General features: G+C 37.3%; 2 protein-coding genes across 2 annotated transcripts; both read left to right on the forward strand.

Moving 5' to 3' along the window:
- Nucleotides 1–4,619: 4,619 nt before the first annotated feature.
- On the forward strand, nucleotides 4,620–44,723 carry LOC587658 (cytochrome P450 2U1). Its single transcript, XM_030978846.1, has 6 exons — nucleotides 4,620–4,731; nucleotides 39,889–40,306; nucleotides 40,947–41,196; nucleotides 41,576–41,764; nucleotides 43,166–43,298; nucleotides 43,864–44,723. Exons 1-6 carry the CDS (start codon nucleotides 4,620–4,622, stop codon nucleotides 44,043–44,045), a joined length of 1,284 nt encoding a protein of 427 aa, XP_030834706.1. The 3' UTR covers nucleotides 44,046–44,723.
- A 7,736-nt stretch (nucleotides 44,724–52,459) lies between these two features.
- On the forward strand, nucleotides 52,460–60,724 carry LOC115918435 (iduronate 2-sulfatase-like). The gene is made up of 7 exons (XM_030978349.1): nucleotides 52,460–52,660; nucleotides 54,295–54,437; nucleotides 55,801–55,978; nucleotides 56,642–56,730; nucleotides 57,243–57,677; nucleotides 58,167–58,293; nucleotides 58,791–60,724. Exons 1-7 carry the CDS (start codon nucleotides 52,588–52,590, stop codon nucleotides 59,522–59,524), a joined length of 1,779 nt encoding a protein of 592 aa, XP_030834209.1. The 5' UTR covers nucleotides 52,460–52,587; the 3' UTR covers nucleotides 59,525–60,724.
- Nucleotides 60,725–72,089: the final 11,365 nt, after the last annotated feature.

The following is a 72,089-nucleotide window of genomic DNA, read 5'->3' on the forward strand; positions in this document are numbered from 1 at the left end:
AGTTGAAACAACTGGTCTCCTTCCCTTCCACCTATCCCTCATTCTAACCCCTCCCCTCGTCTCAAAAGGACCCAAAATTGATTCACTTTTTGGATAGAAGAAGGGCAACTTCACTTTGCACACATGTTTACATTTTGCATTTTGTCTACAATTTGATCGCCCCCGCCCCCCCCCGCCCCCACACACATATAATGACAAATAATGACAAAGCTGACTACACTAATACTACCACTCCCTCCCCCCATAGATGAACTCTCTTTTTAGTATTTTACACAAATTCTTATTAAAACAGTATAGGAAATATCCATTCATATACTAGGCCTATTTGGTTAAATCCTTGGCACAAGCTTTCGACCCATTTTGAGACGGATGTAATCAGTTTTGCTTTCTCTTCCTTCCCCCGTTCATGCCAATTATTATTCATTATACCACATAGCGTGTGACAGAGACTTATGTTAAACATTTTCATAATCTCGTTGAATGTTGTCATTGATAGTGAGTATATTAAAGGCCCACTGCACTACTAGTAGCTACTTGCGCCCTCTATATAACAAACAATGCCTAATCGGTGACCATTGGTCTCCCATGATCCTCTTTTGCTTATGTTAACTGAGAGCTGAGTTGATGAGATAACCACCTGTCAAGTGACCTTGCAGGGCAGTCTAATCCCTCCTGTAAATTAGTACAGATAAGCTTTAAAGCGAAGGCGGATCACTGTATGAGATGAAGAGGGGGGGGGGATGTTTTGAAAACCGCGAGAGTCCAAGGTACCTGGGCAGTGTGTTCTATAGGTCAACATTTTTCAAACACGATTTTTCTCCTTTTTTCGGGGGGGGGGGGGGTTTGAGAGTTTAGGGCTCGCTCTAGTTTTATCGCCAGGGTCAAAATTTGGAATCCGGTTATGAGAGGGAAATAGTTGCGGAGCGATTATTGTCGAATTTGTTCAATTTATCGAGGGGGGGGGGTTGAGGGGAGTCGTGAGACCATGTTTTTTAAAGTTAAACTGACTTTGGTCAACAACAAAAACATGAATGGAAAAATCTCCTTGGTTATACGACACATGCTCCTGGAGCTTACACTATACCTAACTCTAACCCTAACCCTATAACATAAAACTCACTCGCAACCCTTTGGCGAATTTAAAGGCAGGCTTTACTACTTCAGCTAGAAGATATTAGACTACCCAGCGAGCCAGCGAGGACACTGTGACAGGTGGCTATCTCATTAACTCAGCTCTCATTTAACATAAGAAAAAGAGGATCATGAGGGACCAACAGGCACTGATTGGGGAAGTTTTCTATATAGAGGGAGCAAGTAGCTACAAGTAGGACAGTGTGCCTTTAAGAGAGGGCCATTTGTGAGTATTAAACTGAAGAAAATGTCAGGTGATCACAGGTGGTGAGATGGTTGTTCCAATTCATTCAATGTTTGTCATTCAAACATTGATTATAGCCACATAAGCATTAATTCCATCCTTATGTTGATTTCCCGGTTTAGACGGAATTGAAACTTCCAAAAGAGGTCAGCTGAACTTTTTTTACACTAATTATTATCACCTTATATATTATATCCAACCAGGACTATAGGCTCCTCAAGTGTGTTATTTGAAAGCCCACATATTTTCTGGTCTGTTTTTGTACGCGTATTCAATATTTTATTTTGAATCTCCTTTATACTCACATTTAATTCTCTCTTAATTTGATGTTGTGACCCATATCCGATGAATAGTCGCTCTTCCTCTGTTCCCCATCTGCCTCTCTCTCTCTCTCTCTCTCTCTCTCTCTCTCTCTTTCTTCTTCTTCTTCTTCTTCTTCTTGTGTCTCTCTCTGTCTCTATCTCTCTCTATATAATATATGTGTACATAATTATATTTATATCTTTCTTTCTCTCGTTCTCTCTCTCTCTCTCATGCAGTATTGTAGACTGTATACCCCCTTTCTCTCTCTGCTCTCTCTGCTCTCTCTGCTCTCTCTCTCTCTCTCTCTCTCTCTCTCTCTCTCTCTCTAAATAATATAGATAATATTTTCTCTTTCTCTCTTTCCCTCATTCTCACGCAATACTCATCTGACTCTCCAAAACAAACAAACAAACAGACAACGAAATAAAACAAAATTAATAAGCAAAACAGACAAACGAACAGACAAACAAACTAGATCAAAACAGAAGCAAACCACGTCAAACCACTGCGTTTTTTATTCTTGGATTTACAACCCGTAAATCCTTATAACTGTCCGTGGTAAAAAAAAAGGCGGTATTTTGTTATTACGTAATGAAACGTTATACACAGTAATATAATGAATGGGCTTATGGGAAAGGAAACGTCACCAAATAGCATGCCGACCAAAACAGACAGAAGAAGACATGAAGCCATATTAATTCCCAATGATTAGCTGCTATTGGCAATTAAATAAATTCATTTCTTCTGATTTTTTCTCTCGATGCAAATTATGCAGGTCAACACGGCTAACAGTTACATCATAGATAGATTTGTTAGGTAAAATTCGCCATACTTACATGTATTAGAGTATAATTGCTCCTTGGTCAAGCAATGCTGATATGTTATTCATTTATTAATGGAACTAACATGAAATCATTGTAAACACGTGATCAATTAAATTTAATTTGAAATTGGCCTTATAATATTGTAAGCCTTATCAAAACCGCTATCCTGATTCTATATTTTTGCTCATTTTGGTATTTCTCTATGAAAACATTCGTCTATAAAGAAGGCGGATTAAAATGTGTAAAAAACAATAAATGAAAGAGATCGAGTACTAGTATATAAAGTGTTCTTTTCTGAAAGCAAGGCATAACGTTTAATCGCAATGTACCAATACCTATACTTGATTTTTTAATTGAATTTATTTCCACAAAACATAAAAGTGTACAAGATTATACAAAAGGTCATGCACAATCAGGTGAAGTGTAGGGATAACAAAAGTATAATCTAGGTTATCCCATTAAACAATAATCAAAGCAAATAGGTACACAAAGTAAATGAATTACAGAATTGAAATTGAAATTAAGTTAAAAACGACATGACTCTTACGCACTAATCCTTAAACACTTACAATTATTATTGACTACAGTGCGACTGACTTTTCGTTAATTTGATCATGGACCTACTAATTGTGATTGACTCATGTCAACAGGTTAAGGAGCCCCTCGCTGTTATCACGTAATGATTTAAAGTAACTTTGCTTCATGGTCATAAAGCACTCAAAGATAAACCATCTTGAGATAGTGTCATAACATACAATATGGCATTACTCGACAGGCAAATGGATGGCTTTGCCAACGGCGCTCCGCAGTCACAGATAACATGGGTTCATAATACACGTGTACAAATAAAATACATGTTTGCTCTTAGCGACCCCTATACAAGGACAATTCTCTCTTTTCAATTGCTTCGTGTGTTGTTGAATGGACGAGTTTGAATGGTGGGGGCTGGGTCCAATATATATTTATCCGCTGTTGTAGAAAAACATGGTATTGTTGTAAATGTTTGCTAGATCCAGATCCCTGTGTTTGTTATGGTGGGGGTATGGTGGTAAAATATGTAGTTATGACCTGAAGACTTATATTATGAAGGCTTGAAGCTGTACTACTAAGCGGCCTCACTATATTCCCTCTTCTCGCTGCATGGTGTTCAACGCGGCTCTTTTTCTATTTTCATCTCGGGGAAGAAAAAAAAATGATGACAGGCAAATTGAAAGGGTGAGCTGGGTTTTTGAAGAGAGGGGAGCGCTTTACATGTTCATTGAAGCATAAGGGTAGAGGCTCATCCAGGCGTGATTCTGAAAGGGATAGAGGCGAGTGGGTGCGGGAAAGCTTGCCAGCACCTCCCCGTATGTACACACCGAGCTTCGCTAATACTATTGAAATGAATTAGCGCGGAAACGCACCGTTCGTTTTTCTGATATTCTCCAAAAGCCTTGTGAGACACAGGACTAAAGGCGAGAACAGTTTTCATGCAAGCCATACCCTCGTAGGGAAACTGGGAGAAATATGTTTCTATATTCATAACCGGTTTGATGCCTCACCATCAGTTATCTTCTTTAATTCGTTTGAATAACACGGAACATCAACCGCCCGTTGAGTCGACTGCGTTCGCTATCTCCCGTACGGTTCGCCCGCTCTCTGTACGGCCCTTCTTTCTTACATGACTCCGTATCAAATTACACCCAGCGTGTATTGCGATTGGTAGATAGTTTCGGACGGACCGGGAAAGCAAGAACGGTTAATCAACACCTTTGAATATGCTGGAAAAACTTGTGAGTAGCAGCGCTTTGGCACTGCTTTCTTCTTCTATCACCTCAGCGGTCCTCCTCTCCTCAACTTTCATGCTTTTCGCTGCCTATATGCTCCGAAACCAGAGGCCCACGGTGAAAGAGAGTGAGGGTAAATCCGCGGGGGATATCGGGAAATGGTCGCTGTTAACCCGGGGGCTTGCCCGGTGGAGGGAGCGGCTGCCGCCTGGTCCTCAGGCATGGCCGCTTTTGGGCGATTTACCAACATTAGTGAAAATGGGGAAGGAACATGGGGCAGGGGCGCTGACAGAACTAGCCCGGACTTATGGGGGCATTTATATGATTAGATTGGGTTGGCCAGGCCCCAGGATGATTGTGATAAGTGATGGAGATTTACTCCGGGAAGCATTGATTAAACAAGCTAATATCTTCTCCGATAGGAAAGTCAATGGATTAATATCAGTCTCGTTCCCCGTTGAAGGTAAGTGAAAAGTAAACAATCTCTGACATTATCATCAATTTATTTTGTGAAGTATACTCTGTTTTGTGTTTTTGCAATATTGCGCATCCTGTCACTTACATGTACTTCCATGCAAAGCTACATTCAAATACATTTAAAAAGAAAACGGCTGTACCTAATATGCACATGCAGAAAATGAAATCTTCACTAACAGATTCGTATAATAATGACCCTGTGACAGAATAAATCATCATTTACCCTGACATAAGGAACGCCTATATACAAAGTGAAATGCCAGTTACAAAGAAGGTATATTTTTGTATACAGGGACGTGTGTGTATTACTGTTTAAGAAACTGCACCTCAACAGTACGACAATACACCTGACGGTGGCCTGTACTGCTACTGAAGAAGAAGAAGAAGCAACGTCAAAGTTAGAATATCAGGGCGTAATAATATTATACCATAGGAATATTCACCCATTTTAAAAGCAAAACAAATAGAAACAATATTATCATCCGATGTATGAATCGTAATTATGTAAAAAGAAAGGAAATTGATATTGGTTACTTGATTCACAAATACGAATACGATTTTCAATAAATGGATTCGCGAGATGTTTCTATATATTATGAGGAGAAGAGTTAGGCCTAATTGAAATATGGAATTACTATCTTTTTTTGAAAACTTGCCAGAAATTATCACCATGTAGGCCTATACAAGTCAGCTGTTTGACTGAAGTACATTTTACTTGAAATGTTGATATAATAGCGATGGCCCCATGTTGGGATGATGTTTTCACCAAACTCCCCCACGTATACAGCATGTTGGGATATTGACGAGTAGTCTATCAAGTGCTATGTTTATGAACATAAAAACGAAATATGAAATAACCCTGCAGTAATCATGCTGGGCAAGTGCATTTTGAAATAACTTTCGCATATTTCTCCTGCAATGCCAGGCAACCTTATTATAGTTATGTTAAACAATTTTGGGGGATTTTTTCTTATTGGGCCTGTAAAAGGGAGGGGCGTACAGCGACTCTATCCCAAGTTGGATACGCCCCTGCATGTGAGCCTGGCGTCCATGCAGGGAATAAACGCAGCTCCATTTGGAGCAGAAATATTAAATACTCTGTCTGGAAGATAGACTATCAAAGTCTTGATATTATTATAGATCTTTATTCAAAAGCGCAGACACTTTGTTATTTAAAACTTTCACTTATTTTAGTTGAATTACTTTAGTTTTTCAAATAAAAATAATGGTTTTTACTTAAGAGTAAAATAGGGGTATGGACACGATTTTCTCGGGGATGGGGGGGGGGGGGGGGAGGTGCTGCCCAACGACTCTTGCCTAAATATCAACTTTTAAAGTTCTCAAATTTTGAAACTATATACAGTGACATACACGGTGTCAGTTGGTACATTATTGTATTAATTAATAGCCTTTTAATGTAAGTTATAGTGAATAAAGTGTATTACGTAAGATATCAATATTGCACGGAGACGACCTTGCAGCCTGAGACGACAGTTGTCCGAATACTGGTAGTTTCTGAATCATTCGAAGGGGGGGGGGGGAATCCCCCAGCCCCCTCCTCGCATCAAATACGCCTATCAAGCTATACCATGGCTAATATATTTATTTATTGATATTAATGGGAACTGTCAACATGAACAAAACCCTTAAATTGGCTTCGATACACAGGTGTATTGATGCCGACAGCTGGATAATAAAATTATTGCCATCCGTGCCCCTTGCTTTAAATGGCCAATTAATTGCAGTTACGTAATAAACTGATTCGAAACATAGTAGCGAATAAAGAACGAGATAATACTCCCCCAATGGTGGAAGTATGATTAATGGCAATGACATAATTACTTGGCTTAAAATAATTACAAGATATTTTGGAGCTACTAAACACGCGTGTTGTTGTTGTTTCAACTCGAGGTATAAACATTGATTATTAAAGATTCATTACATTATGTTGAAGTATTAATGTCAGCCCAAATCATCTCGTCTTCTTCATCATGCCGTCATGACATGAATACGGGCTAAGGCGTTACTGGCTACAATTTCGTCCACCACGTTCCCACAAGCCAAGGCACATATTAATATCAATAAAAAGAAACGAAAAGTTTCTCCAGTATTGTATTCCTTAATTGTTGTAAATGATTATAATTGATTTGTAATACCATTCTCTTAATCTGTAGCTTTATACGTTAGCAATTGACTTCATAAAGTTCAAGTTCATGTACATGCATAATTCCCAATACAAATTGTGGTTGAATAAATTGAATAAATAGGAGTATACCCGTGCCGAATATGGTTCCCATGATACATGTATAAAGTTCAAAATGATTCAGCTATCATAATACTACCTGTGCATGTTCGACCTATAAAATACGATACAATAGATCTCCTTCCCGTCAAGGTCATGTGTATTTACATTGTACATGCTCCTCGCACGCAAGGTTGCTTCGAAAAGAACATACCGTGAAGATGTATTTCCGCAAAATAATAATTTACAAAATTAATGCAGAAGAATAAGTTTAGTCGACTAAAACAAAAAAATGAAGAGTAAATATTGGTTATCTCGTGCACTAGTTCTCGTACATCGCTCTCTCTCTCTCTTCATATCTGTCTATCTCTCTCTCTCTCTCTCTCTTTCTCTATCGCCTCTCTCTCCTTAACCCCCTCTCACTACTTCTTTCTTTCTTTCCTTTTCTCTTCCTTTCCTTTCCTTAATAATTTCCTCTTTTTCTCCCCTCTCTCTCTCTCTCTCTCTCCCTCTATTTCTTCCCGCTCGATACCTATATATATATATATATATACATTCATCTCTCTCTCTCTCTCTCTCCCTCTATTATCTCTTCCCCTCTCCGCTCTCTTTCATGGTTTCTTTGTCAATACTCTTCGTCAATAGCTAGTATTGTTCAGAGACAATCAATGATTTATTTTGGCTTTCATCCCACTTCACTGTTTCTTTATATGTCTAGCCTTGACTTCCTACTCCAATGAACATTGGTGTAATGTAATAATAGGGGTAGAAACGTGACGAAAGTAGTTAACAGAAAGAGGTGGATATAGAGACAGAGAGCATTTTTGACGCCTTGATGGTTAATTGGTTATTACATATATTATAGTTATTGCATTAACTATATTGCCGCATATTACATAATATGACATGTATATAACATTCGCTCTCTATAGACAGTAACGTAAAACATAACAATCACTTAGCTAGACATAAATAAAAGACAGAATTTCTCTTCTAGTTTTAGATCGTGTGAAGATTATATTTCACCAGACAAAAATCTACGTATTATAATGCTTTCCCAAACCAGTAATGTGCTTACCACCGAGTCACCGACCAGCATATATGCAAAGTAGAATACTAATAATTGACGTTTTGGTTTCAGACACAATATATGCGATCATATTTCTTTGATCACTTTTCTTCTCAGTTATTATATTGATATAGTAATATTATTGTATACCATACTCTCTTTAAAAAAGAGAGTGAATTTTCACTCTATTTTCACTTTCTTGGGAGTGACGTCCGTGATCACTTGTTTAGGAGTGAAAATCGATTGATTTTAGAGTGCTCTCTAAGAAGAAAAGAGTGAATGTTCATTCTATTTTCACTACATTTTCACTCTCCAGAGGAGTGACGTCCGTGATCACTCGATTTTTTTTAGAGAGTATCATGCCATTCCAACTAGCATGTAATAGAACCACTAATACCTGACACCCGTATGTATGCATAATATGGTGAATAACGACAACTTTATGATACACGTGCATAATGACCCAACCCCTCCCCTTTCCCGTATATGAATAAAGAATATAAAGTATGCAACTCATAAGAAAGACATCTTTTTCCTCTTTTCTTATCAGTTATAGTTGAGATCACTTTTGACCATATTTTACAATCCAAATGTTTATTTATAAAAACCAGTAATACATGAATACATATAATACTGCATAGCATAAACATAATGTGAGTGACGTGCAGGTATGACTCTTTGAAACAATTATTATTGCCCATTTTCTAATTTCTAATTTCCTTCCACTTTTCTTATCGAATATCGATAAAACATCAACAACATCTTACATACTATCATATTACCGATCCAACTCGTGGGACTAGAAACTACTATTACCAGTTCAACACATACCCGTATGTATGTAAAGCATGGAACATTATGACATTGAAATAGATGATTGGCGTATCGTTCTAGCCCATGACACACGGAGCCATTTTTCTTCTCGATTAAAGATAATGATACCATCTTATTCAATACACACCACAACCCTATAGTTATCATGTTACCATTTCAACTCGTGGGAATAGAAACTACTAACACCACATACCCGTATGTATGTAAAGCATGGAACCAGGTCATGGAACATTATATGACATTAAAATACATGATTGACGTTACGCTTCAGCCCATGACACACGCAGCCACTTTTCTTCTCGATTAAAGATAATGATAAAACATTTACATCATCTTACACAATACACACTATATCTCTATAACTAAAATATACCATTTCAACTCTTGGGAATAGAAACTACTAATACCACATTATTACCCGTATGTATGTAAAGCATGGAACATTATATGACATTGAAAAACATGATTGACGTAACGCTTTAGCCCATGACACACGCAGTCATATTGCATGATCAACCCCCAATATCAAGCCTCAATATCAAGGCTATATGACTCGGTGGGAGTGCTCTGAAGGAGAATGTCATCTCTCTATAATGTGAAGAGCATCGTGGACTTGGGGATTCCAAGGCAAATCTTGTTTTTATGATATCGAAAGGATTTTCATTACGGGGGTAACCGGCTTGTACCGCCGAAAGCAGTCCCCCCGCGAGGGAAAATCGTCCCCCTAACGAAGACAGACTCTCTCCCCCACCCTCGCCAGACGATGAATATAGGAATAACCAGGGATATTAGAGAGCGAAACAGACTAGTCATTCTAGTGAATTGCTGGTATATCCAAAAGGCAGATTTTATGTATCATAATTATGAGCCCGTTGTTTAAGATTAATTGATAATAATAATGATAATGAATGAATGAATAATAACAGCAACACTAGTAGTTGTAGAGGTTGTGTTAGTAGAACAATGATGAAGATAATTATAGAAATAATCGTGAATAAATGTTTATATTACGATACTGGTTGTATTAAACAAAACTCCCTTTTTCATGAATTCGTAATCTTCTCAAAAGGAAAATAAAATTATGTATTAAAGGCACAAAATAATGCGACAAAATAATGGCAGGTTTCGGGATACTTCGCCCTTTTCTTTAATCTTGATCAAACATTTTAATATACTTAATAAATGTGTATACTATACATCGCAGCATTATTATTGAAGGATAATTAACGAAATAGTTTGACGTTGTTTATGAGTGCCTGTATCGTACTTTCGTTGGGTCGAGGTCTACCCAATGTATTGTCTATGTCTGGCAGACTGCCTTGTTAACGATAATATTTTGAAGGTCAATTGCTCTATTCTATATCTATAATACACTTGATAGATCCCGGAGCGGTGATTTAGTTGTGACCATCAAGGTCGTCTCTTCTTCGTTACTTTCATGTCTGAATAATTATAATAAAGTATAGCATCGTGATTAACACTGTATAGTATACACATTTATATTTAATTATATTAAAATGTTTGATAAAGATTAAAGATAAAGATTAAAGAAAAAGGTGAAGTAGCCCGAAACTTGCCATTTGTCGCATTATTTTGTGCCTTTAAGTTGAAGTTCAACTAGACTAGAATTACTCTCTTAAAAAAAAAGGTGAATTTTCACTCTATTTTCACTTTCTTGGGAGTGACGTCCGTGATCACTTGTTTAGGAGTGAAAATCGATTGATTTTAGAGTGCTCTCTAAGAAGAAAAGAGTGAATGTTCACTCTATTTTCACTAAATTTTCATTCTCCAGAGGGGTGACGTCCGTGATCACTCAATTTTGTTTAGAGAGTAACAAGTTAAGAATAAAGAGGAGGCGCGATAGGTCAGTTGGTAGAGCAGTGATCTCGTTATCCGGTGACCCGGGTTCGGAACCAAGTCGATGCGCTAGTGCCCTTTGGTAAGGCATTAATCCTCATTACCAGGTCCCTCGGAAAGGACCTAAAGCCGTCAGCCGTCTGGTTGCTTACTAACAAGCATAATAGCAGTCAGGTTAAATAACCATCGCTCCACCACCATTTATTTCTTGTTGTATGCTTACCACTACAATATCTATCTGTTTAATTTGTTATTTTATATTACAAAAATGAACTTTCGCATATAATTAGGTATCTGACCAGATTATGTCGCAGTCTTGTTTGAAGTTGAAATTTTAAATTGAAAGTTTATTTGTCAACAAATTTACTTCAAAAGTGATTGAGAATGTTAGGTTCATACAAGCTAAAAAGTCGTTTACATTCTGTTTCATATTATATAGTGTTATTTCATTGATAAAGAATATACTGATATGGATAAATAATTAGATATCTCGTCTGCTAGGGGCTAAAAGGGCATTAAGTTACTCATATATTACATGGAGTTACGCCCTTCTGGTTCCCGAAGGTCTAATAATAAGTTCAAGTTCAATTTATCCACATATTTGCTTAGTGTATAGAAATGCAATTGGCGCGTATATTCAGGCGATTGTTATATACAGGGATCCATTTTGGTGGCGTCGCGGAGATCAACTGGAGGACAATATTTTCGGAGTCATGTGATATAGCGTATCGTCTGTTCACGGGACCTCCCATTCATTTTGAGTAGACCCAATAAAGCCTTGATCCATCTCTCCTCTCTCCTCTCTCTCTCTCTCTCTCTCTCTCTTTTCTAGTTCTCTCTCTCTCTCTCTCTCTCACCCACACTCTCTCTCCTCTCTACTCTCTCTCTTCTCTCTCTGTATATCTCCCTCTCTCTTTCTCCCCTCCCTCCTTTCCTCTCTGTATCTCTATCTCTTTCTTACACATGCACGCTCAGTACACATACACACACTTTCCCCTCCCACCTCTCTCTCTCGCTCTCCCTATCTCTGCCTTCCCGTCTCCCTGTTTTAGTATGCATCATGACATGCATCTATCTCCATATCGCTTCTTCCCTCCCTGTATGATTGAATGTAAATATGTATATACCAAATATATGTATATACATGTATAATTATATAAGAACTTAAATAGAGAAAATAATAATGTCACATATAGAAAGAGAGAAGGGATGAGCGTGGGGTAGCTATATAGATGTGTGTATATGCGCTTTGAAAAGAAGATAAAATGCTCATCCTTTCAAAATTACTTACAAGCATTTATGCTTTCTTAGCAGTCAGGTAAAATAACCACCACCATAAACCATAAATCACACCAAACCAAACCAAACGATAAATGGTATAACAAACATACAAATTAATCATAATTATAGTATATATATATATATATCAAAATATATTTATCTATCGCACGCACATCACAGTCGTGTCCCTTTCTATGCTATTCATTGTTTTATCTATTCCTTTATTTCAGTTCTTACAGCACAGTTTTAATTTTTGAATTCATATTTTTGAGAATCTAAATAAAAAATCTTCATATATAATCTGTCTATTCCAAGATGACGAAGATTTATGTTATGGTTAGTTGCAATTGTATCGTATCAAATCGAAATTATGTCACGTACATAAAAAAAAAATGAGTGCAGGCATGTGGTAGATATATACCTCGAACTGCATTGTCTACTTTAGCCATATTATATTATCATAATCATATAAGTTAAAACTGAATATGGCGTATATATTCATTACTGAATGAACGCCATTAAACTATTACCAACAACAACAACAACATATAAGTTTATATGAACTGAAATAACCTTCGCTACAGACACAGAATAGATGTTTTATTCTCTTTATGTCCTGAAGATAATTTGGTTTTCTTTTGGTCTTAATACGATAAGCGACTCTGTGAATTATTTTATATTCGACTAAAAGATGTATTGACGCTTCTTTCTAGCACTTATCGCTTTCTAAGGATGGGTATTGCATCTTCCTTTTGAATGGATGGCCATTTTATCTTCTTTTCAAATCGCAGACAAAAACCATTATACTCCACATTCCTTCTCCGTTTCGAGGGAATTGTATTTAAGTCAGAGGAAGGTTGGTTCCCTTTTTATTCTCTTTCTTTGACACTTATCTGAATATCTCTTTCTTTGGCTTGATACCTTTTTATTCTGAACCCTAAAAATAAACCAGGTGCACGAGTAGAGAGTGCAAACATTTCTGCGTACACTGACTCGGTTTTTGTTGCATGATCATAATCGTATTGATGCTGTGCATTTTAAAAAGCAATATAAAAACTTCACAATTCTTAAATAGGCAGCACATTGAGAGGTTCAAAAACTTCAAATCATTGTTTTTGATCAAAATGCCAAATTAACAACCTTTTCATAAGTTCTCAATTCTCACCCACGTATATTGTTTTAAGAGGTAGTAGATACTATTAGAACAATGTAGCAAGAAAAGAAAAACATTATTGTTGCCTATGTGATAAACAACATGTGATCAATAATATTTAGCCCTAAAAGTAAACGCTATCGTAAAATATATAGAAAAACAGTTGTGTGTAGACACATAGGTCTGCTCACTTGTTTATACTGCCCAGACGTTATCCAGGGATCATACATAAATGATTAGATCATCAGCTATTATTATACCCGCCATTTTGTCTGTCTGCTCGTCTTCGGTTCCTTTGTCTATACGTGTGTTTGTATTTTGGGCCTCTGTCTTTCCGTCTTTCTTTCTGACTTTCTATTTACCTTGTCAGTCTGTCTGTTTGTGTGAATGGCTGTCTGTTTGGTTTCATTAAACAGTTTAACAGTCTACCTGATCGATTCTCCCCCACCCCTCTCACTATAACCACCCCTCTCTCTCTCTCTCTCTCTCTCTCTCAACCTATGCTTATCTCATTACATCCCTCTTTAAGGTAATCCTTAAATTACCTCTGGCCGATTTCCTAACTTTCCTCCACCGCCTCCACGTATTGTCCATCGCCATAATCTCATCTTAATACATAATATATTCCCGACAGTTAGTTATTGACTGCGCTGTAAAGCCCACTTTTCAAGCCAGACGTATTTAAAGAGAAGGTTGAGTTCCGAGGAGAGGTGAACAATAATTTGTGAGTGTTATCATTGTTATTATGCAAGTGTGGAAGAACATCAGAGAAAAAATGTTCCCTGAAAAGCATGGCTCTGCAAATGCCTTCAATTTCTGAATATGTCTTGTAACAGCTTAACATTGTGGGCCTCATTTGTATTCCCATTTTTACATCTGTCTGTGCACAGTGCTTGTTACTTTACCTAGACTGGGCCAAATTTCATATCATGTTGATGATTCCAGAATCCAGAACCTTGCAGTACACATCAATACTTATATGCCACATTATCTACCTTTTCTGATCGATTTCACATCGCTTCTTTCACAATGCAATCGCATTTAATGACCAGAACTCAAATTTATCTTTAAGTCTATCGTTGTCTTTTAAATACCCGTTCAATAAATCCCGAATGGCTCTTCCATTGTGTGAACCGAGTTAATAGCTGGTCGATATTTCTGTCCCTAATCGTGCAAAGGAACAAAAAGGAAAACATTCATCAATAAATAAACGTAGGTGGCGTTTATTTATAAACTTTTTTGGGGAAACATAATATGTTTCCCCCCAAAAGTTCTTGTTGGAAATATTATATTATATTATTGTTGGAAATGCATAGTTATCTCTGCCTTCTTGTTGACCGAAAAACATCTCCCTACAGCCCCCTGCTTCTTTTCTTTATCAAAGTCAAATAAAATGGTTTGATACATAAAAATTTGTTAAGCAGCATCATTGAAATACAATATTCTTTTCCTCTTGTATAATTACCGTGTATTTAGTCATTTCAAATATAATGAATTATGGAATCAATAGATGTCATTTATGTGTACTAATTAAACTCTAATTTCATTTTCGTTATTTTTATTTTGTTGTGGGGGGGGGGGGGGGGGTACGCAACCACGGTTCCTGTTTGTTGTATATAACATGTATGGTCTGCACATTTTGTCATTTATTGATAAGGCACTGTGCCTAACATTTTCATGAAAATTGAGACAATGTTCAATACATTACTATTAACTGTTACCCCAACAATGTGATTGCCTTGAGAAGGTTTAGTTCGAATCAGAAGCGAAACGTGCTAAAAGTACATTAACACATGAAATATCGATTGTAAGAACATACAAACCGCTGCAAGCATATACAAACCTATACGGTCACTATCTGTACTTGTGCGGTTTTATGCAATTTTGACTCTATTCATTTGTGAAAGCATTATGCACGCAAAATGCAGTAGCCCCCTACTGCGTTAGTTTGCCATTGTGATTATAAAATATCTACTTCAAGTCGTAAACCACAAAAAAAAATTCCTTTCCAGAAGTCGAATATTCAATGAATTTCATATTGACTGCATTCATGGGGAACATTACCGTAGTTAAAGAGGAGGGGTGCTTTTATCCATTACCCGAGTATGATATTTCATGCAGTTTCGACCAAAGCGAGCGAACGAAACGAGCGAACTAGATAGCATTAGGGTTTCTTTTGTAGGTGACAGTTGCAAGCAGTTGATTGTGTATCCATTTAATGTTTTAATCTAATTTATTCAGTGAAATAACGAAATGTACGACCTTGCCGCGTTGATGGTTGCCAGTATATTGGTAGTTTCGAAATTATCGGGGAGGGTGGAGGCCCAACCTCCATCAGCATCTTCCCCTCCCGTTTCGTTCGCCTATGTTGGGGGCAGCAATAAGGGAATTACTCCTCCTTTTTTTCATTTTCTGATTATCTTTTGTTATTACTTCTCACTATCATAATGAATGAAGGATTGTTATAATTATGCATTAGAGGGTTGGTGTGTGTTTGTGTTAGTATTATGCTCGTGGGCGAACTCACACGATGATTAGATGAATTACTATGAACTATTTCTCTTTATAATTTGGGGCATTAAAAAAAACACACTCATTTCTTTTCTGCCATTAATGGATGAAGGATTCGTATATGTATCGTATAAAAGGGTGTGTGCGTGTTTGTAAATCATTCGGTTTTTACAAGACAATAGGCTGATTAAATTATAAAAAATGTTTAGGAAATCTTCTTTTTCATGGACCACATTTTCTTCTCTGCTATTGTATGATGGCTACCTGTATAATAGGGTATGTGTGTGTTTATAGAGCAATGAGAAACAAGCTCAAATAAATGAATGAATCATGAAGTTAGTATTTCTCTCTAATCATGATTCAATTTTTTCCTCATATTTTGTTGATACACTGTGTACTTTTACCTTTTTATGAATGAAGGATTTAAGGGAGGGTTTGTGTGTGTTTGTAAATCAATGAGTTTTCACATGAGCGGACTAAAATGAAGTACACATAAAACATGTCAGCCAACCAAATACATGCTTCATTGAATGACACACATACGACATGACAACCATGTTATTCGCTATAGAACCCAAGTCGTTCTGATTTGCTTCTCGTAAGCGCGGCTTGGAATATGCAAAGTTTACAGAAAATGAAATTTACTGTGCGACGAAGGCGGAGTGAACATAACATGTTATGTGAAACGTTCATAAATTATGATACAAATTTAAAAGAAATATGTATAGTTCGCATACAATACTTTAAGATGTAAAGGGGAATGAACTTTTAATCATATTTTGAAACATAATTATGAAATTTATATTTTCTAATATTTCAATGTATTTTGTTTGACGTAAATTTACGAAGCACTTTATGTTTATACTGCCAAAGTAAACAGGATGAGAGGAACTAGATATGCTGTTCAAAATCCTCCAGTATAAAGGCTTCAATATGGACAAATATTACATCAATGGAGATTGAGCAGACAATACCTTGCAGTATGGGTGTTGCGTAATATAAGTCAAATGGAATCGAAAATGAAAGTGTTTAATTGAAATGCGCAAAAAATAATCTCTTTGAAAATTCCAGTATAATGATGATAATAATAATAGCTACATTTATATTGCACACATATCCATCCCAGATGATGCTCAAGGCGCCTACAAATTAGTTTTAACTGTAGTAGTAACATTCATTATGTTAAGAGAGAGATTTGATAGACGGATACGATTCCTACAAAATTCCAATTAATAAAAAGATAATTCATTTCGCATTTGTCATGTGTTTTGTTCCTGAATCATTAAACTGCGGATTAATTAATTATTCGCCTCTAATGATTGAAATAGATTAAATTGACGCCACGATACCGATATGATATTACGAAAACCACTGAAGACTATGTATTTTTTCTTCTTCAAAATCTTAATTTATAGATTGACTTTTTAATGACGCGTCATTTTTGGATGAGTGCGATATGCTCATCTAGATACAAGTCATGCTCAACGCGTAGTATTCAATGTCTGTGCATTTATAATTCAGAAAGATCCTCTCTCTCTCTCTCTCTCTCTCTCTCTCTCTCTCTCTCTCTCTTTCTCTCTCTCTCTCTCTGCCTCTCAATCGTATTATTGAATGGCACCAGAGCCGTTCTACCGGCAGGCCAATTAATTCGCATTTAACCAATTATTGGGCAGAGCTTGTGGCATCGCTTAAAGGGACCAGTCACATCATGTTCAGGAATTGAGACGTCAAAGTGAGCAGTTTGCCCTATTTTACGTCTGAGATTTTCGAATGCAGCAAAATCAGCTTCACTTCATCCTATCAACGAAATTGTGTAAGCCTGAATTAGGCATTATTGCGATACCCCTAATAACGGTCTGATTTTGAGCCCATATTGGCCTACATTTCAAACATTATAATCATGAATTTTGTTATATACTGGATATTATACTTTGTGAGAATGTCAAACCACGTTTGTATGTATTATTGCCAATGTTAATTGTACATAATTCAGCCATATGCCTGCGAAGTGCAATCATAATAAAACCTTTTCAATCAATCAATCAATCAATCATCATTGAAAATGAGGAGATTATTTGTTAATGAATCGGTTATAATCAATTTTCATGGACTATTTTTTAATTTGCATAAAGATTTAAGACCGTTATTCTTGCCCTTTTCTTCTGACTGATCTTAATTAATATGATAGAACCATTTTGATTAATTTTGACATAGTTGTGACTATTGCGTGAAACGAAAGCACTGTTCAATAAAACATCCCCTTTTCTGATTATATTTTCAGAGAAGTGTGAACACATTGATCACCGATGATACAGTTTTACTTTACATTTTCATGCTTGATTCCCCTTTTATTTTGATGAAAATAATGCCTTGCTTTGTACCGTAACTCTTTCATTTTCGTTTGGAGATACATTTACCCCTTTGTTTCCTTTGTGGCCAGATACCCCATCCATCCCTTCCATCAATCCTCCCCTCAAAGAATCTATTAAAATGCTCACCTATCACCTTTTAGCAAAGCGCAGACGACACAATCCGTTTACTTTCTATGATAACGGGTTTCCTAGCCTGGCCCCGAGGGATGTTAGACGAGGCAGGTGCGCGCGCCCCGCAGCCGAGTCAAAAGATCCACTCTAATTATATTTCTATTCCAAATCATTTCGGGTAGATTTGTCCAAACATTTAGACTGGGATGCGCCGAGAGGGGCACAATGAAGGCTTTTAAAATGGGGTGAGAGGGGCAGAGGGGGAGACGAGGGTGCGTGGTGGTAATTTTTTTGCGAGATGTAAACGCAGATCATTCGCTTTTGTGGTAGAGAAGGGGCTTTTGTTGAGCAGATAGTCGCGCACAATAATCCTTATCAGACTAGTGTTTCATCTTTTTGTAAGGTCGCCACAAATGCTGTAGAAACAAAATGACAATGATTTGTTGAATATTTGATGTATCTATTTCAACGTGATTGTATATGCATCCATTGTGCACTCGATGTTTTAATTAAGAAAATCTCCATCCTTTATGTTTCACTGCATGCATGATTCAGACAAAATATGGCTGCGATGAAATGTGTTCTTGTCCTGTACACCACTTGGTTGATTATTCGTTTCATTTCCATTGTAACCTTTTTTTCTCTCTTTTTTCTAAGGCGAAAAAGTCATACGTTCGTCCCATTCTTTCAATGCAGAATATTCAACATGAGTGCATGCGAGCCCTTAACTCATTAGAAGTGACAATAGACCAACATTGACATTAACGGTTGCCAAGTAATTTCCTAATTTGCTTATAGGGCCTGCAACTGTGTGTTGTGCCATTGAATCACTTCATTACCATGTAGAAAGTGAAAGTAAAAACATAGAACCATGCTCCCTTAACTCTAGGGGTATCATAGGATATCTAGGTGGCGGGGAGGACGGACAAAATGTTGCCGACAAGTTGTCGATGTTTATTTTTCCCCGACAAGCACAAAATGGGCCTCAACATTACATTGAAAGACAATCGGAGTAGGTCCTCAGAATTACAGATTGCAGATCGAAATTTCGATTGACTGTGCCCCCCTGCGACGCCCCTGCTCATGTCATTAATATAATACTCTTGATTGTAGGCAGTCGAGGTTATTATTATTAATAAGCCACGCCCTTTCGTGTAAAACATGAAATGATCATGCCACGTCCCTTTTCGTGCTTAAAACATGAAGCATGCCACACCCCTTTCGAACGCTATGCATTTATAGCTGAACCGAGGAGCTTTGATTAATAACTCCTTGGCTGAGTATAGCTAGTTTGAGAGATAGAAGCTATGCTTTTACAAGCTCAAGCTCAAGGTCACATAGCAATACTCATCGGATGTAATGCTATTATTCCAAGTCCTCGCTCTCAGAAACCTTGACATTCTCAGATCAGAATGTGCTTCATTTGAGCCGTCAAAAGTGAGCCGTCAGACAAACAACGAGTATTAGATTTGTAGGATGATATGGCAGTACATTTATGCTAAGGCCGTCAGCTTTTAAATTAAATGACTAGACGTAGCTCAATCAAACAGTGGAACTCTCTAGCACCCGCGTGATCTAATTAAATCGTTAAAATGAACATCAAGTAATATTCATTGTGTTATCATGGAACGTTTTCTTCGCGCTTTTCCAAAATGAGCTTAGATAATGTTATGAATGATTGGCACAGTTAAAGTCATTAGCGTGTAACTGGGGAGGGGGGGGGGGGGGTGGCAAGGAACAATCGTTCCTTGGTTCTGTCGCTAAAATTGATCATTAATCAATATTATTACCATTGTCATTATTATTATTATTAATATCATCATTAGTAGTAGTAGTAGTAGTAGTATGATAACTATCATCATCATCATTATTATTAATATTACAGCTTCTAAAGAAATGAATTTTTCATAACAGTAATTCGGAATTCGGAAGTATACATGACTTTGTATTCGTTAATTTTAGGCTCCTTTAACAAAATGTTCTAATGGATTTTCTGACGGATTAATTAACTCTCAGAACGATTAGCTTGAGTCATGCGCGATGTGAATTGTTTTGAACACGATGTACATGTGAACAAGAAATAATGAGATTTAATCGTTAGATGTACTTTTTAGCTCGGTGCAGCATTAATAATGACGTGAGTGATACGTATCATAATTACAGTACACGGAATGAAAGGCAAACTTTGAATGTAGATGTGACAGATACGACAGTTATCGTGCGTGTAAAGAGGCATGATAGGCGGGTATAACTGTCAATCCAATAGATAGTCTACTCTAATTTGAGTCTTTTCTTCCTCTTCTTTCTTTGTCTTTTTATCTTCCCTTCCTTCTTCAGTAATTCTGTTTTTACGCCATAGAAAAAAACGGGCCCCCTTGTGTCTATATCCTTATAATGAATATATAAAGAGGGAGAAAGAGAGAGAGAGAGAAAGAGAGGGGGGGGGGGGAAACGGATAGATAAAAAGATTACATCCCTTTTTCTTTCTCCCTCTCTATCTATTTTCCCCTCCCTTCCCATGCACCTTTCTCTCTCTCTCTCTCTCTCTCTCTCTCTCTATATCTTATGAGATATAATTATGGATTATTGACATTTCTATTTAGTTGATTTCTCAAAAGTCTTCGCGATCATGCTTTTGTTTGGTATATGTGACACAGTGAATAGAGACGTTGCGCGTTAATGCTTTGGAACCCCGAACCTCTTTCCCAAAGCCCAATAATCAGGACCACTCGACCACACTTGCTCGTGAAATCCCATGAAGCATAATGTAAAAGCAGGTGACGTGAAATTAATTTGATTTTTCTCAGCTGTCGTTTCCCTTGGGGCCAAGGTAGTTTAATAATGAGCGTGAATATCCGATTGATAATTTTTCAAAGACCTTTAATTCAATTTATTCCATTTTATAATTATACCTAAATCCCATTTTGATCCTGCGTATTAGTTCTTTACATGAATGTTTTAATTAAAAGGAAAGTTTGACGGAAGTTGTCATCTGTTGGTATTTCTCGATAGAGCTGTCCCCCTGAGGATCATGATTTGAAGGTACACTAATCATTACTAATTACCTTTATGACGTAACAATGCTATGAACACTGCTTCATGATTAGGTGTTACTCTTCATAAAATTGTCCCCAAGACGATTTTTATTCTTCATAATTTGAAATCATTTCATTCAACCAAACTTTGAATACGTTTGCTATTGAATCCATTTTGAGCTTTAAAAAATGTTAATTTATTTATCTTCATAAGAAAGTGACATTTCGCAATGTGACGCAACCCTTCAACAATTATTTGTTTTCTTTCTAAAACACTTACTTTTCGGTAACATGAGTATACTTGTGATAATCATATTATGTCTTCAAGAACATAATTTTACGTGTTTTATTGTCAGAAAGATTTGTTTATAGGGGGATCGATTTAGCTTTCGAACCCCCATTAAAACCGCTGCTGATTATGGATAACCACATTTAGATTTGATTTGATTTTGATTTGATTTTTCTGCATTCCAGATAACAAATGTTATAATGTGTATGGTCAGAACATTGTCATGAAGCATACTATCCCTTTGACTTGGTATGCTTGGTGTAGTAACTCCTTGGTGTGGTGTGTATGTACACATAATCGGACCACGAGTACTGCCGCTAGAGCACCGCGCCGATCCTCCGGGCTACGTAAGCTATGTAAGGCTTTCACCGTGGTTGAAGTTCGGCCATTACCAACACACGGTCCTATGGCATTATCTGCTTTTCTGTTATACCTGCATGTATAGATGAGTTCATTCATGTAGAAATCAATCCAAATCAAGCATGATGGATTCTCATCCCGTCTTGCAAAAAGCGAGGTAGTAGCTTAGTCTTTCTGCAGGCGTTCTGGATGTCATCCATGTATTTCTACGTGATAATAATAATAATAATAATAATGTCTAAATGATGCTGTCATTGAGTCTGTCGAGGATTAGAAAAACACTTCAAACAAAAGACAATACATGGGTATGTTTTATATTGACATTTTCTATTATCATATAGGCCCTTTATAAAGCTATATGAGAAACATATGGGATATAATATACATGCATGCATATATTATAACAAATTTCTCCCAATCATCATTATTATTATTATTTTGTTAAATGATGAAAATACTCTTTTTTGTATGGACGCATTAGTAAAATGGTAATTTTACAATCGGGGCAAAGGCACAAGTAGATAAGGTATTGTAATAAAAAGAAGTGGACATTTATGATAAAACAGCAAACAAGTCAAAAATAGAGTAGCTATATGCAGTATACACTGTACTCATATTATTACACGACATGAAACGTTAACTAATACATTATAATCATTGTACAATTTCGCAGTAAAATTTTCCGCATCTTCTCAATTGTGATTGATCAAAATATCAACACAAAAGCCGTTTTTGTTTATAAATATGTCAAACTGAAATAGCATCAGAAAATGAGTAGTGAAACGCCCTTGTAGCCCTGCTCAATTTGTTTTTTTCACCATGTCAGCTTTCTAAACCTTCCCTTTCCCTTTACCAGTGACTTAGCTTAATTCATTCATTATGTCCAGAAGGATGAACCAACTCCCGTCTTGTACTCGTTATCATAATTAGTCCATCATTCAGAACACGGATCATTTATTTGAAGGTATTTAAAAAAAAACCACGTAATTATCTAGGCCAAATCGTCACAAAATAGGGTCGGTTCACATCCCGACGCTACTGTCCAAAACAGTGGCAATCTGCACACAAAAACTCGTGACATTTATTCCATATTTTATTTCAACATGGGGCCTATTGTTTTAGTTTTAAATCCCGTCTGAACTAGTTTGTCCAGGGGGATTAGACCTCCCTGCAAAGTCACTGATAGGTCATTATCTCATCAAAGAAAAAAGGGGATCACGGGGGACTAACATGCGCCGATTAGCCATTGTTTGCTATATAGATGGCGCAAGTAGCTGCAAGTAGTGCAGTGGGGCTTTAAGCTTGCAATGGTAAGGTTTAGGATATAGGGTTGGGTATTATGGTCTAGGGTTGTTGTGAAGACGTTTGCAGTGTAACATTATTGACGTGGAGCAACTGTCGTGGGGACACGACGTCGTATATCAAAAATATATGCTCATCGAATAACTTCAGATGATTATATTGGCTATGTTCTTTTTTTTCTTACATTATTTATGTGGACACACATTCTCTTCTCTATACATAAAATGTTGCTATGTCAGGCAATATATAGACTTGACTCAAACTTCAAAGAAGCTTAGAATCCGAAATTTGAAGACAAAATGTGAAAGGGCCCTTATTTCGGTAGATGGGTTCACTCACGCGTGAAGGCGGAGTCGTCATGGGGTAATTATGTTTGCGAAAGTGAAACATGGATCACAAAGGATGCATATCCGTTTATCAAGTTAATGAGGAGAGAAGGGAATGTCAACCTCCAATGATTAATGAAGTTGAATTTTGCTAGTAAAGCAAAAAACAGGAGGCAAGCGCACCCATGGGCAATGATGGGGAAGGGTTGTGTGTGTGTGTGTGTGTGTGGGGGGGGGCACTCACGCCATAACCCCCACGATTAACCCCACATCCACGCCATTCCAAATCTGTAAAGGTGCAGTTTAGACTTTTCGATTTCTCGGCAAATTTTTCTTTTCTCGCTTGATAAAGTAATTTGTCTAATCCTGTCGACAAAATTGTTATAACTTGATTTCTTTAACAAAATTTTTAAAATCGGCATATTCAAACGCTTTTACTATTTTCGCCTTTTTCATTTGTTGTTGTTGTGTGAGGTTGGGGTGGGGATAGGTACTTGTAGGTTAATTTGTTTCTCCCCTATCCCTATTTATAGAGACTCCCTCGCCTAGAGGCTACCGAATGGGATGGTAGGTGACGAAATTAATGAATACCGACCAAAATCCCAATTCTATTGATGGTAATTGTACCGTTTAGCTGTCATAATGGCTGTGTGTATACTCACAATATTAGGTCTTGCAAACAAAATCACATTATACATTTGCAGCGCAATTAATCAGCTCTGTATTTAGGTATTACTGAAAAGGGGAGTAACAAAAGCTGTTGACACCAATCGACAGTGTTGTTCATGCATATCTTTTCATATTTTTTAGCGAATAGTTTCGCTGGTGACATGCATTCACTTTCTCCAACATGCTAATGATAAGAGAACAGAGATGGGGCGTGGACTAAAAAAATTGTTCCTCAGCGAAAATGGGCTGCCATCATTTTGTTGATGTCTGCAATGCTTTGTGTAGACTCGTAAGCGTAAACCGAGGGCGGGGGTGGCACCCCTTAAAAACAAACAGATAAAAGGGAAGGAATTTTTCGACACATCTGAGATTCTGTCTGCATATGCAGTTTCATTGTTTTTCTGTTGATTTTGTAGTTACATGAAAAGGAGCTTGAAATTAAAATCGTTTCCTGTATTGTTGGGGGTGAGACATAAACCGCGGAATGCATGTAAGGTAAACAAGATTTATCTTCATGTAAATTCACGAATTGAAACGCAGCGTTACAATCGAATTAATTTCCTTCTGTTTTGCTATAAACACTGCATTGTAAATCGGTTTATACGGTATATGTTTACAAACAGAATGTTGATTTGTTATATTACATTGTAAATTGAATTATATGATATATATGTTTTCAAACAGAATATTGATTTGTTACATTACATTGTAAATTGATTTATATTTTTATAAACAGAATATTGATGTACATCAATGAAGTTTAATAAATACAATACAATACAATACAATTGCACAATCACGCTTTACCATTTAAATAACGTGCAATATGGAACTCTCGTTTGTTGACTTTCGGTTTGACGTTAATAGTCTGCTGTACAATAGTAACTCTTGAGAAGATAATACATGATTGACCTCGTATTCCAGGTTTCATAATGCAATGAATGATGCAGGGGCGTTATAAAGGCGTGAATATTTTTTTTGGGGCGAACACCCCCTCCCTCCACTCCTTCAACTTCTAAAACTCGTTACATAGAGGCTTTTTGAGAATCCCTACCGGATATTTTTAATATGTGAAACGATTTTAAATCTTAAATCGGCCAACTTAGGTCGGCAGTTTTGGTCTGACCTACCCCCCCCCCCCCTCCTTCAAAGTGTCTTGCACCTCCCCGAATTGAATTGAATAGTTGTAAACACTTCAAGTTGTGGTAGTCGGTTTAAACAGGGAGGTGTTACCCTGGTTTAAAGTACTTTCATGTTGTGAACACGAAGCATGGAAAAGCAGTCAATGTGTGAGTGTAGAATGGGTTCAGAATTTCAAAGGTTAACGGGGCATCGGTGACATGGGGGGGGGGGGGGCACCTGTCTTACTTGGTGGATGAAATGAGAGAGAATAAGGTCATCGAGGAGAGGGAAAGGTTCTTTTTATCTTTATCTTCTTCAGGCCTTTCTTTCTCAATTATGTTCTTATCCCCCTTTCATGCATATTCAACATCCATTTGGGAGCACGCGCCCCAGTGCCCCCTTGTACTACGCCCCTGATCGTAGATAATAATGGAATCGTAAAGAGGTGTTCTCTGAAAGAAGATCATGTAAATTATGTCAGCTCTGTGTGAAACTGTCACATAATGCCCCTAGGACAGCTCTGTTTGTTACAAGACGGCTCAGATTTCATCACCTGTTGCACAACGCGTTTCATATTCAATGACAATATTTTGCAATACACATGCAAAAGCTAACCTAATTATTATGACTCGGTTATCTTTTAATTTCGGAGTCTCTTGTTACATTTCATGGGGAGTTGATCTCATATAAAATTATGATGCCATTTTTAATTGAATATTTTTCAAATCAAAATCACATTCTAAATATTTCATTACCACTCTAAACCCAGTACTTTATCTTGAATTGTTTCGTCACCCTGTTATTGAATAAACCCCTATTCTCTATTATGTCATTAATCTTTTTGCAACATTGAAATTATTTTATTCATCACTTTATCCTGTCATTCAGTTCTTTCAGAACATTTTCTTTTTTGTTTGTTTCTTTTGCTATTTGTGTATTTCTTTGCTTGGGGGGGGGGGGGGGGGTCGTACCTTTGTACGCTGTGATAATACATAAAAGCTTTATAATTTTTTTTTTAAAGTCAGAGGATGCGGCGGGGTCGGGGGGCACTATTTTGCCGATAACGTGCACAAAACTTATTTCATCCTTTTTGTCGATATAATATTAGATATCCATGCACAGTTTAGGGGTAAGCGCCCTCACCACCACCGATCGGCCCCTCCGGTGTTGTAATGTGAAGCACGATGTCTTGTTATTCTGTGCATGTTTGTCTAAACATGATTGCAAACATTGCCTGATTCACGCTGCGATGATGTGATTCTCTCATGATTCAATTTGTAAAGGTTGGCATCCAATTCCAAATCCTGTGTCTTTATTTTCCTTCTGGGGTGTTTTGGCCACCGGTATTGATGGTACGTGAGCCAGGAATACTGATAAAACCCGATAAATTTACAAGATTGGAAATTCAGTTTTGAGGGGGTCATATCTATTCTTCTTCGTAATTCATTTGGTTTTGAGCTAATCTAGCTTAAAACGATTTGAGCTCCAGTCTCCCGCAAAAATGGGTCTACGTACATGACATAAGAAAGATAAGTTTCACAACCTATTAGGCTATTACTTTGCAAACACGCTTTTGTTCAAAAGCATTATATTTATCAATTATATTTTGTTGTTGCAAACGCCAATTAATTAAAATGAATAGAGTTGAGTTGAGTTTATTTTATTTATACACGGTAAAAGCCCGAAACAGTTCGCAGACTGGTTTCAATCAGGGCCGTGTCGATAAAAAATAAATTGTGAAACATCTCTTTATCATTGTATATCATTAGGTATATATCATACAACTTCAACATTATTCTAGCGATGACAGGAAAATAATTGTACTGATGCAATAAGTTTATCCAGGGATTCAACATTACACGACAGAATCTCATTAACATTTGCGGCAGACGGCGCCCAGCTGTGAGCCGACGGATGCCTGGAGTTCCGCCATAGAACCAGGGAGAACCCACCGATCGGATGTAGGCGAAACGCACGCACAGCAGCGCGTTAATTCCGTGTCATCTGCTACAAACTTCGTATTGACCTTGACCATGACCGTGCCTCGCAGCGAGAGGGCGCATGTACTTTCTCGTGGTTAATAATAAAGGAACGGCGGGAGTCTTGGTAATGGTATTTATAGCGGAGTCGAGAGAAAGGAGATTGGAACTGAGAGGAAAATGAGGAAATGCAATTATAATGTTAGAGGAAATCAGCAGTGAATAAATTGTCCCTTTGTCTTGGAGCACATTAATATGATCAACAATATTATACATTGAAAAGCGAGTCTAACATTATATTTTAGGGCCCTGGATCACTTACAATATTAAATGATTTTGTCTTCACACATTTAGTTCCGATGTGAACATAACTAGTATATTCGTATTGCAGTAGTATGATCCATTCAATTTTTGCCGGCCCCACATTCGATGCTTTATTACATGACATCCCATTTATTAAAATCTATACAGCCTTAAGATGTCATTTCGACATAATGAGATAAAATGAAAATAACAATTGACCACAATAAATTTATTGACCAACTCACTTTCCCAAATTGAGATGACGATCTTCTAACCATCGATTATTTCGTCATTTTAGGACTGAGGGCTACGGCCCCTGGCCCCCGCCTCGTACGTCTAAGATTAAAACTTAGGGGAAGAGACTTGGAATATAAACTGCAGATAGTGTAATATAATTATCAATTAGTCACACATGAGATAATGAGAATAGAAAGAAAATAGGTTAAATACGTTAGTAGTAATATTCCATTATGAATCAACAAGAAAGGAAATAAAATGGAAATCTCTTAGAAAAGTATTGTATTATTTTAAAGTCTGTCCTTGTCATCCTACGAATAATCTCCAACATCCCCACCCCAAATTTCTCCCGCCCATCAAAAATCAAACCCCAATGTTATGGAACGCCCACTGTGAGCCCGGGTCTCCCATACGGGGAAAACTAATGAGTGAAGAATGATATGTAATTGGGTTACGTAGCAGGACATTTATGGAACGCTGTTCGTGGACCAGGACTCTCCCTGTGTTAAGAATGTCCCCTGGCCTCTAAACATTTTCATGTGATGTCATCATAAATGTCATTACTAGGGAGGTTAACATGCAAGTTGATATTGACAGTAAGAATAAGTCTGGTTCCTGTTTCATAAAACTTGATATCAATTACAAGTTACAAGCTACATAAAACATAAAAATAAAATAGGGTTCCTGCATGGGTTTCTGTAAGGTGAGGGGTGCAAAATGTTTGAACGCTATGAAAGTCCACGATTTTGATGATAGCTGGTAGCGTAACCATGGTAACATTCTGAGAAATTGTTCCGGTGGGGCGATAAATGGATCCACCTATGCACGAAGTAACCTCAATCAATAATTATTAAAGATAAACTTGAGTTCTGGTAAAAAAAAAGAAAATGAATTCTCACAGAATCTAACGAAACTTACACTGAATGTTCAAGATTACAAATAAATGTCATGTGCCAAACAATTTTGGAAGAAAATGTATACTGGCTGAGTAATGAGCATAGAAAGATAATGAAATCAGGGTAGTACTAGCCCCGACACCATGTGTGTTGTCCCATATACTTTCTGTGTAAGTGATTGTTACTTTACCAAGACTCTGCCAAATTTATGATGATTTTGATGACTCCAGAACCTTGCATTACACACCATTACTTACATGCTATATGATCAACTTTTCTGATCCATTCCACACCTTTTCTTTCACAATGCAATCGCATTACCAGAACTCAAGTTTATCTTTAAGCTTTCCCCTGCCAATGCTCACTCACTTGAACGGAAATTTAAATAAAATCTAAGGCTGGAAATGATAGCGAAAACATAATAATGATGTCTGCAAAGAGAGAAAAGTTCTATCGAAAGAAACTAGACAGTAACAGCGTTTTCTATATCTAGGCATACGTACAATTTCTTTATTCCCGTCTTTTATAATCAAAGTTATTCTCCCATCTATTATTCGTTGAACTGCAGTGGCTATTTAAGGCAGTGTACTAATAATGCGAAATAATCATAACGTTTTTTCGCTATAAATTGATTGTTACTGTTTACTGTTCATTTCGAAGTAGCATGTGTTGAGGATAGATTCCTTAAATGGTTTCACTTCCTCTTCTGAAAAGCGTATCCAATATAATTCCATTCATGTAACATAAACGATGAATACCGAAAATGCAATAAGCTTTTCTCTTACTCCCATATTGCATGTAGGCAAGCATGGCGAACGGCGGGTAGAACGGGCCAACAATATATTCGTCCTAAAATTGTGCTTAATCCATACTGGCATTTAAACGCAATCCATAAAGAAGGGAGGAAAAGGTCATGGCTAGGAGTCTGTCAAGCGTCGTAATCGTATGAAGATTGCCGTCTGAGAATCACTGTAGTCCCAAGCAAAAAGACTGATGTTGGATTTACGATCCGCCAAAGGGCCCGTCCCTGTAACTTTATGCTGTGGATTGCACTGGTATAATTACATGCGTGTGTTGGTATGGGTCTTTAAGCTAATCATAATACATGTAGTAAATGCATTTTCGACGTGAATGTGTTTATAATACTCCCATTACAAACACAAACATTGGACATATTAATTCTACAAAGATTGACCAACATGTCTACACTAGGTTTGGAAGGGGGGGGGGGGGGGGGGGAGATAGGAGGGGCTGTATACCTTTAGGACACCAATTTTCTTTAAAGCATTTTAATGAAAGGAGAGATGAGGTGACGGCTGACCATATAGTTTCCGAATTTTCGAAAGTGGGGGCTAAAGCATCACTACTCCGCAAGCCACCCCCACTTAATACTAGTATCTCTCTCTCCCTTTATCTTTCTATCTCTCTCTCTCTCTCTCTCTCTCTCTCTCACCCTCCGTAGATGCGCTAATGGCCCTTTCTCTTAATCAACCTTCGCGGGGCGATTCCCATTTTTGATTATGTCGTACTTTGGTGACCTTTTCATCAGTGGTGTACTTCATAATCAAAGTACCATGGTAATGACCCGCATCATGGCAACCCGGAAACCATTCGTTTGTTCGACTCACTCAATGGTGTATCTTCGAGGGGTGGTCCAGGGGACACGCCCCCCTCCCCGCCAAGGTCAGATATGCCATGATGCATTTAATATGCCTACACGAAATAATGCACACATTTTAATTGTGTTCCCCCTTCGTGCCATACTATAGAAGGTGGAATTATGTCTGCTCTCAAGATTGTTTAGACCTGAGCCCCCCCCCCCCATCCACCTCTCCATCCGATAATCCTCCATTGGCCGCTGTCGCTGAATTCGTTTTAAAGGCCCACTGCACTACTTGTAGCTACTTGCGCCCTCTCTATATCAAACAATAACTAATCGGTGACCATTGGTCCCCCATGATCCTTTTTTTCTTATGTTAGCTGAGAGCTGAGTTGATAAGATAACCACCTGTCCAGTGACCTTACAGGGTGGTCTAATCCCTCCTGTAAACTAGTACTGATAAGCTTTAAGGTAATGGTGACTGGTTCCTCCGACAGATTGACGAAGCTTTGCCTTCTAACATAATGTATATAGTTTAGTATTTCGAGGTGTATGTAGATACAGGCATAAGAGGACCTCCATCTGACCAGGGAGATGAGTTTAACTCTCATCTCCCTTATCCGACAACCCCAAATCTGGTATACATTTGGAGACACAAATCATAGTCGTATACAGTGACCTACTCTCATCTTGGAGTATATACACATACTCTTATTATATTGACATTTTGCGCCTTCAATTTATATCATTTTTATTTCAGGATTGTCACTTGTCAGAGAAGATCTATTTTGCCGTGAAACCGTTTCAAGCAGGTTCACCTAGTATAATGTAATAGTGAGGAGAAAATAAATGGTGTTGCCGGGCTTGTTATGTTTTAACCAGCGAACTGTCTCCTGAGTCATGACAATTGGCAAGAATTCGGAATTGAGATCTAATTTGACTCTATTCGTTCAGAAACATTAGTAGTTCTTCATGAAAAGAGAACAGATGGTAGCAATAATTTACATTCATGAAGCCCATGCAGAAACTATGCAATTATATTCTACTGTGCTGTAAGAGTTCCTGATATGCTTAAAAAACTAACTAACAGTTAAATGAAAAAATCTACTTTCAGTTGATTTAAAAAGTACGTAATCATGGTGACTTCCTAATTTCTAAATGAAAGTAATTCCACGGTTTTGGGCTTGCATATGCAAATCAGAACTTGGCCTGCTGAATCGTTTGACTCATTTTTACTCATTTTGACTCATCGTCATTTCAATACAAAGCTTTTTGAAAGAGTTAATCATGATGGTAAATAATTGACGGGTCATTATCATCATCAACATGCTTCGTTTGACCTTGATGTTGATCAGAGAAAGACTGCATCGCATTCATTGGTATGCCCTTGGTCATGTTGATGACCATGGTGCATGATTGATCCAGGATTTAAAGCCACACTGTACTACTTGTAGCTACTTGCTCCCTCTGTATATAAAACAATGCCTAATCGGTGACCATTGGTCCCTCATGATCCTCTTTTTCTTATGTTACTTGAGAGCTGAGTTGATGAGATAACTACCTGTAAGTGACGACACTGGATGGTCTAATCCCTCCTGGTCAAACTAGTACAGATGGGCTTTAAACAAAAATTGGGCCCGTGTGCAGTTTACATCGGTATGATGTTTTATGCCTCCAGTATGTCCAAGGTCACAGTTTGGTAACGGTACTCCACAGGGAATGGAGATGGTGCACATGATTAGGTACGGGTATACATTCGATTCCGATGGTAATTGTGTTATTATTATTGAATGCATGAATTTTCAACCGCACTCGTATACGACTAATGTCTACAATGAAATAGAAATATATATATTCGTTGAATACTTTATTTTTCGTTTGAAATAAACGCTGAAACTTACATGGCGAATATAGAGTGAATATAGGATTAGGCGTGGATAAGTGGATAGGAGAAACAAAAGCTGATCTGATGTATAATGTTTACAATCCTTAATAATTCGTTGCTATTATGGATAATGAATTATATTTTGATAAGAGTAAACTGACGAAGTAGGAAAAAAGGGGTTCAAATAATTAGCATGATTGAAATATTGAGATCATCTCTAAATCTCTAAATATAACAAACTTGAATTACAAATCAGTAGCAATATCATTTGGGACAATACCTTGTATGATACGTTGCTATAGGGATAGGTGCATACACCATGTTTACCACCAGACGACTATCTGCCATACATAATGCATCTACCAAATTGCTCTGAGGCCGTACACCGCATATCTCATTCTGGAAAGCATTATGTAGCCAGGGGCAGACCTGATAATAATTGTAATGCAATGATGTTGTCTCCGTGTATAGCTATGAGCGCAGACTAGAGGCTTGATAACCGAGTATAGGGGATGACAGGTGAATACCACATACTGTCTAATCAGTATATATTTCTATACCATAACTTCAATTTTCAAGGGGAAATATTTTTTCAGAGAAGAGTATTGACAATATGGGTTTTTCGTGGCAATATTATCTTGATAATAAATTCGAAAATAGTGATAAAAATACAGCAAGGAGAAAATTGAATGACATTATTGTTGATAGTAAAACCGATAGATGACAAATGTTGTGAGCTTTTACTAATAAAGACTGTATTATAATACTGTTTTTAAACAATATGTTATTCCATGTTTATGTTTTGTTTGTGGGGGCGTCAGTTCTAGGGGGTGTTGGGGGGCAAGGGCAATAACATCCAATTGCGTTCGCAATAAAATGTGTATAATAATACTTTGGAGCGCTTATTTTGTAAATAAACAATCTAAGTCTAAAGATGAATTGACGCCTAACAGACACGTGTATTTAAGTGACATCATTTCATACAATTTGAGTAATGCTATAGATCCAATAACTTACAGTCCAAATACTATTGTAAAGATTTTAGGCCAAATAAAAAAAAAAAAACATGTTTAGCGTCCTGTTTTTTCGAAAAATAGGAAGGAGGAGGCCCTTTTTTTTCCTTTTTTTTTCTTTTAAATTGGCCGCTCAAAATGGCCGCTCGGTACATTTTCCCTGACATTCAGGCTATTTTTCAAGATGGCGGCCAACAATTTTATTTTATTTTTTTAAAATCAGAAATAGATCCATTTTAGCAGTGTTTTTGATGTGTTTTTTCTTTAAAAAAAAAAAAAAAAAAAAATAATAATAATAATAAAATAAATAGGAGGCGGCCCCGAAAAAGGAAGCGGGCGGGGACGCTAAACACGTATATTTGTTTACATGGCCTTAGAGGAAATCAACGTAATGTGAATTGTCTCATGTTGTGCGAACATTAGGACGTAATACGAGCATGAATTATTTGATAACAATTCTTTTTTTTGTAATGTAAGTTGTATGTGTCTCTTTCTGTAGTAAAATCTGGATTTGTTTGCATTCTCCAGTCACTGAAATTAATTTTCGAGGTATTTTATGACAAATTATTACTTTTGTATTCCACCCCCCCCCCCCCCAATATAAACGTACTTATAAATGCTTTGCTGAATGGGAGTGGCCGTATTTTCGGTTAGATATGTTTTCCCCCAGTGAAAATATTATCACTTGTCGTCTGTCGGCCGGTAATGATATGAACGAAAAACATATAGGGCCTACTAGGTTAGAATTGATGTCCACACTTATGGCATGTGGCTCTCTTTATGTATTAAACTACACCACACTCCTCCATCAATATCATCCTCTCTCTCTCCCTTTCTCCCTTTCTCCCTTTCTCCCTTTCTCGTTCTATCTCACACGCACGCACACATACACTCGCACTCCCTCTTGCATCTCTTTCTCCCTCCCTTACCGCCCGTCGATTCCCCTTCTTTTTTAAATATCTACCTGACTGTATATTTGTCTTCAATTTTCTCTCCCCCTCTCTCTCTCTCTCTCTCTCTCTCTCTCTCTCTTCCCCCTCTCTCTCTCTCTCTCTCTCTCTCTCTTTCCCTCTCTCTCTCTCTCTCTCTCTCTCTCTCGCCCTCTGTTTAATACACAACATAATGGCTTGGGTAATGAGAATTGATATGCAAAGCGACCCTGCCCAATATCAATTTGAAACTAGAATTTAAATCGTCACGAGGACGATTAAGGTGGTCTGTCTTCAAGTCTTATGATAGATTATAATACTTACTATATTGAGAAAGGGAGAAGTTATATAGACATGTAAACAATGATGATCATCATGATGATCATGATGATGATGATCCTGATAGTAATGGTGATGACGATGTTGATGATGATGATGATCATCATGATGATGTTGATGATGATCATCAACAGACCATGATGACATCTGATTGAAAAAAATGAGGGAACATTTAGATAGCATATAGTCTCAGCTACAACATACTCCAAAATCAACAAAAACCAAACGGAAATAACGGCGATATTGCTCGCAAAAGACAGGAATGTAGAATCCAGATTTGAGAAAAAGTCATCTCCCATAGGGACTACACTCAAAAAGTAATGGATCAAGTGATAATAGGGGAATAATAAAGTAAACATGGTTGTTTATAACATTATTTGTGATTCTACGTGTTTTAATAAGCAAAGGAAAAGGTACAGTGAAAGGTCAAAAAGAAAAAAAAAGTGAAGAAAAAAATTGTTGGAGACGCCCGGACTCGAACCAGGGACTTCGAGGTCGGAAGTCAAGTGCGTTACCGATGTACCAAAATATTTCCCATAGAGATTACACGTAAACGGAAAATGGAATTATCAAATCCCACTTTGTAAGTGAAATATGAGCATGATCCCGGCATCTGATCGAAAATTAAAGGGCACACTTACGATAGCATATTGACTCAGCTACAACATACTCAAAGCTCAGCGTAAACGAAGATAAAACGACGGAGATATTGCTCGCGAAAGACAAGAATGTAGAAACCAGTTTTGAGAAAAAGTCATGTCCCATAGAGAATACACGCAAAATGTGAAAAATTGACATGCCTCCTTTAATCGCAAAAATACGCCATGATGCCATTGTTCAAATGAAATATCGTGTGAAATACATTCGTAGAAAATATTCTCAGCTAAAACATATCAAAATTTGAAAGAAAATTGATCAACATTTACAGAGATACAATCAATTTTCCAAAAATCTGCTAACGTCATAATATGCAAATTGAAATTTTAAGTTCGGAGGCCATTATGATGACGTCATGAGTTAATTGAGGGTCAAATGAGACATGAAATCATATCTCCGACTCATGATCTATCTAAATATGAAAAAAATTGGGGGTATCTATCCATTCTGAAGAGTTAAAATGAATTTTGTATAGGCTTGTTTTTGCACATGTAATGTGGATAGGGATAATGCAGATCCGCGTGTGCTGTAAACTTTGACGGACGCTCATTGCGTTATCACTGGTCAGAAAAAGGTGAACAAGGTATCAAAATGCTTGGAAAAATGTGGTTGATATGATAGAGAAAATTTGGCGTTTCCATGTTGTAAAATGTCAGTACGCGCACTTACGCGCGGAAACGCGCGCAAAAAAGTGCTCTCGCGCAAAATCTTGAAAATGCTTACAATTGCCTGAAACGTGTGCAAAAAAAATTTGGAACGAATTTGAGCATTTTAAAATTTTAATGCGCGCGTACGTGCGCGTCGAGGTGCGCGCGCAAATTTTGTTGACATTTTTAGTTGAACTTTGACCTGAAGTTGATGTATACCAAATATGGTTTATTTTTGAAGACTCGTTATCGAGATATGATAATGACTTGATTTTTACAAAATGGCGCCTGGATGACGTCACGATGACCCCATGAACTTGAAAAAGGTTTCGGGAACTTGATATTATAGGGCCTAATGACTATCAGAAATTTGAAGGAATTTGACCAAGTCGATTTCGAGTAAACGTATACACAAAAAAAGTGTACGGAAGAAATAAAAATAAACTAGAATTTAAATCGTCACGAGGACGATTAAGGTGGTCTGTCTTCAAGTCTTATGATAGATTATAATATTTACTATATTGAGAAAGGGAGAAGTTATATAGACATGTAAACAATGATGATCATCATGATGATCATGATGATGATGATCTTGATAGTAATGGGGATGACGATGATTATGATGATGATCATGATGATGTTGATGATTATCATCAACAGACCACGATGACATCAGACTGAAAAAAATGAGAGAACATTTAGATAGTATATAGTCTCAGCTACAACATACTCCAAAATCAACAAAAATCAAGCCGAAATAACGGCGATATTGCTCGCAAAAGACAAGAATGTAGAATCCAGATTTGAGAAAAAGTCATCTCCCATAAGGATTACACGCCAAAAGTAATGGATCAATTAGTGATAATAGGGTAATATTAAAGTAAATATGGTTGTTTATTACATTATTTGCGATTGTACGTGTTTTAATATTCAAAGGAGATGGTACAGTGAAAGGTCAAAAAGAAAAAAAAAGTGAAGAAAAAAAATTGTTGGAAACGCCCGGACTCGAACCAGGGACCTCGAGGTCGGAAGTCAAGTGCGTTACCGATATACCAAAACATTTCCAATAGAGATTACACGTAAACTGAAAATAGAATTCTCAAATCCCACTTTGTAAGTGAAATATGAGCATGATCCCGGCATCTGATCTAAAAATAAAGGGCACTTTTGTGATAGCTTATTGTCTCAGCTACAACATACTCAAAGCTCAGCGTAAACAAAAATACAACGACGGAGATATTGCTCGCAAAAGACGAGAATGTAGAATCCAGTTTTGAGAAAAAGTCATGTCCCATAGAGAATACACGCAAAATGTAAAAAATTGACATGCCTCCTTTAATCGCAAAAATACGCCATGATACCATTGTCAAAATGAAAATTCGTGGTGACTGTATTTGTAGAGAATATTCTCAGGTAGAACATATCAAAATTTGAAACAAAATTGATTAATATTTACAGAGATACAATCAATTTTCCAAAAATCTGCTGACGTCATAATATGCAAATTGAAATTTTGAGTTCGGAGGCCATTATGATGACGTCATGAGTTAATTGAGGGTCAAATGAGACATGAAATCATACCTCCAACTCATAATCTATTTAAATATGAAAGAAATTGGGGGTTATCTATCAATTCTGAAGAGTTAAAATGAATTTTGTATAGGCATGTTTTTGCCCATGTATTGTGGATACAGATAGCGCAGGTCGGCGCGTGCGTTCAACTTTGACAGCCGCTAATTGCGGTATTACTGGTCGGAAACAGGTAAACAAGGTATCAAAATGCTTGGAAAAATGTAATAAATATGATAACAGAAAAAATTTGGCGATTCTATGTTGCAAAATGCCAGGACGCGCGGATACGCGCGGAAACGCGCGCGCATAATTACGCGCGCGCAAATTTTGAAAATGCTTAAAATGGCCTGAAACGTATGCAAAATTAATATGGAACGAATTTGACCATTTTAAAATTTTAATGCGCGCGTACGTGCGCGTCGAGGTGCGCGCTCAGAATTTTTTGACATTTTTCGTTGACCTTTGACCTGAAGTTGATGTATACCAAATATGGTTGATTTTTGATAACTCGTTATCGAGATATGATAATGACCTGATTTTTACAAAATGGCGCCTGGATGACGTCACGATGACCCCATGAACTTGAAAAAGGTTTCGGGAACTTCATATCATAGGGCCTGATGACTAGCAGAAATTTGAAGGAAATTGACCAGGTCGAGTTCGAGTAAACGTATACACAAAAAAAGTGTACGGAATAAATAAAAATAAATAAAGAATAAAGAATAAAGAATAAAGAATAAAGAATAAAGAAAGAAAATTCTAACGAAATCAATAGGTGATCTGTCATCGACAGACCACCTAATGACTCAAGAGCAACGCTTCCCAACAAAAGCATAGGAGATATGGGCCGCTGGATGAATAGGCACGTAATAGAAGATGAATTGGCCAGCCTACGAGATGGGCTAACTGGGGGCGGGAGGGTTGACGTATAGTCTGTGCTTCCGGGCGGGAGTGAATAAGAGGTGGTATTTGGGTTTATCTGGGTCTGGAGTAGTAGTGAAAGTCAAAAAGCTTTCGGAAGCGGGGAAGGGTCAAGATGGGTTGTTAGAGAAATCCGCAAGATTGAAACCTTTGGATTATTTTCCGATTGACATGTTGTAAACTTACAATGATTTTAAAATTGACAGTAGTGATGACAAAGATGGTGATGATGATTTAATGATGATGATGATGATGGTGATGATGATGATGATGGTGATGATGATGATGATGGTGATTATGATGGTGATGATGATAATGATGGTGATGATGATGATGATGATGATGAGGTTAGGGATGGTGATGATGATGATGATGATGGTGGTGATGATGATGATGATGGTGATGATGATGATGATGGTGATGATGATGGTGATGATGATGATGATGGTGATGTTGGGGATGATGATGATGATGATGATGATGATGATGATGGTGATGTTGGGGATGATGATGATGATGATGATGGTGATGATGATGTTGGGGATGATGATGATGATATTAGGGATGATGATGATGGTGGTGATGATGATGATGATGGTGATGATGATGTTGATGACGATGATGGTGATGTTGGGGATGGTGATGATGATGGTGATGATGATGATGATGATGGTGGTGATGATGATGATGATGGTGATGATGATGGTGATGATGATGGTGATGATGATGGTGATGATGATAATGATGGTGATGGTGATGATGATGATGATGGTGATGATGTTGGGGATGATGATGATGATGGTGATGTTGGGGATGACGATGATGATGATGTTGGGGATGATTATGATGATGATGGTGATGATGATGTTGGGGATGATGATGATGATGTTGGGGATGATGATGATGATGATGGTGATGATGGTGGTGATGATGATGGTGATGATGATGTTGGGGATGATGATGATGATGATGGTGATGATGATGATGATGGTGATGATGATGATGATGATGGTGATGATGATGTTAGGGATGATGATGATGATGGTGATGATGATGTTGGGGATGATGATGATGATGGTGATGATGATGTTGGGGATGATGATGATGATGATGGTGATGATGATGTTGGGGATGATGATGATGATGGTGATGATGATGATGATGATGGTGGTGATGATGATGATGGTGATGATGATGTTGGGGATGATGATGATGATGATGATGGTGATGATGATGGTGATGATGATGATGATGGTGATGGTGATGATGATGGTGATGGTGATGAAGATGATGGTGATGATGATGATGATGGTGATGGTGATGATGATGGTGATGGTGATGGTAATGGTGATGATGATGATGATGATGGTGATGATGATGGTGATGGTGATAATAACGATGATGGTGTTGATGATGATGATGGTGATGATGATGTTAGGGATGATGATCGCTTCTTTCCATGTTCATCTCTAGGTGATGGGCGCTTAATTGATCTAAAATGCCCCACAAACTCCAATGTTCTTAGTCAATGTGTTAACTATAGGAGAGATCATTTTCTCTGTGTCTCTCAATATATCCATTATGTCCTAATAACTCTCAACATCTTCTCTTTCTTCCTCGTCATTTTTTAAGGAAGTATAGCGTGGCAGAATGGCGATCCCTGGAAGGAGCACCGGCGCTTCATGAACCGAACCCTCCGCACCCTGGGCATGGGACGCAGCCTGATGGGCAAACGCATCAACGATGAGTGCCTCAACATGTGTGACTACGTGGACAAGCTGGAGGGAAACCCCATCAACCCCGATCAAATGATGACCACCATGACATGCAACATCATGAACGCCGTCGCGCTGGGGAAGCGTTACGACTTCAACGACCCGCGGTTCGTGAAGCTACGCCGGGACTGCAAGGAGATCCTTGACAATCTGTCCAATACTTCAATCTACAACATGTTGCCTTTCCTTTACCATACGCGCCTCTGTAAGAGATATAGAGAAGCTGTAGAGAATGTGACGATCTACGTCAAGAATGAGGTCATCGAACACGACAAGTAAGCACCGTCGGATATTGTTTGCAAGTTATTTATTCCCCTTGCATGGCACGGTTGTACGACTGTAAACTCGACCCAACACTATACCTAAGCACGACCCTAACCCTAAACCTAACTTGAAAGCCTACTGCTTCCCTAACCCTCCTGCTACACTAACCCCTATACCTTGACAATATAGGCTAAAGTCTGGAGCAATAACTGTCGCACGAGCAAAATGCCGGATCACCACACGTGGTGTCATTTCGATTGCGTTATCAACCATGGGAAGGCGATTAATCCATACGCTAGTAGGTCGAATAAACGTTGCATCGTTCATTTCATGTTGCGCCAGAGGTGCGCCAGAGACCACACCTGTCACTGACGCAATCTTACGTTAGGCAAAATCGTTTTATATGCAATAGTTTAACGCAAGATTGTCCAGTGACGCACTGTTCTATATATTTTTGTGAAGGCGTGGCCCCAAGCTTTGGAAAACACTTCATTCGTGTTTATAACAAATCGGTACATTTTATTTGGGATTGATATTGTGGTTATAAGTGTCTGCGTCACCGGTGACTGGCAGAGGAAAATGATGTGAATTGACATAACCCTCGGGTCTATTATCGTGGTTTGACAGCATATAATCACTTATCTTTCATAGGTCATTCAACAATAACTCTTTACGCGACGTCATCGATTACTACCTCAGAGAGGTCAAGAGAGGGTCAAGGGTCACCGATGAGGAAGACGACGACGACGAGAAAGATAATGAACACACGTGCAGTTTCATCAACGATCAGTTTTGTTGGAGAGGGGTGTTGGATCTGTTGATCGCTGGTGTAGACACGACGTCCAACCATACGATGTGGACAATGCTACACATGGCCTACTACCCCGAGATCCAAGAAAAGGTATAATAATACTATCAACTTGAATCCAATTTTTCTGTTAAACTGAAATGATGAAGAGCCGGGTTGATTGCCGCAGGAAACTAAACAAATTTGTTAATTTATTCTATGAATAGATTGATTGATTATTTTGTTAGTTGACGGTTTCTATCCTCCTACGAGTCATACCTCAATCGGGGAAACGGGCACTGATTAAGATGTTATACTTGGTGTGTCTAAATGTTTTTTTTTCCCCAGCAAACACACCACGTTCTCGAAACGTCCTAAGTATTCTTCATACGTTTTGGCGTTTATTTACGTCCCAATAAAATGGTGTGTTCCCTGGGATCACTCACACACAAGTTGTAATCTTACAGACTTACTCTCATCTCTTCTTTGACAGGCTCAAGCACAAATCGACCAGGTTGTCGGTCGTGATCGTTTACCGACCCTCGATGACCAACCACGTCTCCCGTTGGTTACGGCCATCGCTCGTGAAGTTCTTCGTACGAGTATAGGGACGACCACCGTACCACATCATACAACCCAAGACACGTATCTCAAGGAGTTCTTCATCCCGAAGGGTACACAGGTAGGTTTGCAAACCTAGGGTGTGTCTAGGATTCAGGGTGGTCCACAAGTGATTTAAAAGATGTTCATGCGTGGGTATATAGTCCTTCGTGAAGTAGGCAACTTGGCGATCACTTCCAATCCCTATAACACTGAGCCAATAGGTATTACGCTCATGTGCGTACGTCTGTGTGCTGCCCTTTATATGTCCATGCTTGAGCAACTTTAAAGGTAAAGACCAGTATTGGAAACGCCCCAATTTCAAAAAATGAAATGGAAGCTCTGATTACCAATCATGTGAAAGAATATTTTTTGACTAATACATGATGATAAAAAATTGCCGGGAAACCGCTTACTAATTCATATATTTGGTAAATTTGTTTCTCTCATGGTCTGTGAGAGATATAGGGTAGTCCCATATACAAGTTTCTGTGTATAGTGCTTGTAACTTTACGAAGAATGGGCCAAATTTCTTTTTATTTTGATGTTTCCAGAACCTTGCAGATGCTAGATGCTAGATGATCAACCTTTCCTGATCGATTCCACAACGTTTCTTTCACAATGCAATCGCATGACCATAACTGGTCTTTACCTTTAATATGTAGTAGGTTTGAAATTCCAAATTACATGTTTGAAAAATCAGCGACAGGTTTGAACTATTCAGTAACAGGTTTGGAAATCAGAGACAGGTTAAAATTCTTCCCAAATCAAATTTATTTCTGAATATCGCTCAGATGGCACCAGAGAGCAGTGTAAGAACCCTTAAGCTTTTGTAAAGCAAGCCCTAGACCCCGACCATAAGAGACTTTACACTTTGCACAAATTAGTACATAATCTCTACAAGTTTCAATTTTACATGTTTGAAGTTTTGTTTGTTGGCCATCCTGCAGGACTATATGGAAGGGTGGGGGCGGCAGGTATTTTTTGTCTATAAAAGTCAGCAGCACTTCTCATTTCTTATCCACTTTTAAAACGAAATCATGCACAGTAACTTACGCGAAAAGTGTTTTAAATGGTTTCATCTGTGCAGGCGCGTACGCAGGGGGGGGGGGGGGGGGTTAGGGGGTTAAACCCCCCCCCCTTTGGTTTTTTTTTATGTGTTTTCTTTTGCGGATTTAAAAAAAAAAAAAAAAAAAATGCAAATGGCTGACCTAAAAAAGTGTCCTCTTACCCATCCCCCCCCCCCCCCCCGCTTATTCAGCGGCTGGCTGAGTCGTTGCGAAATTTTCGGCCCGATTTCAAAATGTTAAACCCCCCCCCCCCCTTGAAAAAAATCCTGCGTACGCCACTGCATCTGTGTGACCTTCCAAACACGTTAACATATCTCCTAGAATGTTTAAAAGCATAATGTTTTTTATTATAATCTGCCGACTTCTAGTGTGTGTGTGATTAACCAGTTGGAATGTGCTTTTCACTTTTTTAGGTTCTGGGGAATCTGTGGAGTTTAAATCATGACCCGGAAGTTTTTGAAGATCCCTATGTATTCCGCCCATCAAGGTTCTTAGCAGAAGACGGCAGCTTACAAGGTCTTTCTGACGTCAAGTCGTTCGGCATAGGTAAGATATAGAACTCTCAACAGGGGCCTTGTATGTCGGAGATTTCCCGATGAAATTTTATCGAATCATTCTTGAAGAAAAGGAGCTTGATAAATTCGAGGGAAAAAATCTGTAATGTGACATAAAACACTTTTACAGCAGTTGTTCATCAATTTACTTCAGTCTGATTTGTATACGTTCACCAAGTCTCACTAGGCTCACTTTATATGTATTCTAATATAATAACTTCAACAAGTGAAATACATTAAGTGTTATAAAATGGACACACAATTCACCAACAGTGAATTTTTCGCGATCAAATTTAGAAACTGGTAAGTTAATATCTGGGCAAGAGACGTCATGTTTTCAAGTTTTCAACTTCAAGTTTCAAGTTGTTATTGTTTCACATTTTACACAAAATATAGACATACATATAAAAACTATACAATACATGTAGTATAAATAAACATGTCTCAATGATTCTCAATTCATATAATAGATTAAGTAGAATTTGAGGAACCTATTACAAATAGGACGAAAAGAACAAATCGTAACAAAGTTATTGGCAATTTATTTTATTTCGCAGGTCCCCGGAAGTGCCCTGGTGAACCCATGGCCCAGCAGGAGTGTTTCCTGATCATGGCCATCCTGCTACATCGGTACAACCTCGTCTTTCCCGAAGGTGACCCGATCCCCGACATCCGAGGCCGAGTCAAAGGCATGATGCTCCTCCCTGACAAATACAGGCTCAGGTTCATACGCCGATAGTCAACGAAACATTCCGAAACATTCCGAGTACAGTGAATCGCACGCCGAATGAATCGAAGGAAAAAATGAGCATTCGAAGTATGTATGCTGATGTTTCTCCGGCGCAACGCACTCAGTCTACAAGCTAATATAGTGAATATTGTTTCCGAATATGAAGAAGGTTATAGAGGTGCCTTTCGTGAGGATTAGAACCCGGATGTAAGTCATTTTGTGAGATTTCAAAAGTTCTCGACTCGAGATTCGAGAGTGGCCGAGTGTTTCTGAATGTTTCCGAATGTTTTCCGAGTGTTTCCGAATGGGTTGGGATTGACGAAGTTGACGATGGTCGTATCGTGATTTACACAATTGAAAATGTAATCACTACTCAAACTGGTCGCCTTTACGAAGTTGAAAAAGACTTCGTTTTTTTAAGAGAGAGAGAGAGAGAGAGGAAAGACGTTCGTTCACAACAGAATACCTATCAACACTGGCATATAGCTCGCAGACAGGATCCATACTACATAATTATGCGATAGGTCGAGGGTTCGCGGGCCTTCCTTATATATTCTGACTTCTTCATCCGGGAAGGGGTCGCCCCCTTATCTCTTATTTCTTGATAGGCTATGTTAGCCTCTTTTTAACTATATGGCTACTAAACAAGTTCACTATTAACGCTTTTAGCTACTCCTTAAAAAAAAACGTGTGTGGGCGCTGTATAAAGCACAAAAAACATTGTTTATCGAATTTATTTCAAAACAACTCAGTTAAATAAAACTCAATCTACGTCTTGCGTTGGAAAACATAGGATGTGACAGGGTCACTTTCATATAAGGGTGTTTCGGTTTTCTCGTCGCGCTTTGTTTTTGTATGGAAAACACTTTTTAATAGATATTTTAACATTTTCAAAGGTGCTGGTTTACTTTGCTGTTTCTATTAATCTACTGGCGTTCAATTCTAAACGGCCATCGATATTGTAGACTTTATTTCTGCTTATGAGGGTTTCAAGGTACCAAGTCAAAATAGAACACAACTTCTTGTCATGATAAACAAGCTTTTTCACTAAGGAATGCAAACTTTTTGAGGGGAACAGCCCATACATTGATATAAATTAACTTTCACGTTATTTCTGAGCAGCAAATATTGGTTGAGGAAATACTCTTAAGATGTCTTACTGCTACCCAATCTAAGAAATATAAATGATGATGATGATGATAATAATAATCGTAATAGTATTGATAATAATTATTTTAATGATGATAATAGTTGTAATAATAACATTACTGATAATAATAATAATGGTATTAATGCAATGCTTCTGAATAGAAATAACATAAAGAATGGCATAGCTGAAAGGAAAAGAGCAAGAGATAGTAACTACACAATATTTTGGACTTGACATTTTGAATGTCTATATAATGCTGCGTTTGGTGTGTCAGTGATACGGCTTGTATTCATTAAAAACTATTTAGATTAAACCGGGATTAATTCATCTAGTATTAATCTAATCTCCTATATTATGGAGCGCTGAATCTCAATAATCATCAATGACCCTATCTTGAATGAATGAATACAGACCACCGTAATCATGAAATCAATTTATCATTGTCATTTTGTGACATATAGTTCATTGCTTTTTATTCACATTAATTTGTAACAAACGTAGATGTCTACATTTGGTATTCCATACATAAGTGGATGGAATTAATCACGGTTTAACTGATAATCCGTCTTTATGAATACGGACCTTCGACCTTTTATGCTGCTGTCAAAATAAGGCAGCTGAAAATGGACTCAGCAAAGTGAAATGGGAAAAAAAGTGTGTAAAATATAAAATGTCGTCGAATCATGTATTTACGAAGTATTGGAATGCTAACAACATTTGCTGTTTGCAAGGAAATCTAATGAAAAATAATAACTGAATATAATTAGTGATAACAGTTTAGCTGTTTCCAGTACATTATTTGTAATTGAAATGGGGGTATAATTAGTTTTAATAGTGCGCACTTTTTAAAATTAATGATTGTTTAATCGCATTTTTATTAACAAAAAAAGAAAGAAGGGTATTGAATTACAGAAAAGAAACAAAAACGAAAAGATGTTGACATGGTTACAAGACTTTGTTCGTGAGAACATGTACATTCACCTTGCAAATTTCTGCGCAAATTTGGAGAAGCTAAAATTTGGGTGTGTGAAAAATGATCCGCCTATAAGCGGAGTTTGGCCAACTTGGTTTCAGTTGGTCACAAGATGGCGTATATTCATTTGTTGTGTGCCTGTCCAATGAAGCAGTATTGGTGATATTGCAAAGAGAAAAACATCCCCAAAACCTAGAACTGTGTATAGATGGCTCTGGGCCCTGTTTCATAAAACGTGATATCAATAACAAGTTACAAGCTACTGTTATAAGCTACTGAAATCATGGCATCTGATTGGCTGAGAGCAAATTTGTCATAGAAATTTAGCAGTTGTTATAGATAACAAGTTTTATGAAACGGGCCCCTGGTGTGTAATAGAGGCATTGACCCGGATCGAGTTGGGCACCAGGGGGCCATTTCTTGAAACAGTCATAATTCTAACTTCTAGGACATTCCATTGTAACGTGTATTATAGAATTAACATGCGTATATATGGGATGTCTAGTTGTCTACAAACTTGGACTCATGACGGTTTCGTGAAACCGGCCCCCATGTGGCTAATACTGCTTCGTTGGGCAAGCACAAAACAAAGGAATACACGCCATGTTATGAACAACTGAACCTTAGTTGGCCAAACTCTGTGTATAGAGGTGTCTCTGGTGTGAAATAGTGCCACCAACGGTATGGAGGCGCCAACTATTACTCGGATTTAAAAGAAATGTTACTTTAAAAGCTAGGGTAGAAGTAGTAGTAGTAGGGCTACTAGTTTAGTCGATATCTCAATTAAAATGTAGATAATTCATGTCTACATAGATCGATGTCAAATTAGCATCTGTTATCGACAAGAAAATAATGAATACAGTTGCTTTTTCCAACCTACCTCACTTACGTCAAAGATGATAACAATTCTGTGATGTCTAGCGATTGATCACTATTCATATTATTTTTTAACAGGGTGTTATTTGCTTGTTCGAGTACCTGAATCTATTCTATGCAAAAGTGTCTTGTTTTGGGCCGACTTTGTCTGTATATATTGCCGCACATGAAATTGTTATCCGAATATCATTATTTTTCGATACGTTTTCGTCGCCTAGCCTTCATGTTATGTTTCAACTTCAGAAATCTCGTACTCCACTTTGAGCAGTCCGCCTTCTTTCTTTTGTTGTTCTTCTTCTCTCCTTCTCCTTCTTCTTATTCTTCTTCTTTTCATAATCATTTGAAACTGTCCCTATTCTATCTTTATTGTACTGCGTCTGTTAGACCTTAAAAAAAAAATCGGGTTAAACATTAGCAATTGTAGAAATCGTTGGAAATAGAAAGACTTAATTCACTATAAAACAATGCCGTGTAAAGAAAATTTATAGAATAATGAATCGTGAAAAAAGATAGAAATCGAATGGCCCATCAGATACTATTGAAAGAAAAAAAAAAGAGATTTTGCAAATAATTATGTTGATGGATTTTGATCTTACGACAATTGTGACTATTATTCATATATTCATGTAGTAACTAATAGCATGCATTTTTGTATTTTGATAAAACATTTCATCTTTTTAATTTGACGATTGTTCAAAGTGGAATATACAGGTTTGTGAAGTGATATTTGCCTTTATTATTTAAAAGTACTTCAATAATCAATTTTATGTTTTGCTTTACGATCATTAGGCCTATACATTATACTCGTTTGTTTTTAACCATGTGGGGTTTGGGGTGTATTAATTTGTAATACTTTATTGTGTGTGCGCGCGTGTGTGTGCGTGTGTGTATATAAAGAAATGAATATACTTTGTCTTTCATCTTGTATATGTACATTTTAAATGTACAATTATATAATAATTGTAATAGTCATTGCGTCTTTTAAAGTGATGTATATAGATGTTTGTTCATAGCGAATAATAATACAACTCATCTTAGTGAGCTGATGCTTGGCAAATTTTAAAACTTGTCAAACATCACACATTCACACAGATTGGTGTAGTTTAATGTATACCGGTATGATAAATTATGCATATTGTGTTTCGCTGAGTAGGTAATTACATCATTGTTTGTTTCGATGATTGTATTACAACAGTGATATTGTTGATAATACTTTCTTTATAGATGAATTCTTGTACTAGGTGCCAAAGTTCGGTTTATCTCCTTTGCTAAAGAAAACATTCAAATGTTTCGATAGAATACAACTCATTTTGTCAAAGGGAAATACATTTTCCCCAGAAAAATGTTTGCAAATCGAAAGTTGAATTATAGATATTCATCAAATTGTCAAATTCTCTTCTTAATTTTTAATGATTTCGACTTTAACAAAATAACTTGCCAAATTAATAACTTACCACTTTGGAGAATTAAATCTTATGATTTTATAATTTATGATAGAATGATTTGCTGTAAGAAGTCATGTATCAACAGATGAAAATCATATATTAATAGCTCTTAAACGCTTCTCTTTTTTCCGTCATGTAATAGCTCTAAAAGTTCAATTCATCACATTTTGTCCTTCCTTTTACCCTTTGTAATTATCAGTACTTTACGTCGCTCTCAAGTATTCCAGAAAAGGGAGAAAGTTTTTTGATGATAAACGGGTTTTAAAGTACGTACACAGTGTTATGCCCAAGCTGAGAGCACAAATCTGTTAATTACATACACACAGGGTAACTTTTTCTAAGGACGTAGTGTGTAACTTTTCCAGCAGTCTTGTTGTTTTTTATTTTGTAGTTAATGTATAACTTGACTATAATGCGTATTGTATTCGTATCTTGCTATATGTGTCTGTTTGTAAATATTGAAAAGTAAAGCATTGGGTCTTCACGAAATATAGATTTTATATTTTTATATATATTCTATGAGTTTCATACTTTTCGCTCATATTGCAGTATGATGGTCATGTATCAGGGCTTTTAACGAATTTAAGATTTGGTCTGAAATATCGAGACTAGTCTGATGTAGGTTCGTTTCAGATGATAGTCAGGGACGGATCCGGGAATTGTAACGGAGCACAACATGATGAAAATAATATAATTAAGGACAGTTTTGTTAGGTACTTCTGGTAAAAGGTGGGGGCATGGACCAATTGTGTCACCCCCCCCCCCTCCCACTACCAACCCATCATTCGGTCATGTATTACATAGGTATAAACGTGATAGATGGCGATAGGTAATCTCATTTCACGAACCACTTGCGGTCACAGGTATCATAAGTTCTCAAAGCGGGTTTCTGACCAAAACAAAATCTACATTACCCTCTAAAAAGTTAGCAAACTCAAGTTTGATCTAGTATGTGGCAGAATCATCGTTATATTTATTATTATTTGGAAATGTATTTATTTCTGTTTAAAATGATACCCTATTTGTTATGATTTTTCAGTCATGGAATATGCATTACATCGCAATAAGGGGCAGGGTCAAAATTGAAGAGTGTATAGTGCTGCTCCTTATTCTAATGAAAATGATTCTAATACTACCCATTCTATGGCGACAAAGTCATAACAAAATTGGTATCATTTTAAAGACGAATAAACATAGTTTTAAACGATACTAAACAAAACGATAATTGTCGAATGACAAGAGAAATATAATAGAACAAACTTGAGTTTCCAAACTATATTTTGAGGGGTTAATGTATATGAGAAGTTTGATCTCAAGTTCTGTTTATACAGGGATGAAATTGGACATCCACACCGAATCGAGGGCATTAATTAATAAGGATAGCAAGAACGCCTACGAGACCAACTTGTTTTGGGCAATTATGATGTTGTTGTTGTTGTTGTTATTGGATAAGTTATAACGACCCTTATTATCCCATTGAGATATTCACGCCAACATCACATCAGATTAGTCTCGAGTTCAGACCAAATCCATTTTTATGAGTGTAAGCTGGATAGCCAAATAACACTCACATCGCCTAGATACATCATATTCTCTACTTGAGCATATCGTGTGTGATTCTCCTTTTAAGAAAATTGATTTCATTTTCATCGTTTATTTTTATTTTGCCTGTTTAGTTCAGTCACCATTCTATCAAGTAGACCAGTCCACATTATGGTTTCAAATTTCATGAAATTCAACTTCAACCCACAAGATACTGGTGACGAGCTATTGCATTCTCAAATACAGCTTGCATGCATCAGTTGATGCTATGTCGGACAATCCTTTATCAAGGGTATGCATAGAATTTGAATACATGTGTGAACTGGTCTATTACAGATCTTCAGTAAATGTTGTAAGATGTACCATCATGCATTGCACAATAATTGCGTCACAATAGGCCAATTTCGTAATATACACTGTAATACACTGTAATGTATTTCGATTCTATGGAAGCTTTGTGGACATAGTGCCCTGTGCGTCCTAGCAATAACCAAGTGGGTACATTTAGGAAATTTGGTGTTAAAGAGGTAGACATTTGGAGGTAAAAAGGTACAGATTTGCCAAGATTTTCTTCTTCTTTTTAAAGCAGCTGAATATATCTGGTTGTCATAAACCTGTACTTGATTTACGGAGCATAAGGTGTCAATCTGTACATGTTATCCCGCACAAAAAATTCACTGAACAAATTAACATAAATCATGTCATCATGAGATACATTTCTTATTTTTAGTTCATGATTTTATCAAATTAAATTAGGTGATACGTGGTGCTTCATATATCATGTGCGCATCGGTGGACTAAGGTCTTTTATGAATACATTGTCCTGGCGTAAAAGAGAGGAGAGATGAGGTTATAATTATTTGAATATATAGAATGAAATTGGCCTATTCAAACTTATCGACAGTTCAATGAGTAATCGTGTGTTACGCTATCTCAATGAATGTAACTTTCAAAAATGAAATTCGTGTAGTAATGCAAAATAAACAATTTACGATGTAATCGGTAAAAAAATATTATTTTAGTTTCAGTTTTGTTCAAGTATGCATTAACTTTGTAAACTAGTGTTTGTGTGGTGATGTGGGCGAGGGTTTGTGTCTGTGTGTATGTGCGTGTTGTGAGCAGGGGCGTCGCCAGACCTTTTTCAGTGGGGGGGGGGGGGGGGGGTGTAGAGGCCACCGATTACCGACAAAACTAGCTCCCAATTACCGACAAATATATTAATGCCAATGTCCCAATATCTACAAATTTAACCCTATAAACCCGGGCCCAGGATTAAAATTATTTTTAAGTGCCCCCTCCACCCTCCCGCGCGAAATTATTAGAGAAATAAGACGATTCGTTATACCGTTCTCGACTCTTGATCCTTGTCTGAATTCAGTTTACCCACTCCTGCGCAAAGCGCGAAAGCTTTGACTTTTCATTAAATTATTAGAGAAAAACGACGATTCGTTGTACTGTTTTCGACTCTTAATACATGATGATAAAAAAATTGCCGGGAAACCGCCTACTAATTCATATATTTGGTAAATTTGTTTCTCTCATGGTCTGTGAGAGATATAGGGTAGTCCCATATACATCTTTGTGTGTATAGTGCTTGTAACTTTACGAAGAATGGGCCAAATTTCTTATCATTTTGATGATTCCAGAACCTTGCAGATGATAGATGCTAGATGATCAACTTTTTCCGATCGATTCCAAAACGTTTCTTTCACAATGCAATCGCATGACCATAAACCTTTAATCATAGTTTGAATCTTCAAAATGTTCCTTTGTCCGATAAAAAGTCAGTTTGAAGGGAAAAGAAAATTGCCAGCCGACCGACATAATACATCTCACCAACTTCAAACTTCTGCATTGATATAGCACATGAGGATCGAGCAAGATTACCGACACAGCGGACCCGACACAGCAACATAATATCTTTCTTGCCCCCTCGACGTGGTGACTCCTCCCAGCATCCCCCTCACTCTCTTACTCCCACCCCTCTTCTCTCAGGCCCTTACCCCCTCTCTCTCCCCTCTCTTTCACACCCATTTCCTTTTCCTTTCCTTTCCTTTCTTTCCTCTCCTTCCTCTTTTTCTTTTTTCTCTTTCTTACCTTTTCTTTCTTTTTTCCCCTCCTTTTTCTTTCCCTCGATCGTTTTTTTCTCCTTTTCTTTCCCCATCCCCCTTCCCCCTTTTTTACCAGGGGGGGGGGGGGGCAAGTGCCCCTGTGCCCCCTGAATCCGCCACTGGCTATGGTACATTTCGGAGCATTTCTGAATGAGTAAACTGAACATTTTTTGTGGATATTTTACGCCTCACTGGATCCGCCCCCGGATAAGGCGCTTCGAAAATTGATTTCTGTTCGCTCTTTCTGAATCACTCAACCATGGAGACAAAAGTATTCAAGAGCGCATCAAGTAGGTCTACTTCATATGCATAATGTTGCATAACCAAGCTACGGTAGCTTGTATACACACTGAGCAGGCAATAGTGGGTTCTTGTATGTCGATCAGAGTGTCAGATTTCCTGGCGCGGCGGTGCTCCATTATAGCCTGCTCCAAACGGTTCTGTTTGCGGTCATATGCTAATTGTTGAAGGAACTATGAAGAATATCGTGGCTATTTTGTGTGTTCTGCTGCACGTCTCTAACTCAGGTAGGAAGTCATGTATGTTCAGTATCTAGTTTATGATATAAAGTTATACCATGGCCGGGAATGTCACATCGAGAAGCAGACATGCAATCAAGCAGTAGCTAGATGAATGCATTGTATGTCGTTGTTTTTCGGTGATCTAAAACATTATTTAATGCAGATATACCTGCTAAAGGTATATTGTACGACTGACCGTACGTAGGCCTACACGGCAGAGCAATTAAGGGAGAGTGGGCAAAGAAAAGGAGTAGAAATTCAAGGAATGGAAGGATCGAGTGTGTGAGTATACAGTGAGTGTGGGAGAAATAGTTAGAGGGATATATAGAGATAGATATAGTCAGAGACAATTAAGCCTTGATGTAGAGAGAGGGGGGAGGGGAGCGATCAATAGACTTGAGAGAGAGAGAGAGAGAGAGAGCTGGAGAGAGACCAGAGGAAAGCGATAGAGGGTTGTGTGCATGTGGGTGGGTGATGGAGAGAGAAAGAGAGAGAGACACACACATACAGATAGATGGAGGGAGAGAGAGAGAGAGAGAGAGAGAGAGAGAGAGAGAGAGTACACACATTGTCAATGGCCTCCACTTTCCACTCATAACAACACAACCGTTTATACAATATGTTATCACATGACTGATTTATCAGGTGGGCTGTATATAATACAGATCACCTTATGTTTTCGTAAGAATATTTTTCTTATTTCTAACCACTTTTTTGTTAGCACGACAACTTGAAAATGGCTCAATCAAATGCCTTGAAATTTGGCACACATATGTATAGGCATGAGGAAAGAGCGCAATAAGGTTTTCAACCTTGACCTTGATTGATAACGTCATCCAGGCGCCATTTTGTGAAAATCAAAATATGATCATATCTTCATAACGAAAAGACATTTCTCATTCATATTTACCAGGATCAAGGTCAATATCAGTCCGGTCAATTTCACGTCCCCTGCCCCCCCCCCCCCCTTGAGAAAAAAATCATGTAAAAAACACGTGATTTTTACCTTTTTGGGGGTTGGGGGGGGTGCAAATTTTATAATTTTCGAGGACCCCCCCCCCCAAAAAAATGTGCTCACTACCCCCCCCCCCCCCCACTGAGCGAAATTTCTGGAGCAAAAAAAAATAAAAAAAAATAAATAGTGCTCACTACCCCCTACCCCCCCCCCCCCCCCCCCCCCCCCTGAGCGATTTTTCGGCCGGTTTTTCAAATTTTCTGGAGCAAAAAAAAAAGGTGGGCCCCCTTCCCCTAAGAAATCCTGGATCCGCGCCTCAGCCATGGTGTGTAGGACTGACTTCGTCATCAAGCTTGAAGGAATAGCTAGGTCCACAGGGGATGTTGATCTTTAAAGTGATCAGATTAGAAGTTGTCGGACCGATATTTCATCATTGTTATTTTTAATAATTATCATTATTATTAATATTGTTATTATTATAAGTAGTGTAGATTTTTATTGTTATTATATTGTTATTATTATTGTTATGATTATATTATTTTATCATTTGAAGTAACACACTAGTATAATCTCAGCCTTAGACAATACCCATAATATCTAATAGATTTAACACATTAGACCTATGCTTTCTTTATCACCAAATTAATCAGGCCAATCTTATTTTATTTTTTTGCTATGGTTACAGCTTTGTCAGAGAAACCGAATGTTCTGTTCATCGTGATAGATGATTTACGAGCGTCACTTGGATGCTATGGGGGTCCCATCATATCACCAAACATCGATCAACTTGCATCCAAATCTGCTCTCTTCACCAACGCTATGGTGCAGGTAAGGACAAATGGGGTTTACAACTTATTTATAATCAACTTTGATGTATAGACGCTTCCTAAGTCAACGGAATTTGATGTAAACTGTCTTGATTCTAACACTACATCGTTCAGTTACCTTGAATCCTTAAACACTGCATTCATTGCTTCAAGACTCCCAACATATATGGATCGTAATCAATATTTCATCAATACAAATTGTTAATAATGGTTTGTGTTTATTATGCAATGTACATACAAGCACTATGAACATGACGGACATAGAAAGCGGACAAAATATACAGTTCCTCAGGTAGACAAAGGAAAAATTCCCTTCACTGCTATTATGTAAAAATGTGTAGGACAGGTGTCATATGCATATTCACCTGTTCTACACATTTTTACATAATAGCAGTGAAGGGATGTTCCTTTGTCTACCTGAGGAACTGTATATTTTGTCCGCTTTCTTTGTCAGTCATGTTCATAGTGATAATACATCGATCGTAATCAATATTTCATCAATACAAATTGTTAATAATGGTGTGTGTTTATTATACAATGTACGTACAAGCTCGATAACGTCCTTTGGCAGGACGTTAATCCATACATTTGTCCCTCTCCATCCAGGTGTAAATGGGTACCTGATATTATGACTGAGCGTTATAGTTTCTTTGGCGTGACGGATATGAGCGCTATTATAGTGGCCATTATTATGCAATCTAAAAAAGAATCCTTGCGAGATTCATGTATTAACTTATATTATAAAGGTGAAACTCGCAAGGATTTTTCGTTTGATTTTATATAATTATTATCTTCCATCACACGAATATTATTCACATGTACATTTATTTTATATAAATGTATATAATTATTTAATTATGGCGAAAGGAAATGAGAGAATAAAGTCAAATAATACATTTTTTTAAATTGTTGTCCTCCATTTTGACATTTTTGTTGAGGTTAAAAAGGATTGAAGGTTTGAAGTTTAACCGCCGCTCATTTTAATCTGAGACCCGTCATAATTATAAAGAGTTACGATTGATCTGAATCAATCGCAAGTCCTCCAATCAATCGCAAGTTCGCAGTCTCCTATTATTATTTTTTTGCCTGAGAACATGATTTTGAGAATTTAAGGCTCATTCAGTGATAAAAGGGTGGAAGAGGTGGGGGGGGGGGGTACTGGAGAAAAAATAATAACAAAATAAGGGCTAACTTAAGAGGTGGTATTTCATTTTTCCCTCAACTAAAGAGGGGGGGGGGGGTGCGGCTGTTTGTCCTTGACATCCATTGTTTTTAGTTTCTTTATTTTTTGAGGGAAGACTTAAGACCAATCTTTGTTTCAAATTTCTCTTTTTTTTTCTTCTCTCTCACTCTCTACTCTCTAGCAATCGGTGTGTGCCCCCAGTCGAACATCGTTCTTGACAGGGCGTCGTCCCGACACCACTCGCCTCTATGACTTCGGGTCTTACTGGAGGAGACATGCAGGCAATTATACAACCCTGCCACAGCACTTCAAAGAGAACGGATACTTCACAGCGTCAGTAGGAAAGGTTTTTCATCCAGGTATCGTCAATTAATAAGCCTCATAACACATACATATTAGAATATCTTTACGGAGGTTTTACAAATTGGCTTGGTACTTTTCCTCCACAAACAGTAGCAACAACTAATATTATATGCTGATGCTGATGATGATGATGATGATGATGATGATGATAATGGTAATGATTAGAAGAAGAAGAAGAAGAAGAAGAAAAAGAAGATTTATGAAGAAGATGATGAAGAAGAAGAGGATGAAGAAGATGAAGAAGAAGATTATTACAAATCTATAAAGAACATATATATGGCAAGCATCACTGAAGCATTTTTTTCCTTCTCTTTGCGCGGTACATTATGGGAGATAATTGAAAACATAATAGTAAACAAAATTATTACCGAGACGTAGTAACCAACGTGATACAAAGTAAAATATGGCATATGATATTAAATCGGAACTACAGGTTTAGTAAGGATTTGAAAATTATTACTTCATCTTTTAATAATGTAGGCCTAATTTTCAAACATTCGTATGGAGTAATGATGTACGACGTGTAAAGCACAATGTAACTCATTTCTTTTCATAAATTGATTTTGTTTCTTCTTTGTAATTCCAATGCTATTTTATATCGGACAATGTGTTCAAGATTCATAATATGACCTTGGATAATTTCTGTTTGGTTTGACAAGGTGTAACAAGTGGTGGTCACGATGACTATCCATATAGCTGGTCTGTTCCTCCTTACCATCCACCGACAGAACAATACACCGGGGCCAAGGTTAGTACAGATCTTGTTTGGATCGAGGTACGCCATTTCATGGCCAAATTATAGTATATAAATAGTAGGCACATTTTTTTTTTTTTTTGGTCCTCCAAAATTTAAAAATTTGCACCCCCCCCCCCTGGATCCGCCACTGGTAGGCAATTATGTTGATTCATCCACGTGTTGGCAGTGTTCGAAAGTATAGAGATCACATTCTGAAGATTACATTTTATGCCAACTTCATAATATTCTTTCCAACTTTTCGGGGCCCTTCCCCATTCCTCAGGAATGACAATTAAGGCTTGTGGGTGATCAGAATATTAGTATTATTATACAATAGTATTAATATTTTTATACATTTCGTGGTTACCAAAACAATTATTGATTAGGGCCTATATATATCTATATCTATGCAAAAATGTATATCCATGTATATACATGTGTATATATATATATATATATATATATATATATATATATATATACATTTATATACTCTCTTATATTATTCTATTTTCTTTTGATAGGTGTGTCCCACTTTGGATGGCACGCTTCACAATAACGTCATGTGTCCAGTCAACGTAAGTGTCATGCCACAAAAATCACTCCCGGATATCCAGTCTCTAGAATTCTCCTCATCTATCCTGAAGAACCTATCCGTAGCCCTCCATCCAACAAACAAGCAAGGCAAACCGATTGAAACCGGTCAGCCATCTCAGGACATGCAACCGCCCTTTTTCTTGGCCGTTGGATTTCACAAACCGCACATTCCGTGGAAGTACCCAGAGGAATTCAAATCGTTGTACCCGATCGAGTCGGTTTCTATTGCAACCAATCCATACCGGTCTCCAACCCAGCCGGATGTCGCCTATGAGGATTATTACACTATGAGAACTTATAGAGAAGATGTGAAGGCTATGAATATGAGCTTCCCCTTTGGAACAATACCACTTAAATTCCATGTAAGATAATCCCTTGATCTAACAAAAACATTGAATTTAATTTTAGATTTAGTCTTTAGTGTTACTTAGCAGCAATGCATGACATTTTGGCCGAATTAATGGGTTTACACTAAACATATTAAAAATATGTTTTATTTCAATTGGTGAACTCGGGGGACTGCATGAAACAGACAGCCCATCCCCAACACTCAGAGAGAGAGAGAGAGAGAGAGAGGCATGAACAAAACAAAACAAGAAAGAAAGCAGAAAGAAAGAATAAAGACAGTGTTATAAGTAGTGGTCAAAACATTTAATATTTGAAAAGGAGAAATGTTATGAGCTCATTTTCAAATTAAATCTGGTCAGTGGGTCTATATTTTCTAAATTCCCGAAATCATGGTCCTGCATGAAAAGGAAAACTTAACATGGCCACCTTTTTATGATAATCGCGTATTTGTCATGTTCACTTATCGATCAATGAGCATTTTTTCCCCTTTAATTTTCGGACAGGCTCCGATGAGACAGAGCTACTATGCTGCTGCATCCTACACAGATTCCTTGGTGGGAAAACTACTCCAAACCCTGAATGAAACTGGCTTCTCAAACAATACCATCGTCGTTCTCTTTGGGGATCATGGTGAGTTGATTTCTTCAAAATTCCTTGATCCCTCCCCCTTTCTCCAACTCTCAGTCTCTATTTCATGTACCCATTTTGCCTTTCTTTTAAAAATACTGTTTTGTAATTTGTTGGTATTAGATAAGTTATTAATAAAGCATGTTTATGGCGTGTATGATGGCTTCATTTCTCGACCTTGCATAAATCGTATCATTATTGTTGTTTCTAATACATGTAGTACTTCTGATGGCATATATAATTTCCATTAGATAAACGTTTGTTTAATTCAGAGCTACGTTGATATACGTAAAAGCAGAATATATTTTTGTTTGGAGGAAATAACCCTGAATGATACAGAGGCGGCATACCACACCCCTATTACCTTCCAAAGTGTAGTCATAATTCATACAATTATTAAATTATTGCAAAGGCAGAGATTTCTGGGAACATATCTTCTTCGCCTGTGTTCATGTACTCCTCCCGGATTGAAAATAACCTTTTGTTTTTCTACCTCTTAGGATGGCAATTAGGTGAGCATGCAGAATGGTGCAAGTACTCTAACTATGAACTGGCAACAAGAGTTCCTTTGATCGTTCACATTCCTGGTGTTACAGACAAGCCAATGTCATCGCCAATCAAAAATCAACTTCAAAATTCTCTAAAGATGATTCAATCTCAAGACAATGTGAAACTGTCTGCTGCCAGTGGAATGGTTGTTGCTGAGTTTGTAGAACTTGTTGATCTGTTTCCCACCCTCTCTGATCTCGCTGGTATTACTGTTCCACCTGTATGTCCTCCAGAGCCTTTCAATGTCACCTTATGTTCCGAGGGGTACAGTTTCGCCCCTCTCCTGGAGCCAGTCCAAGGCTCCAACACCATTCTGCAGAAAGATGGCATGAAGAAGTTGACTTCAAAGCGGTACAGCAGATGGAAGAATGCCACATTCAGTCAGTATCCTCGTCCAGGGGTAATCCCAAACAAAAAGACTGATCTCCCTAGTCTGGGTGACATTACTGTCATGGGGTACTCTATGAGGACCAAGGATCACCATTACACCGAATGGATAGGATTCAATCCAAAAAATTTTCAAGGTAACTGGACCGATGTAAAGGCTACAGAACTTTACTTCAATGGCTTGGACTATGATCAAAACCAAAATGTTGCTGCTGATCCACAGTTTAAGGACATCGTTAAGCAACTCAGCTATCAGTTACAGATGGGCTGGCGCGAAAGCCTACCCGTCCCTGCATAAAGCCCAATGGAATGCATATATCGCCCTTTATCTTAAAGTCAAGAAGTTATCAGAACTCCAACAACATTTAAAAGTCAAAACCAGAAAATGATAAAAAAATAAATTACCCATCGTAAGAAATTTCTACTAAACAAAATGCAAAGATTTAACCGAAACAAAGAAGACATTGTACAGTTTCTCAAGCAATGTATTTTTAGTTGTCATTTGATTTTAAATCAATTTTTGATGGTACAATATGTATTTTGAAATGATATTAAGAAATTGTTGTAAATATGCAAAATTCAACCTTATGATTACAGGGACTGCTGTGACCAGCTGTCAACAATTATCTGTTGATACCTGCACTACTCACAGTTGAACAATATATACAAACAAATAATAAAACCTGTAATGGAATGAATTGAATTGAGTTATCATATACTCTGCAAGCAAATTTTTTTTTTTTTTGGTCGATGAATTGACGTTTTGTCTGACATAGGTCTTCACGTGAATAGAGACCTTCAAAATCTGCAGTCTGGAGCCATATGAATTCTTTTACGAATACATATTTTTTTACATAACAAGTTTAAGTAACTGATATAAAAGCTACCCGATTCTGAAAAGAAAACCCAAACAATGAGGCCGACACTATAATGGATTTATACAGTAGGCTTGCGGGTGCACCATGTGTGAGAGAGAGAGAGAGAGAGAGAGAGAGAGAGAGGATTGAGGAGTCCTGAAAAGGACTCCGACTCGGTAATCTTTCTTGGGGGTGTGTAGTCCTGAAAAGGACTGTTTGTTATCTTGCTTAGCTTATAGTTCTAAGGAGAACTATAGCGCTTGGAGAGGATGAGTGGCTCGACGTTTCGAACAGGTTGACTATCCGTCGTCAGGAGTGGTGCACCCGCAAGCCTACTGTATATCTCCATCACCATGCAAGCCGACACTTATAATGGATTTGTGTTACTGTAATACTGATATGAAGATATACTGATATAGTACTGTATGTTAGCAGTATAGTGCACCTGCATTGCGTTGTAATCAATGAGCCATATTTTTTGGGAATTATTGCCAACATACAAGCCTTTTTTAATGGATGGTGGAACTATAAAATGTAAATTAATGAATGAAAAAAAAGTGTAGTGAATTGTGTTTAGATATTACACAGTGCCTTGTAGGCGTTACATATTATTTTCTCATTTAATTTCACAATGAAAATATTTCAGGAGAGTTGGCAATGTTGTTATATTTTTTATTTCTTTACAATTTTATATACGTGCAAGGTGTATATATTCTTCTTCTAGATATACATATATTGTTATATATTAGATAGCTTAGACAAACACTGAGATGTGATTGGTCCAGAGCTCGTCACGTGATATTAATTGTGAGGATCCAAATTGTTATATTTTCCTGGCCGGTCACTTTTCAGTGTTATATTAACCAGCTGGTGAAATGAATATATTTTTAATCAATGCATGTCGCCCTCTTGAGGACTGTATGTCACCAATTACACACATTACACCATTACCGTGGGTCATTTTTTTCTTAATATTTTGTTTTCATGAATTTTGTTTTCCCCTTGAAATTATTTTCCCCACATTTTCTAAGAATTTTTTTTTTCTTGAATTATCTTGAAATATTATTTTCCGTCAATTTTTGTTTGCATCTCTTTTTCTAAAATGTTGATTGTCCCCGAAAAAAAAAATCGGGCAAAAAAAATATGGACCCCCCCTCAAAAAAAAAAAATCAAGCCAAGGCTGACTGGCAGGGGGTATATAACATTCTTTGGACCTGAAGGGAGTTATATTTTCCATCGTGACTATATTTTCCTCGAAAATATAACCACTTGGGAAATATAACTCCCTTCAGGCTTCAGCGGTCCAAATAATGTTATATTACACCCCCTGCCAGTCAATAACTGTATATTGTACGAGGTAAATTTTATTATATCCTGCATCAAAAGTTTGTTGGCTTTTGATTGGTTGAGAGCTCGTCACATGACCAGAAATATTTAACCTATTTTTAGAAAGTTCTATATGAGAGTACTATTTTGTTTTACTATTTGGGAGTTGAAAAAAAAATGTGAATTTTTTTTTGGAATTGAATCAATTTTGTTTTTCAAATCTTAAAAAAAAATTCAAAATATTTTAAATCTTTTTAGATAAAAATTGACATTTTTTTTGTTCTAAATTTTTTTCTCCCAAAAATGATTTTTTTTTTTTTTTTTTTTTAAATAAATTTTTGATGCAGGATATAAAACAAATATATCATGCCTTCTATCCGAGGTACCGGTTAAACTATGGGCCTCGGTGACTCCAAAAATACCAGTGTATATACATAATTACTTGGCGCCATATGAAATATGATAGCTGATATTCAGTGATAAAAAGGGTTTTTTTTGGGGGGGGGGGTTTGAGGGGGAAGTTACTGGTCATGTAATGACAACACTTGCAATAAATTGAAATAAACCAGTTAAAGTTCATATTGTCTTTTTTTATGAACGCTTGTGAGCTATTGGTGAGCTTGTGCATGCTATATCTCACAATGTCCCTTGCGAAATGGTTGAAATACATGTACCACATTCTGATGTCACACAAATGCTTATCGATAACGTATTTAATCTTAATGTTCACTACAATTTAGATGAAGGTATCCTCGTATCAAACCGTTTTTCCATTTTTATCTCTACCCCTCATTTATTTAAAAGTTTAAAACCAGATAGACATAATTTGTGGAGTTTACGTATAATGCTTGACAAAAAACATCGACAGAAAGTATCGTGTTGAGTGGTCTGTATGTCTCAATGCTACTGAAGCATTAAATACCTTAATACGAATTTTATTTCCACTGCAAACATCATCAAGATACAAATATCAAACAATACCTCGGGTTCCTTGGATCACAAGATCCTTACTCAAAGCAATTAATAGGATAACATACCACCTTTTTACGAATTGAATTTACACTGCAAACATCATCAAGATCAAAATATCAAACAATACCTCCGGTTACTTGGATCACAAGATCCTTACTCAAAGCAATTAATAGGATAACATACCACCTTTTTACGAATTGAATTTACACTGCAAACATCGTCAAGATCAAAATATCAAACAATACCTCCGGTTACTTGGATCACAAGATCCTTACTCGAATCAATCAATAGGAAAAATATTTAGAATATTCTACGTATCGCAATGTACTAACGTCTGTGTTCCAAGTTTACCAAGAAGACCAAGTCCACATGGAAAGTTATAAATATTGTTCTCAAAAAAGTATATTCATAAAATTATTCATGAATGAAACGAAAAAAAGTTCCCCTAGGTATCCCTAAAGCATTTAATTTTAATCGTGTAACTACTGGCCCAAATGATATCTTAACTAAAAATGAACCTTTTCATTCATTTTTAATAAATCAAAATCCCAAATCCCTCTTCTTTTCGCGGATACATATTGTTAGCAACTTACTGGCGAAAATAGTTCGGGTTATGATATGATTTGGAATAACAAATACATGTTATCGTCTTGCCATTAACTCATATATTCAATTCGCTTTTAGAAAATAGTGCTGTCTGTGACAAACTTAAATTGTCAAAGTAATACCTTTACATACAAAGGAAAAGAGGACGAGTCGGGAAACTATCGTCAAGGATCACTCACTTCAGTTTCCCAAATTATTGAAAAAAATTGTATATTCCGCTCGCACTATGAAGTTTCTCAATAATTTTAATATTGCCTTTCGTCAGAAACATTCAACAGTATAATATGCGATTCGTTAATCAATTGATAACGTTACCAAGGTGATGGGCAGCAAGCCTCACACGGTTTGTATCTTTCTTGACTTCTGCAGGGCCTTGGGGTGGTTCAGAAGTACCTGTCTAAAATGAGTCAATTTGTCAATTTGTCGGTATTAATGATTATAATCTAAATATACAACCTATTACTTAGGTACACCCAAGTCTCCCTTTTGGGTCCTCTTCTGTTTATCCTCTACGTCAATGGTTTTCACAAGTTCTCCTCTATTTTGTTCTCTTTGTAGATGACACAAGACCATGTATTTCATATACTCAAGATAATCCATCTTACAATTCGTATGGGATTGGATACAGGCAAATAAGTTGTTCCTTAATTTTAGGAAAAGTAATTATTTAATTATTAGTAATGAGTTACTTCTTAACCTGGTCAGCTTTTAATGAAGGGTTGTGAATTAATTCACATAGATATTACGTATTAGTCTTCATATTGATTGTAAATTATGATGGAAAGTCCATTCCGATTTCTTGTGTATTAATTTATAAATTACTTTCAAGAAATGTGGGTGTCATGCAGGGGCGTCGCTAGACCTTTTTCAGTGGAGGGGGGGGGGGGGGGGGTGTAGAGGCCACCGATTACAGACAAAAATAGCCACCAATTACCGACAAAATTTAATGTCCCACTGCTACAAATTTAACCCTATAAACCCTATAAACCCCGGAGCCTAAGGCTCAATTGTTTTTCATATGAACTATCTGTAGAACTTGCATATGCGCAAATGGTCCTTTTCCTCGACGACATAAATATACGAATTATTTCGTTAACTTAGTCAGCATCATAGCTATATATTTAAATGCAGGTGCGTATCTAGGATCTTATTTTAGGGGGCAGTAGTGAGCAAGCGAACTTCTTAAAGAGTGCGCAAAGCGCAGAAGTTTAGAAGTTTCATTAAATTATTAGAGAAAGAAGACGATTTGTTGTACCGTTCTCGACTCTTAATCCTTGTCTGAATGAAGTTTTTCCCCTCCCGCGCGACGCGCGGAAGCTTTGACGTTTTATTGAATTATTATAGAAAGAAGACGATACATTTACCGTTCGCGACTCTTAACCCTAATTGTCTGAATTCAGTTTCTCCCCCCTACCGCGAAACGCGGAAGCTTTGACGTTTCATTCAATTATTAGAGCAAGAAGACGATTCGTTGAAACGGTTTCGACTCTAGATTAGCCCTAATTGTCTGAATTCAGTCTCCCCCTCTCGCGCGGAGGGCGGAAGCTTTGGCGTTTCCTTAAATAATTAGAGAAAAGGACGATTCGTAGTACCGTTCTCGACTCTTAATCCTTGACTAAATGAAGTTTTTCCCCTCCCGCGCGAAGCGCGGACGGTTTGACGTTTCATTGAATTATTATAGAAAGAAGACGATTCGTTGTACTGTTCTCGACTCTCTATCTTTATCTGAATTCAGTTCCCCCTCCAAAGCTCAGACGTTTTCTTAAATTATTAGAGAAAGAAGACTATTCATTGTAACGTTCTTGATTCTTAATTCTTATTTAAATTTAGTTTCCCCGAACATTTTCTCTAATTTCTTTAGCTGATATTATAGGAAAGTGAATTTGAGAAAATACAAGTATTATAGTTGCAGTCTCTCTCGAAGTCGCAGTTCGTAGGAAAAAAAAACTTGTCGGCCGACCGACATTATACATCTCACCGACTTCAAACTTCTGCATTGATAATAGTACACGAGGATCGAGCAAGAATACCGACACAGGTGACCCGACATAGCAACATATTTATGCGTGTATTTTTGCTCCCTTGATGACACGACTCCACCCAACAACCGCCTTTCTCTTTTACTCCCAGGATACTCCCTAAAGATAAAGTAAAACAAAAAGAGGGGAGGTAACGGAAGAGGCTAGAGTGGGTGGGGGGGGGGGGGGGAAGGAGAGTAGGAAAGATAGTTGTGAAATATTGAGGGAGTAAGAGAGGAGAGAAAAATAAAGAGAATTATAGAGAAGCCGGGAGAGAGAAGGATGTAAGAGAACAAAGAAAGAGATGACAAAGGAGAGGGAGAGAGAGAAAGAGAGAGAGAGAGAGAGGGGGGGGGGGGGGTGAATATAGGGATAGCGGAAAAGAAAAGATGGAAACAAAAAAGAAAGAAAGACAATCACATCACACGACATCGGAATGTCCCAACCTCTACACATCCAACATGTTATTTGTCCATTTAATTTTTTTTTTATCATTACCCCGTCAGTGTAAATTCTTTTGACTGCTTCAAGCTTTAACCCCTATCTACCACCCCTCCCCTCTCTTTTCATCTATCTCTCTTCATCGTCTCTCTTCCCCTCCCCTTTCTCTCTCACACTCAAGCTCTTCCCCACTTTCCTCTCTTGCATCTCTCTCTCTCTCTTCCTTTCTCTTTCCCTCCTTTTTTCTCATCTCTCCTTCTATCTCTCATTCACTCTCCTCTACCTCTTAGCCGAATCCCCATCTCTTTCTCTCTCTCTCTCTCTCTCTGTTTGTCACCTTCTTCCTCTCTTATTCTACACCAAATCCAGAGTACAAAAGAGTCACTAAAAGTGGTATAATTTTTTCTCAAAATAGTATTACAGAATCTTCTCTTATTGCATCTCGAGTCATACCAATACAATTGAGCATTAACCAAACAATGATGTTACAAAATACAACTTTTATTCTTCAAAGGATCATCTCAAACTGGTTTGTTAAATGGTATACATGTAGCTGTTTTACCCTTATAAAGCTTACTCTTATAACTCTTTGTATTCTTAATCTACAAATTTACCAAAGACGAAGAGTACCTCAAATGTAATACATTTCATAAGCTGTAGATCTTAAATAGTACAAGACATTAATCCATGATCGGGAATACAATGTGGCAGATCCAGGATTGTCAAAGAAGGGGAATGGAGGGGTTAGGGTAAACGGTACAATCTATTTGACAGAGTATGATGATTGAGACACATTCGATTTACCCATCTTGAACAATTCTTCCAGAAAAATTGTAATACACAAATTATTCTTATAGCCATAACCATAGCCATAATCCATAATATCGAGTCCTAGAAACAAACAATCGAAATTGAGATCGAAAAATGCACATTCATCATGTAGCACTGATTAAATACATGTGGTTTGGCTGCTTCCATGATAGCCGGGGGAAAAAATACACAGGGATTCGGGGCGATTTAGCCCCCCAAATGCCCAAAAGAGCCCCCCCCCAAAAAAAAAAAAAAATTTGCATAGAGTTCAATGCAAAACAAAGTGAAGAGTGTTACTCTCATGCACGCAAGCTTGAAAAGTAGCCCCTGAAATTTTTAAAATATTTTTTCCCCTGAAGATAGCCATTACTGCTATTGACAATACATATAGCTTGTATACTATAGCCTTCTTGGGGGCAACCAACTAATCAGATACCTCATTCATATACACCTCAAACCTTAGAGACAAACTATCTCACGACGCACTCTCCGCAACTCTCTTCAGCTCAATACCCCCAAAATGAGAACAGAGCGTTACAGGCAACCTCCCATTCCCCACTTCACACGAATCTTGAATTCAAATCTGTAGATATTTTCACCCGATATTATGACCATATGTGACCAAGATGTAATTAATTTCTAGTCATGCCAATTAATCAGATTTAATCAGATTTCACAGTACCTGTAATGATAGGACTATACTCTGTAAGTAAACATAATTTGTATATTTTGTATTATCATATCTTTTGGATAATCATCTATATAGAAATGTGTTTCTAAAAGAAATGTTAACTAGGTTAAAAAAAGATTACTTATTTGAAAGTGTATGACAAAATTGCATATTGACATTTAGATAATGGTGACAACATATTTTACTATTTAAATGTTTTAACTGCATAATAAGAACATGTATTATTTCACGATTATTTGATATTAATAGTTTAAACATATTTGTGGCTTACACCCAGTAAATAAAAAAAATAAAATGATATTAGTTGTTTAGTTCATTATAATCAGTAATTAATATAAAGATTGCTTAAAGTATTGATTTCTTTATTCTTTTATGTATTTATAATTTGTAAACTGAATTGTATGAGTCTCCAGATTTTTTATTCAGTATGTTTTAATTCACAATAACCTAGAATTGAATTGAATAGAGGTGACCCAAAGTTGATAACAATGATAGTAATAATAAAACGGTGCTTATAAAGTGCTTTCCATAGAAGTATCTAAGCGCTGCAACAAACAAAACACAATGACAATTATATATTAAACAAAAACTTACAAATAAACCTATAAATTACGATACATACACTGTATGAAATATACATCAATGTGAACAGAGTAAGTTAATCATCAAAAGCAATATTGATTATATAAATCTTTTGTCAAGTTTTGAAATGGTTGGCAGTCTCACAGTTTTTGACATGTAAAGGTAGTTGTTTGTTCCAAAATTCAGCAGAAGCTTATTCAGCAGAAGCTTTGCAAAAAGAGCAATGACCATAAGAAAGAGTTGACACCTATTAGTAGACACAAGGTTTAACTGTGAAGATGACAGTAGATTGCATGAGGGTTTGTATTCCTGAATTAGTTCTTGCAGATAAATGAATAGTGAAATTGTGAACATGCATAAATAAATAAATAAATAGACACATTTTCGTAAAAACACAATACCGATACATATCTTATAAATGATGACAAATTGGAATATGTATTGACATCTGAAGGAATTAAACAAAAGTTACAAAACTATAAGAAAAATGGTAATAGACACTTCAGTACATTAGCGAAGTCATACTCAAGTTGGAACCATCCCCTAACATAAACAAAAGAAACCTAGGGTAATAATGATAATAATAATAATAATAATATTGGATATTTATATAGCACACATACCCACCATGCATGGGGCTCAAGGCACTTTAACTAGTATTACCCCGGCTCTGCTATGTACAGTAGAGCACAGCAAGGGAAAGGTTACCAGTGAGCCTCATATCTTTTTGAGACACATGAAAAGAAAATGATAAAAAGTTATCCATGGTATAGTGCCGTGGTATAGTGCACTATACCATGGATGGCTTCACAGTTCCATCATAGCAATGTTATGTTTGGTCACATGATGCTTTGTTGACCAATCACTGAACAGGATTTCATTGATCAAAAATATAATGCTAAATATACTTCCAAATAAATTCATCAGAAACATCCTGGAGCTACTAATACGCAGCTGAGAGACTATCTGCAATAGTTTGGCCAACAGGGATTAGACCTCCCTGCGTGGTAAGAGGTGATTATCTCATCAAATAAGCTCTCAATTAAGATAAGAAAAGGGGGACCATGGGGGACCAATGGGTACCACTTAGGCATTGTTTGCTACATAGAGGGCGCTAGCAGCTACAAGTAGTGCAGTCCCGCTTTAAAGAGCATTTTGTGTCTTCTCTTTAAGACAGTATTAGTGATGTTCTTCTCCACATCAGAACAAATAGTTTGCAGTTTAGACTTTGGGAAAAGGACAAGACAACTTTTACTGACCTTTACACTACCTGTACTGATATTCTTATTTTCTTTAATTTTATCCAGGTGGGACAGTGAGCGTTCGTACTTCCTAACTTGCTATTATTAAGAACAATCAACACAACTTTGTAGAAGACTTAGTAATTATCTAATCATCTGATTTTGAGTCATCCAATGATTATTTCACAAGAGATGGTCTGTCTTCCCTATTTTGAAAGCTTTTTGGGCAAGAGCATCTAGGACCCCAGAGCTTCCAGGGCCCTAAAGCGGGCCCTGGACCCCAGCTAAAGGGACTTCGCGTAATATGTATTACCTATATATTTTTTTTTATTTCTTAATATATCTTGAGGGCTTAAAGCCAGAACTGTCTATGTCCATTTTTTGTAAAATTGAGTTAAGTCCACCAAAGTATTGTATATTCATTTCAGTTTGTGTGCCAGAACTCATTCCGTTATTAATGGTCATAAAAAGATAAACATGATTTTTTTTTTTTATTTGATGTACATATTTATGTTCTGTTATGTATATTTTGTTGATTTATAGGTATCCTGTCGAGGTTGTTCTCGAGAACGGCGAATCGCTATTTATTAGTGATGAAATTCTTTTTGACTTTGGTGCCCAGTCGCCACTCCAGGTGAAATACAAGGCCGCCCTTGGGGAATAGTTGAAAGCATCACTGTAGATCAAGAGTCAATAACAAATTATAATAAAAGTCATGATAACAAATGATAAAAGTTATTGAAGAATCTGTGGGCACTGATTGTTTGTGTTTTGAATGATCTCCCAAAATGAGAAAGAACACTTTTTTCCAGTTTCTAAAAATTCTATCACATGACAGACAATAACTGGAAATGAAGTAGGAGAAAGATATATCTGTGTTATGTGGATCATTTCATTAGGTTGAGACATGAATGTGTCATTAAATGTATCAGAAGGTTTTCTTCTTCTTTATATAATATTCATATCTGAGTATTGAAATATTTCAAGTGGTTTTCAGTCAGGAAAGTTAAGCTTTCACAATAATATGATTAAAATAGTCGCTCTGACGTAAGAATTGATTCAGTGTCAGTGTTACATCATAAAATCACATTTTCTTTGTTTTTCTGGTACTTTAGCAATAGAAAGGAAATCTGAGTGCTTATTTACATCATTTTATGTGGAGCACAACATTTCTCTATATCAGCTGCAAGTCACATGGACCATTGTTGAGGAAAGCCTTTCCTAATTCTGAGGAGGTTAAGAAGTTTTCCAGAGCAAGGACCAAAACATCTCGTCTTGTGCGTGAAATGGCCAAAGATGAACAAGGACAGATTGTTTTAGCCACGAAAGCACGGCCATTTGCAATATCAACTGATGGGAGTAATGTCAGCAAATTTTTTTTTTGGTCATAACATAACCATTTTTTATTTATTGTAGCGTAATGTTAGTGATGTAAATGTAAGTGTTAATATAATCGTAATCATCTCACGACAATCATTCATGTTATTTTAAAAAAACACCTCAAATCCTGTAAGCTTGAGCTAGCTATGAAGCAGCTTAAGCAATCAAAAGTATGGAGGAACAATGGACGCCATCATAGATGGATGACACGTACAGGGCTCCCTCATTGTCAGAGCTGGGCCAGGGCATATTGTGAGGAAGAAGGATTGACAGCTCACACCAACGATGGGTTAGAGTACCAGAACAGAGCGTTCAAATACAAGTTCCTGGCAGATAATAGTTGTCAAACAAATGTGATGATATGTACCTTTGTAGTCTGATTAATTTGTAAATTACTATGATCATTTTTTGAATTATGAAACAATTTGTCTTTAATGTATATTTTGTTATCTGTATTGTATCTGCATGTGAAATGTGAAACCAATAAACTCAAACTCAAATAGAACTCCCTCTTTCTAGGATGATATCTGCTCTCCTTATCGAGCATCTGCCAGACCGAAAAAGAAAGTACATTATGGCTAACAGCAAAGCAAATTCAGCATGTGGCAGATCGTACAGCAGGGAGGTTCCAGACTACGTACAGAACAGGCCTCCAGGATTCGTAATGCACTGCATGTCGCAACTGGAATCTGCACGTTCCCTGAGGGAAAAAGGACATTGAACGAACCGATGAACAAAGTTTTGTGGTTAAGAGTGAAATACTGATGGGCGTCGGCGGTATGCCGTCACTTTGACCGATGCCTCGCTTACTGTGAATGCATGTATCGACTAAGATCAAGATGACCCTGCAAACATGTTTGCAATCATGCTCAGTGTAGAGGGGATGTCCTTCCCGTCCAACTATTTTGGTTTGCCATTCCATACGCTGGGCAGCGAAGTTGAATCCTTCATAGAGTTGTGCCACTCTTCTTCCCAAATGGACAAAATTTGTTAAGGATCTGTTGATGATTTTGAGTTTGACTTGGCTACAGATGTCACTGGCAATCACTCCATAGAGGAGGATGAATCTGTCCAACAGGTCAAGCAGCGTCTTGGTCTGAAGCATCTCAGGTGCTATTTACTAGCATCTAGAAAGAAGATTGATTCCTCAGAAGAACTACCAGATGTAATGTCTGACATAGCATGAACTTCTCTTGAGAGAAACACAGCCACTGAAAATAAGGATATTATCATTATCAAGGAGATACCCTGAGGGATACTGAACTAAACCTCCCAAGGATCATGGTTGCAGATTTTTTAACCCAATAAGTCTTGTCTTCATTATATTATGTCTTGTAAAATTGTAAAATTTTGTAAAATTAGTTTAGTTTTGATCCATGCACATGCACATTTTTATTGCATGTATAGTCAAAAGTCCTCCAGAGAGCGTCAACCAACTTCCAAAATGGCTGACTATCAAAAGGAAGAAACTGTCAAAAAAGAAAGTTCTTCAAGTGCTATGGCTTAATATATGGCTTACTAAAAGCCAATGTCAAAGGCGCTTCAGAGGCTGATGAAGAAAAAGTCTGGCGCCTCAATAAGGTGCTGGAATCTGAAGAGTCAGGGGTGCTTGAACCGGGAGGCGGGATGTCACGCGCTGACTCAACATCCCGCCACCGTTGGAGAAGCAGTAGGGCATATCCAGTGGCACCAGCATGTGTACCGGGCCAGTCTGATATGGTACAAATTTACAATGATCTTCGTAGCCACGAAACTCTGATTAGAGAGGTGCGAGAGAAAATGGATAGAGCTAGTGCTATGGTGTGAGACATACAGCAAAAATGTCATTCAACAGACTGCTTTTTGAGAGACGTTCACCAGATATCAACTGATTATCATAATGAGGTACCTGATTCTTGCCTCCGCTTTAATCACATCTGGAACTAAGTTTTTTTGAGGC

The sequence above is a fragment of the Strongylocentrotus purpuratus genome, unplaced genomic scaffold (genome assembly GCF_000002235.5).
Source record: "Strongylocentrotus purpuratus isolate Spur 01 unplaced genomic scaffold, Spur_5.0 spur5_scaffold_1, whole genome shotgun sequence".
NCBI lineage: Eukaryota > Metazoa > Echinodermata > Echinoidea > Camarodonta > Strongylocentrotidae > Strongylocentrotus > Strongylocentrotus purpuratus.

Coding starts and splice junctions, on each gene's coding strand:
- LOC587658 (XM_030978846.1), top strand. CDS start 4,620: ATGATTGTGATAAGTGATGGAGATTTACTCCGGGAAGCATTGATTAAA. Junction 4,732..39,888: donor AGTCTCGTTCCCCGTTGAAG/GTAAGTGAAAAG, acceptor TCATTTTTTAAG/GAAGTATAGCGTGGCAGAAT. Junction 41,765..43,165: donor TCATCCCGAAGGGTACACAG/GTAGGTTTGCAA, acceptor TCACTTTTTTAG/GTTCTGGGGAATCTGTGGAG.
- LOC115918435 (XM_030978349.1), top strand. CDS start 52,588: ATGCTAATTGTTGAAGGAACTATGAAGAATATCGTGGCTATTTTGTGT. Junction 54,438..55,800: donor TCACCAACGCTATGGTGCAG/GTAAGGACAAAT, acceptor TCTACTCTCTAG/CAATCGGTGTGTGCCCCCAG. Junction 58,294..58,790: donor CGTTCTCTTTGGGGATCATG/GTGAGTTGATTT, acceptor TCTACCTCTTAG/GATGGCAATTAGGTGAGCAT.